At 50.7% G+C, this 60,948-nt stretch overlaps 2 protein-coding genes across 2 annotated transcripts; both read left to right on the forward strand.

Annotated features, from left to right (window-relative positions):
• Positions 1-1,696: 1,696 nt before the first annotated feature.
• Positions 1,697-4,473, forward strand: YRDC (yrdC N6-threonylcarbamoyltransferase domain containing; the record flags this gene model as incomplete). The annotated part of the gene is made up of 5 exons (XM_083879627.1): positions 1,697-2,157; positions 2,902-3,016; positions 3,553-3,672; positions 3,815-3,957; positions 4,282-4,473. The coding sequence occupies 5 exons, from the start codon at positions 1,697-1,699 to the stop codon at positions 4,343-4,345; spliced, it is 903 nt and encodes a 300-aa protein (XP_083735753.1). The 3' UTR covers positions 4,346-4,473.
• A 23,320-nt stretch (positions 4,474-27,793) lies between these two features.
• Positions 27,794-56,325, forward strand: EPHA10 (EPH receptor A10; the record flags this gene model as incomplete). Its single annotated transcript, XM_083879628.1, has 17 exons — positions 27,794-27,914; positions 28,817-28,881; positions 31,026-31,695; positions 38,295-38,450; positions 39,592-39,933; positions 44,615-44,739; positions 47,074-47,236; positions 48,259-48,367; positions 48,465-48,520; positions 49,264-49,389; positions 51,574-51,759; positions 53,205-53,266; positions 53,354-53,557; positions 54,074-54,223; positions 55,243-55,436; positions 55,524-55,688; positions 56,211-56,325. Exons 1-17 carry the CDS (start codon positions 27,806-27,808, stop codon positions 56,323-56,325), a joined length of 2,997 nt encoding a protein of 998 aa, XP_083735754.1. The 5' UTR covers positions 27,794-27,805.
• Between the last annotated feature and the right edge of the window lie 4,623 nt (positions 56,326-60,948).

A 60,948-nucleotide genomic window follows, 5' to 3' on the forward strand; every position in this document is an offset into this window, starting at 1 on the left:
TTAAAAGATTTTTTTCACACGACCTTTTCCAGCAGACTCGAGGGTGTGTTTGCAGTGCTGTAGTTGCAGTTGCTGATGTTCCTGGTTTGTGACTCTTTGTCCTCCCTCTGCTCAGGCTGACCCTGCTCTGTTTTTGCCTCTCCCAGCCCAAACCCCACCCTGGGGCAGCTCCAGCTCTCGGGGCTGGGGGGCTGCACTGCCTGGGGGGGCTTTGGAGACAGCTCAACTAAACCCCAGTTTCTCAAGAATGTGTGTATGGTAATAAAGGAATTTATTTAACTCTGAAAACGTGGGAACAAATGTGCTTACATTGAGCAATGTGAAGATGTTAGTTACAGGTACAGTACTTCCAAAGGAAGAGCATCTCCAAAACCCAAAAGAGTAAAATATGAATTTGTATTTTTTGAAGAATGTGAAATAATGGTGTTTGCTTAATTGCTCATTTTGTATGAAGTTAATATTGTACTTTGAAATATCTGCAAAGAAGTGGAAATTAACCTTTTTGGAATTGAAAAGCAATATTAATACTAATGGAATCCTAATTAAATGCTTATTTAAACATTGTGTTATAATAGTTTTTCCTGAGACTATTCTGTGGGAGAGGAGTTGAGCATCCTCCCCTGTCCCCTAAGAGGAATTCCAACCATGAAAAGCAGAGTTTGCCTTTTCACCCTCCTCCTTTCTCCCAGCTTGGCCGCTCTGGTGATGTGAGGTGTGGGTGGGAGTTAAAACCCAGAATTGAGGATTCTCCCATCACAGACCTGGTTCTGGACTCCTCCAGGGCTGGGCAGGGACTGCTGCGGGGTTTGTGCCTCTGCAGCTCGGAATAACCAACCTCCTCCTCAGAGCACACACGGGGGGTGTGAGATACAGACCAGCCTTTATTTTGGAGAGTAAATTTAATACGATAAAAAGGCACGATAGCGGTGAGAACCCAGCGAGCTCCAAGGCCCGGCGGTGCCCGTGTTCCCCCGGTGTTCCCGGAGCCCCAAAGGCCTCGGGGCCGGTGCCCGGTGCCCCTCAGGGCCCCCCGGCGCCCCCCGGGCCGGGGCTCAGCGCGGCCAGCGCCGCCCTCAGCTCCTCGCAGGCGGCGATTCGGGCCCGCAGCCGCCGCTGCCGGAGCTCCAGCAGCTCCCGCAGCTCCCGCAGCCTCCGCGGCTCGTCCGGAACCTGCGGGGGGACAGCGGGGACAGCGGGGACAGCGGTCAGGCCGTGCCGCGGGTACCCCCGGAGCCCCGATACCGCTCTGCTCTTCCCGTTCCTCTCCTTTCCTCCCGTCCCCTCTCGGGATCCCCCGATCCCCCTCGGCTCTCCCATCCCCTCCGTTCCTGCCCTTTCCTCCCCCGATTCCCCTTCCCCATTCCCTCCGTTCCTCCCCATTTCCACCCACGATCCCCCTTTCCTCTCCCGTTCCTTCTGTTCCTCCCGTTCCTCCCCTTTCGTCCCCTCTCGGGATCCCCCGATCTCCCTCAGTTCTCCCGCTCCCTCCGTTCCTCCCTATCCCCCCTGATCCCCCTCAGCCCTCTCATCCCCTCCATTCCCCCCGTTCCCCGTCCCCGTTCTCCCCTCACCCGCCGCTCTCCCTGCGGCCCCGCCCGCCCCTCACGCGGCTCCTCCGCGCCCTCGGTCTCCATGGGAACGGCGGCCTCGCCTCCCCCGCCCGTTCCGTCACAGCGGCGCGCCGGAAGTGACGCGCATGGCTGGGGCCGCGCGGGTGCTGGCGCTGGCGCGGGCGGCGGAGCGAGTGGCGGGCCCGGTACCGGGCCCGGGGCTGGGCTCGGGCTGTGCCCGCCTGGTGCTGCTGCCGCCCGGCCCCGGGGCCCGGCCCGGCCTGCAGGGTGAGCCGGAGGAATTGGGAGGATGGGCCGGCAGCGAGAGCGCCGCGGCGGAGCCCGGCCGGACCGCGGCGGAGCGCGCAGGCCGCGGGCGGTGGCGGCGGGAGCGGGGCCGCCCCGCTGAGGGCTGGGAGGAGGCGGTGGAGGCCGCGGCCGCTGCTCTGCGGGCGGGCGGGCTGGTGGCCGTGCCCACGGACACTGTGTACGGCGTGGCCTGCCTGGCCCAGGACTCGGCCGCCGTGCGCAGCATCTACAGCCTGAAGGGGCGGAACGGGGCCAAGCCGCTCGCCATCTGCCTCGGGGACGTGGAGCGGCTCTACAGGTGCGATCCCGGCGGGCTGCGCCTCCTCCCCTTGAAGCATTGATTTAGACTTTAGTCAAAATAGATAGTGCTGAGATAACGTAGCTAGGACTTCCCTTTTTGTTAACAGAAGCCAGACTGAAGGAACTGATAAAACATTGAAGTTGTCAAACTAGGCTTTTGCATCCTGAATAATCAGTAGACCCCATGAATACAACACAATCATAAATCAAACAGTCCTGGAAAAAACAGGATTTAGCTGTCACTAACACTAAAGGTTAAAAAGTCAAGGGAGGAAGACCCATCTTACTTCATCATTTTGGGACTCCACCCTATAAAAAAGACCACCGACCCATTTCAAAGAGCAAACTCCCCATGCTTAATGGCTTTTTGGGCTAATTTCCATACGGAGCTGGGAATGGGATGTACCAGAGTTATGAATGTGCATTTGTGTTTTGGGTATTCAATACTCCTGGACATAAAAGCCCCTGTGATCGTCTGTGGATTGAGGTGTGTATTTGGGAGCGATCCCTGGTGTCGTAATAAACATAAATAAGCAGACACTTTCTAACTTTAAACTGTAAGAGAGTCTTTGTCCGTCATAGTTGGATATTGGTATTAATCAATATCCATAGTTTTATAATAAATCACCCTCGCTCCCGGAGCCCCATGGAAGAGCTGGGGGGGCTGTGCTACAACACCCTGTCTCTGCCCGAGGTCTGGTGGCACCGTGTGCCCCCTGACCCGCCTGTCTGTGCCCCTCAGGTATTGCCACGTCAACGTTCCCGACGAGCTGCTGCGGGACCTGCTCCCGGGACCCGTGACCCTGGTCCTGGAGCGTTCAGAGGAGCTGAATAAAGACTTGAATCCCTTCACATCGGTATGTCGTGGCTGCAGGATTGATCCCAGCAGGGAGGGTGTTGCTCTGATATTTTTCAGCCTTCTGGTATTTGTGTTTTTATAGTGGAGTTTTTAATGGACTTTCAGGTATTATTTTTCTTTTGATGGACTTTTAGTTTGGCCAGCGTGGTTGGAGAGGTGGCAACCTTCATCCTCCAATCCCTGGTCACTGTCCAAAATAAACCCAAGTAAAAAATAAACCACTCTCTCTTTTTGCCCTGACTACTGACTGTGTACATGTCTTTCATTTCATGTCCTCTAGTGACAGGAGGGGGCTGATTTTGTGCTGCTGCTGTGACATTTGTTCTTACCTCTCCCTAAAAGTGTTGTCCTTCTCCCTATGACTGACCTGGATGTGACATAAACCAGCCTGACCTAAATCTTGTGTTATTGCTGGTTCAGCAGCTCTAGATCTGTCAGTTCTCTGGAGTTTCAGCTTTAAGCCAAGAGAGCTTTAGGCAAGGCAAAATGAAAACCAGTTTTGTGTGTGTGAAACCCTCCTCTCCTCCCCTGCAGCTGGTTGGTGTTCGCATTCCAGACCATCCCTTCATGAGAGACCTGGCCCGGGCCTGCCCAGGACCCCTGGCTCTGACAAGTGCCAACATCAGCTCCCAGGGCAGCACCCTGACCGTGCAGGTGAGCTTCCTTCACCCCCCAGGGCTGCCCCAGCCTCTCTCAGTTGAGCAATAAACCAATTCTGCTCTGCTGCTGTGTTTTTGTTTTATTTAAATGCTGCTCAGGCAGCTGTCAGGACTGTTAACCCACAGCTCTCTTGCAGGAATTCCAGGATTTGTGGCCTCAGCTGTCCTTGGTGATTGATGGAGGCCCCATAGGAGACATCCAGAGCCCAGAGTGTCGTTTGGGGTCAACTGTGGTTGATTTGTCTGTGTCAGGGAAATTCTCCATCATCAGGCCTGGCTGGTGAGTGGAGCTGTGGCTTCTCCTTTGCTTTAAATAGAACAAAGCTTTGGGATAGGGCTGGGTCATGCATGACTCTGCTTTGTTTTGTTTGCTTTGCTTCTCTTCCCACAGCAGTTCCACCTTCCCATTAATTCCCATTCTCTTCCCACACACAGAAATCCTCAGGGGATCTGAAATTCCCCTTTCTCACAGCTTCTGTGTGAAGCTGTATTTTCAGGATTTCATGCTAAGTGCAATCCTGTGTGTCACTGATTGCTCTTCCCCAGAAAATGCAGTTTTAATGCTCCAGACCCTTTGTTCTGATGACTCTCTTTGTCCCTGCAGTGCTCTAACGTCCACGGTTGAAATCCTGAAGAAGAAGTATGGCTTGGTACCAGAATCTTCCTAACCCTTGGGACTGGGAGCTGTTGGAGCTGGGCACTGTGTGCCTGTGCACTCAGGAGTGGGTGATCATGGCCTTGTTTAATGAGGTCGATGGGTTATGTCAAGGTAAATAAAAAAAAGATTAAAAAACTGGAAAACCCTTTCTGATCTCTTTGTGCTGCTGTGCCATTCCCAAGTGTCTGGTTTGTTATAGATTTTGTTTTGATCAGGCTTTGTGAATACAGTGATTGTGGAAGTTAAATGTTGTCAGGATGTTAAACTGTTGTCAGGAAGGTGTGGGGAAGGTCCTGTGTGCCCCACCCACCCCTGAGTGCTCACCCTGTGCCATCTGCACTGGAAAGCAGACAGGGAGTGAGGGCTTTGGAGCTTTGAGGCTGTTACAGCTGGGCTGCTCTCTGGCTGCTTTTCTCTGTTCTAGATGTGATCAAAACCTACTGAGATGAAACAGCCAGTGCTTCTGGGAATTCCCAATGTTCAGATAATCCAGCCTAGAACTTTCAAAACAACCTGCTTCCTCCTAATGCAGAGAAAGAAATTAGCTCTTGTAGTGATAATCTTCCTTCCTTTAAATGTAGAATTCTGTCTTGATTTTCCTCTGAAATGGTGCTAGCCCAGGCTAAAGCAGCTCAGAACAACCTGCTTCCTCCTAATGCAGAGAAAGAAATTAGCTCTTGGTGTGATGGTCTTCCTTCCTTTAAATGTAGCAGGAAGAAATGTAGAATTCTCTCTTGGTTTTGCTCTGAAATGGTGCTGAGCTGAAGTGAACAGGGAATGGATGAAAGTGTGCACTGGTATTGATCATTGATGGAAAAGTGAAGCAAAGAGGGGCAGTGTAGGAGCCAGGATCCTGTCCCTGGGTGTGGAGCTCCTGCTGGGCTCCCTGGCACTGCCCCTGGGCCACTCCCCTGCCTGCACCAGCCCTTGCACAGCCTGTGCTGGGTTTTTCCCAATGTCTTGAGGGCCATGGAGGAGATTTCTGTTGCTGCTCAGAAGCAGCTCTGTCTCAGGTGCTGCTGATGGATTGCCCTGCACACACATTGCCCAGAGTCACTGCCTGGCTGCAGCTTCTGCTGTAAAATTCCCAAAGCACCAGGCTGGGTGAGTTACTGTCATCTGCACATCTCTGGCTGCTTCCCCTTCTCTGCATCTCTGCTCTTACCCAGTCAAATGTTCTGGGGGATGGAGGGGCTGAGGGAAATCAGGGGGATCACTTTAGCCTGCACAGGACCCCATGTCCTGCCTCCTGTCCCCACAGTGCTGGGCACTGCTCTGAGCAGAGGGTCTGGTGTAGTGGAGGGGGCAGAGTGGGGCCCTGGGGGTCAGAGGGTCTGGGCAGGGGGCTCTGCACATCTCCCAGCCCACACCAGAGCCAGAACTGCTGCCCTGGTGCCCCCACACTGCAGGGGTGTAAGGGCTGTTTGGGTGACTGTTCACTGTAACCTCCCACCTCAGTGAGCAGTTTCCCTGCAGGATTTGCACAGTGAGCAAGCCCTGCCTCTTTCCCCAGCTGTTCATTGATCCTTGCTGGGCTCCTCCAGGGCTCATCCATCACTCACACCCACCATCCACTTCCCAAACATTTCCTATTTTCCCAATAATACATTTCCCTGCTCAGACAGGCTGATCTTGCATCATGGATCACTGGGTGCAGCTGTGCCTCTGCCTGTAGTCTTGGTTTCATGCCTGGGATGTTTTGGTTTTCTGAAATTCTTTTCTTAGGGAATTTTTTGTAAACTGGACCTATGTTTTCATTTTCCTAGGAGGGACTTCTTCTTGATGTCCCTCTGCTCTGACCAATGTGAAGAGTTTTGTCTTTGTTTCACCAATCAAACTGCTCTGTGTAAAATAGTATATAAGCGAGTCACATCCCAAAAATAGAGAAGTAATTTTCAGCCTTCTGAAGTTCAGTCTGTGTTGTTGTGGTGTAAAACAGCATCACCCTCCTGCCCTGTGTGCTGGCACTGCAGCCCTGCCCTGCCCTGCCCCAGGGGAGCAGCTGAGCCATGGTCACTGAGCTGTGCACTGAGGGACCTGCAGGAGCTGCTGCCCTGGCTGTGGGGGCTCTGCTGCACCTCTGCTCCTCCCCTGGGGACTCTGAAACACCCAGGTGGAGCTGGTGCCCTCCCAGCCAGGAGGGGCTCCTCCCCTGTTACAGTTCTGGTTTCTTTATCTCTGCTGAGGTCAGGGTGAAAGACATGGGAAATGTAGATTTGAGTTTGGACTTGGATATTTATTTTTTCTTATTTATTCACAAACTCATGAGCTGTGAGCTTTAACTAGCAAGTTAGAGAAATGAGGTAAAATGGAGAGCCTCTGACTCTTTCCAGGGTTATTTACGTGATAATTACACAATAATGAGATGACACCTATAATATTTATATTTCTGACCCACCCAAGGCCCACAATGTGGACCTTTTTCACCCAATTACAAAAACCACTCACACCCATGAAGAAGAAGGAAGAAGAAGGACTTAGACAATGACCAAAATCCTCCATATTGCCTCACACACATTATTATGTACTAAAATCTCAAATCCAAGTTTTTCACCCTGTGAGAACACACAGCACCCCTCAAACTCCACACCCACAACCCCAGTGCCATCACTGAATTTAAGAGCTTGTTCCATGGCCTCCAGTCAAATGTGGTGCCTGCCCTCAGCTCAGAAAGCCTGAAATTTTCAGTCTCCAGGGTTCCAACAGCTGTGTGGGGAGAGATGCTCCCCTAGGGAAGAGCTTCTTTTTGGCCACAGCCTGGAGTGGTTATTTGTGAACAGCTGAGATGGGCAGAAAACAGGAGAAATGTGTCACCATCCTAAATGGTGCCTCTGCTCATGGCTCGTTCCCTGCTGTTCAGTGTCCCTGCAGGTGACAGCTTTATTTGTACCTGCAGCATCAAGAGGATGAGCTGTGCATCAGGCCTGGGTGAAAGGGCTGGTGCTGTTGTTCCCTGGCAGGAACTGCAGGCACTATAAATTCCCTCTTTCCTCTGGCTCCTGGCTGGCTGTGGGGCTGTGCTGTCAGCACGATGTGCTCGGCTCCAGCTGAGGTGATGAGCCTGTGTTATCAGCACTGGGGCACTGTCAGCACCTCTGGAACTTGCTGGAATGGAGCAAACCCAGGATTTGTTGCTTTTTCAGGTGTCCTTGGTACTTCTCATCCTGTTGCTACACAGAGTGACTGCAGAGCCCTTTGTGCTGTGAGCAGGAGCTGTGCTGGTGGCACCTGAGTGACCAGGACACAGTGAAAATACCCCCCCCCAGCCCAGCCAGGACAGGGGGATCACTCACAGCCTCTCCTGGTACCTCTGGAAATATGGTAGGCAGGACTCTAAACACCTCCATAAACCTGCTCACAGGCCAGGGTGACCCTGGTGTTCGCAGCCCTTGTGGAAATCACATTGGTGTGAGCAGCCAGAGCAGGAGACACACCGTTTGCATTTTAATCAGCAAACAAAAATGCAACTGTAGAACCTCTCTAGCAGAGCCAGCTCAAACTCGTGGAGAAATGGCTCAAAGGAGCAGCACCAGGCCAGGGGAGGTGTTGGAGGTGAGGCTGGTGGGTGTCTGACCCTTTCCAGCCCTGCTGGAGCTGTTGGAAGTGTTTCCATCCAAGAGCCCTAAACAGGGAGAGCTTTTCCTCCATCACCACAACCACAGATCTGTGATGCTGCTGCTGCTGCTGCCCTGATTCTGCCTCCCAATACAAAGAAAACCAGACTCAGGCTAATTAAGCTGGAAACACAAAATTGCAATTTGCAGCTGATTAAGTCTTTCAAACAATATTTATGTTAATCTTCTTCTGATTTGTTTTTTGTAATGCCTTGACTAGGAGATAGTCCACTGCCTGGGGAGATGCTTCCAGATGAAGCCCAGCCTGCCCTGCCAGATGCTGGGAGCTCAGAGGGAGGGTTTTCACAGGATACTGGTTTAAGGAATTAGTTTATAGAAGTGTAGATGATATAGACAGAAGGGACCTTGAGGTCATCTGGAGGGTGTTTCCTCAGACAACATTCCCTCTTCCAGGTCACCCCATGCACATTTGTCAGATTTGCTCTCAGCTCCCTTTTCTGGAGGATGTTCTGCCTGGCTGCTCTTCCTATTTTCCACTTCCTTAAAAAAAAATATATATATATATTTATACTGGATTTTTTCAGGAGCTTAAAGGTAACATGGTCTGTGTTCATCCACCTCTTCTCCATTTTTTTTTTCCCTTTTTCACAATGTCTGTGGTTTACCCAGCCTGGCCCTGACACTTTGGGGATGGGAGTCCTGGGGAGGGAGCTCTGGGCAGAGGAAGTTGAGGTGGAGAAGTGCCAGAGTGCTATGAGATGTCACCACTGCAGGAGCCATGAACAGTCCCTGCATGTCCAGAGGTCAAAGGCTTTTCACTGTGGAATTGTTAAATTAACTATTAATTTAATTTTGATTCAATTAGAACTTTTTTTTTCTCCTTACCAGCAAATGATTCTCTGCATAATTAATGCTGGCTGAGACTGCTGATTCACTTGCTGCTGCTGTGGGACAGAGCACTCTGTGTGCTGGGTTCTAGTCTTGTAGAAAAGCCCTGGGGAGCACTTTGGTCCCCGGGACAGGGAAAGCCCTGGATCATTGCAATGAAATAATTAATTTTTATTGATGAGCCCAATCTCTCTAGGGTGTGGGTGATGCCCCCATTAACTCTGCCCACAGGGGCTGGGAGTGGCCTGGCTGCAGCTCTGTCTGGTGAAAGTTGTCATCAGCCACAGCTTGATTGGATGAGATTTCTGGGGGATGAGGATCTCCAATCATGAAACATCATCTTTTAAAACCTGCAGTGAGCAGGACAGTTGGTTTCATTACTCTGAGCGTGTTTGGCCAAAATTCTCAGCTGGTTACCAGACACGCATTCCCCTCTGCTGTGTGAGGGCAGATATGGGGAGAGGAGGGGAGAGAGGGATGGATGGATGGATGGATGGAGGGATGGATGGATGGATGGATGGATGGATGGATGGTGGGGCAGGGATGGAGGTGGAGCAGGGATGGAGGTGGGACAGGGATTGCTGGCAGGGCAGGAATTGATGGCAGGGATGGAGGTGGGACAGAGATGGATGGTGGCACAGGGATCCATGGTGAGACAGGGATGGATGGTGGGGCAGGAATCACCACACCTGGCTGACGTGGGAGCCCCAGGCTGGCAGAAGGAGCAGCCTGCAGTGCCTGGCTGAGGATGGCTGGGATTGCAGCTAAACTCAGCATCCAGGATGTTCCTGAGGTGCTGCTGGTGTTGGGAACAGGCTGGTCCTGCAGCCAAGGTGAGCATTTGGTGCACAGACCATGTTTGCTCTGCCTGTGCCCTCCGTGGTTAATGCTCTGCAAAGAACTTCCTGGCAATGACTCCAATTAGGCCAGGACATCTCCCTGTAATCTGGATCCCTGTTGTGCTGTCAGACTCAATTCAAATTTAATTTGCTAAAGGTGTATATCAGACAGCTTTTTTTCCTTAAAACAAAACGGAGGGGAAGAAATCGTTGATGGAAAAAATAATACAAGTTCATATTCTCTTTACCTTAAGGAAGGAAAAGAGATGCCAGAAAACAAGGCTAAATTTACATTTTAATGGGAAATGTTCTGACTGCCTGCTCTGAGAAACACAAATTGCTTTCTGGATGGGACCCTCACTTTATACCGAAGTGCAGGGAATTAAATCCAGCAGCCCCTGATGAGATGAAAGGGATCTCTGGGGCCACAATCCCCACTGCCAGCCAGTGGCAAGGACAAGACCAGGTGGCTACTGAGGCTAAGGGACTGTTTGCTGCATGTTTCAGACCCTGGGTGACCATGGCCCTGCCCTGCTGGAGTGCCCCAGCCCATTCTGGGGGTGCTGGCAGAGGGAGGGCTGGCTCAGAGGGGTCTGTCCTCACTCCTGTGTGTGCTGAGGTGGGTCTCAGTAGCAGAACTTCCCTGGCACAAGCTCCACTTCAGCCCTTCCCACTGGCAGCCGCAGTGGGAGCCCCCCAGGAGCCCGAGGCCAAGGCAGCTGTGCCCTCTGGGGTGTCCCTGCCCTGTTTTCTGCTCCTCATCAGAGCAGCTCAAGCTTGCAGGCAGATTCCTGTGGTGTTTCAGACCCTCATGCAGCCAAAAGCCGTACCCAGGAGAAGCTGCTGTTAATTTCTTTGCATCTTAAAGCATCTTTGAAGATGAAAAGCACAACACGGTGCTGCCTGGTCTTATCTCTGGCAGGGCCTGTCACCTGCAGACGTTTCTGGCACATTCACAAACACAGCAGAGACTTGTGTCCCTGCTGGGAGTGAGTTCCTGGAGTGTGTCCCCACCCCATATGGTGCTTTTCCAGTTGTCAGAGCAGTTGTGTGCAGTGGATGGGATGTAAATTCAGTGTCGTGTGGCAAAGGCATCACTCAGACAAGGAGACAAGATGCTTATTGGGGATGCTTCCAATCCAATAAAATAAGCAAAATCCTCCCTGTTAGAGGCTCAATCCGAGCAGATGTGCTGGCACCCACAGGGCTTCTTCCCTGGGGGAAACAGTGTCACTGTCTGGAAACCCAGGCAGTGATAAATCACAGGTGACACTCAGTAATTTGTTACTGCCTCGTGCTGCTCCTCTGGGCCAGTCCTGGGACCACAATGATCCTGATCTTCACCATCACAGTGGGTTTGTCACGGGTTGTGTAATGACAAAAGGCTGTGGGTGCAGGAGAACACAGATGTGCAGCTGCTGGAGGCAGAGCAGAGCGTGGGCCAGTGGCAGGTTTGAGAACCTGGGAAGAGCTGTTGCATCCCACAGGTGCCTGTCCCTGACAGTGACCTGTGCCTCGGGGGCCTGGAGCACACTCTGCTGATAAAAAGCTGATGATAAAGGTGAGGAGATGGGGTCCCATCTGGAAATCTGAGGGCTGTTTATTGTCTGCATGGTGGGTACAGCCTCAGTTGTGTTCTAGAGACCAGAGCCAGAGGGCTCTGAGGGTTATAAACAGGACAACCAGGGCAGGTCTTGAGTTCAGGGTCCAATAAGAACAGGAAAAAGTGGTGCCAGGGAGTAAATATGAACTGAGGGGACTAATGAGGTCCCAGGGGTGGAAAACTGGCAAATTTAACCCAATGGGGTTCAAGGGAAAGAAGAACATTCTGGTGTGGGTGCACACATGGTAACACAGTAACATAAACTTAACAAACCAATAGAACCACGAAACCTAAAAAATATTAACCTGTGGCTGGAAAGCCCCATGGGAGAGAGATTTTCCTCATTTTTTTCCCCCATTTGCCTCGTTCCCTCCAGGGTTGAGGCACAGCTACCTTGGGGATAATCCCCTGGCCCTCCACAAAAAGCTGCTGGGTCTGCAGGGCCCTGGTGGCTCTTGTGCTCTGGAACAGGCAGAGAGGTGGTTTCTGGTGTTTTTAGATTGCAGATTGCAGGCTCAGCCCTGCCTTGGCAGCAGCAGGACTGATGCTGGTGGTGGGAGAAGCACAGAGCACTCACTGTGTGCAGCACAGCAGATGTTCTGGGAAAAAAAAAAAAAAAAAAAAAAAAAAAGAGATGGAGCAGCTCAAGGAGAGTGCTGAGGGTTTGGGTGTCACAGTGATGGGCTGAACTCCTGCTCAAAACTGGAGCCAAGGTGGGTGAGGTGGGAGCTGTGGAGTTTCTTGGTCATTGACAGGAGCTGTTGGGGTGAAGATGTGTATGGGGCTGTGGTGGAAGAGAGGGTGGTGGACCCCTCAAAAACATCAGTGGGCACCTGGCTGGTCCAAATTACAGGTTTCAGAGCACAAGGACTCTGTGGGTTTGGCTGGAGTGAATGTTATTTCCCCCTGTCAACAATCACAGGGAGACAAAACACCTACTAACAACAAAACTTCCCATGGTACTTCGGTTGTGGAGCAAAATTTATGTTTTGATTTTGGAGATCAATGGCAATATTCACAAATTATTCTCCTGTGCTGCCACAGGCCATCCATCAGCGTTGGTCTCTGGCTGACAAGGAGCCATTTGGGGTTTTGTTTGGTTGTTTGTTCGATATTTGTGGTTTGTTCAGCTGCTCTCCAGGTCGGTGTGCTAATGATAAATTACAGCCTCCTGGGCTTTTTTTTTTTTTTTTTTTTTTTTTTTTTTTTTTTTTTTGCCAAACATTTTTAGGAAATGCAGCTGGGTGACATCATCAGGGTGCCACTGAGCACAGAGGAGCATCACTTGTGTTCTGTTGGTGAGGGCTTGTCCCTGTGCAGGTGAGCACCAGGTGAGTCTGGTGTGGGGCAGCAGGGCTGGATGGAGCTCCAGAGATGTGGCTCAGAGATTTTGTGGCTGCCTTTATGTCCCTTCATCATCCCCAGATTGCTTATCCTCATGCCCACTGTCAGTCTGGAGGGAGCAGAACATTTCAGGATCACTGATGTTCTGTCCTGCCCACAGTTTTGGGATCCCCATCCTGTGCTGGGGTCACCTCTGCTGGTGATAAGAATCCAAACCTCAAAACAGCCCTTCATGACACCTTTTTGTGATATATTTGGGGTCCTGGGTGGTGGTGGGATGCACTGAGTGCCCTTGTGGGGCAATTTTGGGGGATGGAGCAGCAGCTCAGAGCCCGTGGGGACACCAAGGGGGTCCCAAGCTGGGGTGGGTGTCCCTCAGAAGGGGCTTTGATGCTGCCACTGGAGCCATCCCATCCCTGCAGCCTTGGGGCTCTTTGCCAGCACCAGGCCTGTGCTATTATGGGCAAATTACCTGCAGAATGCTTTTTTAATCTTGAGAGAAATAACTTGATTAGTAATTATTGGTGCAGAACACTTGGGGAGTCTCTGCAGAGGGTGAGGACAGGCTGTTTCACTGGAGCTGCCTGTCACTTTTGTCACCTAATTATAAGACTGTTCCATGCCAAGACTCTGGACAGACAGAGAGGGAAAAAAAAAAATCCTCAGTGTAATTGTATTGGTCATATTTTATAGCCACTAATTACTTGATTTGCAATTAGCATTTCTCTGGCTGGCTGGGGAGCTGTCACAGCCCTGGCTCAGGACACACAGCTCAGGGCACAGCTCCCAGGGGCTGGCAGGGAAAAGGATCAGCCCTGTGGGGTCAAAAGGATACCAGGGATGTGAAGGTTTCCAAATTTAGGACAAGATGCTGGCTCTGGGCTGGATGGCTCCACCTGAGCTCAGTGTGCTCATGAATCAAAATTCTCCTGTGAACTTTAGCTGCATCCATAAATTCTTCATTTATCATTATTAAAGACACGTCGACATCCAAACTCTGTTTTGTAGATGGAAATTTATTGTCAAATTCTGGTTTGTAGATGGAAATTGTTGTATTATTGTCTCTGATACAGTAAATACCCTTGTCCAAAGCCCATCAGGCAGTTTTCTACTTATTAGGAATTAATGACTCATAAAACAGAGCCAGAGCAGGGATGAATGAAGGGAAGGCTGTGGCTGTTGGAGTTTTCCTCCTGAGGAATTATGAAAGGACCCCAACCAGCAGGTAATTGGGTCAGTCCACCCTCTGAGCTGCCCCTCCAGGGACTCTCCCCTTACATCTCACAATACACATGTTAAGCCTCTGGTTCTCTCTTGCACTGGCAAATCTTCAAAATCCTTCACCTCCAGGAAAGACCATCTGCTGCTGCAGCAGCATGGAAACAGCTTTTGGCAAGCAGAAACTTCAGTTTATCATTTGAATTCAGCCCAGTGCCAGGAGTTCAGTAATTTATTGTGCTTTTTGCAAGGTTCTTCTCTAAGTCTCTGTATGGCTGCTGTTTGTTTGGGAAGTTTTAGGGGTTTTGCATTTGTGCAAAGGTCTCAGAGTTGTCTTGATGTGGTGAGAGAACTTGTCTGGTCTGAAATCACCCTGGGCTGATGCATTTCCATAAATGCATCAAGTCCTAAACTAAAACCATTCTAACAACTAAATTAAATGGAATCAAAGATAAATCAGCAGTTAAATGCATTTGTGGTGCTGCCAGGGGACCGGGGATGATGCAGGAGCTGCAGCCTGGCGTGGTCTCCTGGGGCTCTGAGAGGGGGTTGTACTGAATTCTTTGTCCATTTGTTGCTTCCTTTTGGCTTTGCAGAGGAAGTTTTGCACCCCAGTGCCTGATTTGTAGGAGCTTTGCTCACTCATTGGGACAAATTTGTATTTTGGTTAAAGCATTACAGAGGGACACGGTGTGATAGAACATGCAACGTTATCTTTAAGAAGCAATTGTACTTCATAATATGAATTAATTAACACTTTGCACTTAAACCAAGTAGCTAATTACAGACCTTTTAACTTAACAGAGTGTGGGAAGGGATAATATAAATGGTAATTATTGAGTTAAGCAGAATGTAATGTGCATCCAGGGCTCACCTGGGACATCTCAGTCAATACCCAATTACTTCACTGCTCTCTGAAGGCTCCTGCTTCCCCCAGTGACATCAGCAGTGCTGTGATGTGCCAGGGCCAGGGGGAGCCTGGTGAGTGCTGTGCCAGCTCTGTCCATGCCCAGCCTGGCCCAGCCATGCCCTGTGCTGTGTGCTGGTGGCCTGGCACTGCCCAGCTCCTTCTGTGGCCTCTGCACAGCCCTGGGCTCCAGCCCTGGACCTCACTGCTCCCCAGCCCTGGATCCTGCTGCTCCCCAGCCCTGGATCCTGCTGCTTCGACAGCCCTGGACCCTGCTCTTCCCAGCCATGGACCTCACTGCTCCCCAGCCCTGGATCCTGCTGCTCCCCAGCCCTGGATCCTGCTGCTTCGACAGCCCTGGACCCTGCTCTTCCCAGCCCTGGACCTCATTGCTTCCCAACTCTGGATCCTGCTGCTCTTCCCAGCCCTGGATCCTGCTGCTTCCCATCCATGGACCTCACTGCTCCCCAGCTCTGGATCCTGCTGCTCCCCAGCTCTGGATCCTTCTGCTTCCCAGCCCTGGGTCCTACTGCACTTCCCAGTCCCAGACATCACTGCTCCCCAACCCTGGATCCTGCTGCTCTCCCCAGCTCTAGACCTCACTGCTCCCCAGCCCGGGACCTCACTGCTTCCCAGCTCTGGACCTCACTGCTCCCCAGCTCTGGACATTGCAGCTCCCCAGGCTGTCAGAGCTCCTGGAGGTTCCTGCCAGTGCCCTGTTCTGCAGGAGGCAGGAGTGTTGTGTGTGTGGTGTGTCTGTGCTGCTGGCAGAGCCTCTGGCCCTGTGCAGCCGTGCCCTGCTGAGACCCTGAGCTCCTCAGAGTGACTGAGCATCATTCCTGGCATTGCACAGCCCTTACAGTAACACAGGGGAGAAATCCATTTAGCAAGGCTCGAGGTCAGATGCTGAGAGTTAACAGTTGTGAGGTCAGGAACAGAGAGTTACAGGAGGAAACCAAACACAAACCACAGCCCCAGAGTGAGGGCAGGGCACAGGCTGCTTCCCCAGCTCTGGTCACAGTCCTGCAGGGCTCCATGGCCAGCAAAACCAGAGGCAATGCTCCTGTCAGCTGGGAATGGATGGGAAACCATCCCAGACCAGCTGCCACATTCCCTTCTGGGGATGTCTGGTGAAACAAACCTTTCTGCAGGCTCTGGAGAGCTGTCAGCACTGACCACAGCCATCCTGGCACTGCAGCAATGCCCTGACAGCTGATGTGAGCATAATGACTGCATGTGAATGTCCTGACTGGCAGGCACTGGGACCTGCTGGCTGGGGAACTGGAGCTTGACACAAAGCCAGAGGTGTCTGGCTGGGAAATCCTGGCTTGTTTGGGAAAGGTCACTGTGATGTGTTTCAGCACTGGAGCTGGCTGGATTACAAACAGCTCCAAAAACCCAGCAGCAAATGGAAAATGGGATAAGATGTCCTGTGTGTTCCTCAGCAGGTGCTCCTGCACTGGGAGAGGCAGGGCAGGACCCAAACTGCACCCATTGCAGGCAGGGGTGGCACAAGCTGCTGGCCAGACCACAGTGAGCTGAGGGTGAGGAAGAGCTGAGTGAGGAAGGGCAACTCAAGGGTCTTTGGGCTTGCAGTGGTGAGGGCTCAGTCCTGTCCCTGGCACAGCCATGACTGGGGAGGGATTGGGGCAGGAGAGACCCTCCAGCTGCTGATGTGGTGGGACAAGCTCTGCTGGCTCCTGGCCCTGCTGGCTCCTTGTCCTGTGGCTCCTTGTCCTGTGGCTCCTCGTCCTGTGGCTCCTGGTCCTGTGGCTCCCAGTCCTCAGCAGGAGGTAGCTCTGCCTCCTCCCCTCCAAAGGCAAAATGCTAATTTCTGTCAGAGCAAGAAGAGTTACAAACTGTACATCAGCCCCTTGGTGTGTGTGTGCTCCATGCAGCGCCTCTGCAAAGGGTTTGAACAGGGGTGAAAACTCCCTGTTTAGATGAGAGGCTGGTTAAATACCTGAGTGTGGTGTGGCTGGCAGCTGCTCCAGCCCTGTGGTATCTCAAAGGCAGGGATGCCATCAAGGGTCCCCAGCCATCTGCAAGGGAAAAGCTTCTCTAGAATTACTCACAGTGGCATCCTGTGTCCTCTTTGGTCCAAGCTGATGTTTGCTGAAGGATATTGGGAGAATTAGTAGAGATATTTCTCTTTAATCCTGTCCCAAGTGGCAGCAAAACCAAACTAAAAAGCAGGAGATCATGTACTGTTGTTTTAGGCAAGAGCCCAGGGGTGTTAATGAAGAGTTTTATCATGATGGGGGCTGTTTGATTTAGAGAATAAAACAACCCAAGGTAACAAATCTGGATGAATTAAAAGCTTAACAGCATGAAAAGGTATTCTAGCCCCACAAACTCTCCAGGGAACTTGTCTGGGTTATCCCACTCCCCCCTGAGACCAGTGACACTGGCAGCCAGCACTGTCCTTCCCTCAGGACTTGGTTTTACCCTTTCTAGGAAAGAGCTTTTAGGGGCAGGTGGTGGTTTTGACAGGGCTGCAGCATTGTATGGCTGCTGGGGGGTTCCAAGAGCCAGGACACCATTTCTCACTGTTTGTGGTTTGACTTTTATTTGATGAGTCAAGGGATATAAATAATGGGCTGTGTTTGCAAGGGTGATGCTTCTGCATCTCTGACTGGCATGAACACGGGCTGGGGGGGAACAGTGGGCAGGGATGTTTCTGAGAATCTTCTTCAGCCTTTGCTCTCCTTTCCTGGCAATATCAGCAGCACTCCAGCCCCGCTGCTCTCTAATCTAATCAGAGCCAGGGAAACAGGATTTGCTGCAGTGTCTGACCACTCAGATACCCACCAGCAGAGTAAACACCAGATATGTTTTGTGAGAATGGCCAAAAGCTATCCCAGCCCCTTTCAATGCAGAGACAAGATCTCTGGGGCCTGAACCTCTCCCTGCTTTGGGCTGCTGCTCCAAATTCCACCACTGCTGGCCTTGGTGGGTTCATGGCCACAGAGGAGGATCTGTACATGGGGATCTCAGAGCAGGGGCTGTGCAGCCCCTTCCTTCTCATGAGCATTTATGGGTGTCTTCCAAAGTGTTTTCCTTTATGATTCTTGATTAGCAGATAAAAGGCCATTTCTGCATCTAATGGAGTCTCTGATGTTAATGGTCTCCCTCCAATCAGATTAAGGTGTTTTGGCCTCATTTTACTCTAATGGAGGATGATGAAGAAATATCTGGTTCACAGCTGGCTCCTTGCACTCTCACTGCTCTCTGCTGCTGCCACTGAGATACTGCCAGGAAATAATAATTTTTTAAAAAAGTTGGAGTTCACTCCCTCCTTTCACAGGGGCTTCAGCACTGCCTCCCACCAACCCCTCCTGTGCTGTGGGCACATCCCAAGAAGTGCAGGGGGAAGGCTGTGCTGGGGCTGTGCTGCCCTCCTGCCAAAAAGTACCTGAGTACCTGCCCTGCCTGCCTGGTCCTGCTTACTCCAGCCTGCTCCAGCCTGCTCCTGCCTGCCTGGTCCTTCCTGGTTCTTCCTGGTCCTTCCTGGTCCTGCTTACTCCTGCCTGGTCCTGCCTCCTCCTGCCTGGTCCTGCTCTCTCTCCCTGCCAGCCCCTGCCATGAGCCCTGGACAAGGGCAAAGCGAAGCACTGGAGTGTGCTGGATAATCAGAGCTATTAGATGCACTCGTGTGTGCAGGAGGGTATGAAATGCAGATGGCTGCAGGACCCTGGGGAGCAGCAGAGAACAGGTGGGGACGTGCCCATGTCTGTGCTGAGGCCAGGATGAGGCTGTGGCTGCTGGCCTGGGGCTCCTGGTGTCCCTGAGCCCTGCACAGAGCAACTCCCCAGGCTGTGCTTGGTGCTGTTGTATTAACGAGGCACCACTTCTGCATTTTAAGTGTTTGCTCCTTGATATTGTCCTGCCTCTCTAAATGATCCTGGAAATGCATTGTCTACTTAACTACTTTTTAATTAAAAGTCAGGGATATTAGAAAAGAGGAATCAATTCTTGTCACAATTAAGGCTTGGTTTGAACAATTGCAGCGTGTTTCAGTGAAGGATCCTCTCTGGGCTTATTGATCTGTATTGTCATAATGTCTAGGTTATTGCCATGCCTCAGACAGCCTTAAATGAATATTTCTCCTGAATTATGTATGTTATCTGGCAGGCAGAGGAGGCTGCCTGCTGCCACTCAGAGCCTGCAGGGCTCCCCTGGCCCTCACACTGCTGGCTGAGGGCTGGGCTGGGATGAGCACCTTGTGTCCTGCTCCTCTGTGAGCTTGTCAGGCTGGGCAAGACAGGCAGTCTCGGGTTTGCAGCCCCAGGAAATATCTCAAAGCTTGGAGGCAGCCACAGGGCACCAGCTGAGCAGGAGCTGGTGATGGCAGTGCCCATGGAGGGTCCTGCACCCAGCACAGGGCTACCTCTCCCTGCTAATGGTGCAGGAGAAAAGGTGAGCAAGGGCCTGGAGCCTTCCCACAGGTGGCTGTAGCTCGTCCAGCCATAAAAGTCTCTGTCTTCTTCTCCCTTTCCTTCTCTTTCTCTTCCTCCCTCTCCCCCTGCAGAGAGGGGCTGGTGGGAGGTCTCCAGCACTCTCCACTGTGAAAGTGACAGCAGAGTAGGAGGCTGATTAATCAAAATCTAATATGATGAAGGACCTTTTTAAAGCTAGAAGATGTCCCAGTTATGGTTTGTCTGCCCTTTAAAAGTTCTTGAAAACTAGGGGGTCTTGGAGGAAAGAAAATTGATTTTTCATGGTTCCTCTCGTACCTTGGGGCAGAAAGTAAATTCAAAGGGGCCCTGCCATGAAAGGTCAGAGTCTGCTGCTGTGGCTGATAATGAGATCTCTCAGAGATAAATCAAAACACCTGGACTTCACCACGGAGCAGCTACTGGTTTAACCCAAGACCTGGAATCAGGAAGAAGAGAGGGGACAGGCTAAACCTTGCCTGCTGTGGAAGCAGAGGTGGCAGCAGCAATGCTGTGGCCTCCATTATGTTGGTGCCAGAGCTGTTCCCTCCTGTCTGGTGGTGCCTGGCACAACCAGCACCTCCCCACGGTTTGTGCAGAGCCTCTGGCCCTCACCAATGGACTTTGCACATCATCACTGGTCCCTTATGTGCAGTGGCACTTCAGCAGCAGCCCCTGCAGCTGTGCTCCCTTCTCCCTGTGCTCCCTTCTCCCTGTGCTCCCCCCAGCCCTGTGACTTGGGGCTGGGCAAAGAAAACCCTGATGGCCTTGACACCACTCCTGGTTAACCAATGGCCCATGGCTGCAGCCCACCAGATCCCATTTACTTTGTGACAAGTAGGATTCACATAATAACTTCTGGCTCGTATTAATGCCTTTAATCTGCAGACCTCAGAAAGAGATGAGCCAGAGAAAATCAGGAGAGAGATACACAGAAAAAAAAAAAAAAAAAAAAAAAAAAAAAAAAAAAAAAAAAAAAAAAAAAAAGAAGCAGAGAAAAGTGAGTAGGATGAACTTTTTACCTCTCTATCCCATTAGCATGTTCGCCATGGATTGCAAAATCCTGTTAGGCACAGACAGGCTGCAGGTCTGGAGGCAGCACAGAGCTTGTGGTGTTAGTGGTGGCTTTGGCTCTGCAGCAGTGCCAGGGCTCTCCCCGAATGCTGGCTGCCCTCAGGATGTTGGGGAGGGCTCCAGCACATCCTTCCCCTGGCCCCAAGTGCCTCCTCCTTACTGGGACCCCCCCAGCTCTGATATTTGTTGCCCTTTGTTTTGGGTTCAGTGACCCTCAGGCTCTGCGTTCATGCCTTTGCTGTGTGACTAATTGGAGAAGTGTCTAATCCTCTTCTCCACCGATGTCACTGTTATGCAGCCTGTGATTAAACACGCTGTCAGCTGCTGCTGTTTACAGATAACAATGCTGCTTTCTCTGGTTCCTACACTATCAGGCTCATTAGGAAGGTTTATGGATGAATTAGTCAGTCTGAGGTTGAATGATGTCTGAAATGCATAAAGGGGGAGCTGCACCTTCCTGCTCTGGGTAGTGACAGTGACAGTGACCTGGATCACTGCACGGGGCAGAGGCCCAGCCCCACAGCAGGGTGACCCCCAGATCTGGAGCCCAATTCCTGTCCCCATGTGGGGCTCTCTTCCAGGGGTGAGTGCCCCACTCCTTGTACCAGGCTGGAGACAGCAGTAAGTGTCTGGTTGACAAAAAATCCTCTCTGATGCTTCATTACAGCAGATTCTGCAATGCACAGAAAATAAAAAGAGGCTTTTCCCCACTTTTATTGCAAGGAACAGTCATACATTTCCAGGGGAGGCTCCTGGTAGGCTTGGTGCCTGGCTGTTCAATACAGCGGGAACAAACTGCAGCTGCAGATGGGAACAGGTTGTTTCTGCCATTTGTTATTTTTTTCCCCTAATTATGATGCAGATTGGATGCTCTCTCCAGCATTCCCTCCCTTTCTGTTTATTCAAGCAGGATTTTTTTGTGACCCTATACACCAATTTCTTTCTGGGCCCGGAGTTCCCCATTAGAATGGAGCAGAATTTATTGTTTCCCTGATCTGCAGTGCCCTTCCAGCACTGAGCTGGGATGGGAACAGAGCTGGGATGTGAGGATTCCTCTGTATCCATCCTCAGGACAGGGCTGGGATGTGAGGATTCCCCTCTCTCCATCCTCGGGACAGGGCTGGGATGTGAGGATCCCCCTCTGTCCATCCTCGGGACAGGGCTGGGATGTGAGGATCCCCCTCTGTCCATCCTCAGGACAGGGCTGGGATGTGAGGATTCCCCTCTGTCCATCCTCAGGACAGGGCTGGGATGTGAGGATCCCTCTGTCCATCCTCAGGACAGGGCTGGGATGTGAGGATTCCCCTCTGTCCATCCTCAGGACAGGGCTGGGATGTGAGGATCCCTCTCTCCATCCTCAGGACAGGCTGGCAGGACCCCCATGGCAGAAATCCTGGCGATGGTGTGGCTGGAGCAGCCTCTCTCTGTCTCTCTCTCTCTCCAGGGCTGCATCTCACCCTGGCAGGGTGGCAGGAGGAGCAGAGGCACCTGCAGGCATGGAAAGCTGGTTTCATGCCTGAGATGTTTTGGTTTTCTGAAATTCTTTTCCCAGGGAGTTTTCTGTAAACAAGTGTTTTTGTAAACTGTAACTTTGTTTTCATTCCTTTTGCTTTTTGATGTCCCTCTGCTCTGACCAATGTGAGTGAAGAGGTTTGTCCTTTTGTCACCAAACAAATTGGTCTGTATAAAATAGTATATAAGGGAGACACATCCCAAAAATAAAGGAGTAATTTTCAGCCTTCTGAAGTCAGAGTCTGTGTCATTGTGGGTGTAAAAACAGCATCAGCTGTCCTGCTCTCTGCTGAGCAATCTGCAATTACTGTAGAGCTTTCAGGGAGCTGGACACACCACACTGGTGCCTTATTTAGAGTCTGCCCAAGTGCCGAGTCCTGGAGTGCAAAATGCATCTACGAATTAGGCACAGCTGGATTAAATTGCTAATTATAATTTGCAAAGTGTATTCCCCTTCTTCTGTCATGGACAAATGAAAGACTCACTCTGCACGACCTCCCTGTCACCCTCACCCTGTGACGGGGGGATAATTGGTGAATGCCTTGTGGTGATTGAGTTACCAAGTGAGCCCTGAAGTGTTTTCCTCATCAGTGTGTGACACAAGTTGCATTTCTGATTTGCCTGATGAGTAAGAGCCAGAGCAGCATCACTGCATGGAAATCCACAGCAGTTCAGTGCCCTCGTTGTTGTTCAGGGGCATTTACTGCCACGTTGTTGAGGAGCCAGGAAAGTTAGAAATCTTGGTAATGCATTTTAACCAGCACAAAGATATAAGCATGAAAAAGCTCTTAATAAATAGAGGATGCACCATGAAACTGGGGAATCCAAGCCCAAGGTGCACTGGCACTTTGGGATTCCCCTTTAGGGTGCATAGGGATGGTCTCCTCAGGGAGAACCAGACTGGCACACACTTAGTCTGCAGATTAACCAAGGTTTGGGCTGCAGATTCAGGGCAGTGCAGCTCAGGGCTGCTGAGGGAGGTCTGGGAAGCCCTGAAGCTGTGCAGGGAGCCTGGCCAGGGCAGGCACTGGCCCTTGCTGTGGCCCTTCCCTGGCTCTCAGCACTGGACACTCACCTCAGAAACCACACAACCAGCAGGACCAGCCTGTGTAAAACACCTCTGACAATGAGTGATGGCCACAGGCTCCAGATCCCTTTGTGGAATATAATCAGCCTGCTGTAAGACCATCTCTGATGTGGCTGAAAACGAAAATCCTTACGACAGCACTTCAAACAGAACTGCTGCAAATCTCTGTAAGTGGTTTTAATGAAACCAGCCGGGAAGAGGAGGAGAGCAAATCAAAGGTAGGACAACTCCTTTGTTCAAATTACTGTGATTGGTATCAAAATTATGGTAGTGGTTGTTTGTACCATTATGCTTGAGGTACATCCTCATTTCTCCCTCAGTTCTCAGAGGTTCACCCACCTGGGCTCTCACTCTGCACCTCTGCCTTTCAAGCAGAGCAAGTGAAGCCACAGCAGAGGGGCAGGCTGAGGGGGGAGAAGCCTGTGGGGTGCTGGAATCCTGCCCTGTGCTCAGCACCACCAGCAAAGCATCTCTGAGGGGCAGGATCTGCCTCCTCCACGAGTATTCCCAGGGGGAGCAGATCCCACACACAACCCCTGAGCTCTGTGTGCCCTTCAGGTTCTGGAATTGATGCCCTGGGAAGGCTGAGATGGAACTGAGACTGGACAGAGCTGGAGAATAAAGTAGATATTTATTAAAAGGCCTTTAGGATACACCTTGGGCAGGATAAGAGCCTGACCAGGGCTGCACCCAAGGTGGACCCAAAATGGTCAGAAAATGGACAAATGGTTACGAGGACTCGCACTTTTCTAAGTTTTGGTCCATTTGTATATTGGGGTTTAATTGTCCAATTACAGCTTCAGGTTATGAAGTCCCATCCTTCTTGTTTTCTCTCTTCAGCCCAACATTGTTTGTGCTTTTGGGCCTGAAAGTTGTAACTATTGTCTTTGGTCTCCATCTGTTTTGTCTCCCTGCTCTGTGAAGAGCTGACTAACACTTAATATGAAGCTCAGAACTGCACACCCAGGCAGCACAGAATGTGAAAACCATGAAAGCTCAAACTTAAGGCACCATTCTCCCCCCATGACACCTGGATCCCTCCTGTCTGGCTCTAATTAATAGCGTGTGGTAATTTGTCTCTGGTTGAATTGGAACTTCACACCAAGTGGCTCCGTGCCCCAGCCAAAGGCAGGGTTCACATTGATGATGACAGAATGGGGTATGACTTACATAAGTGTAATGAAATTATGCTGCCTGGAGCCCTGGATTTTTTCAGTATATGATGAATGTGAGGCATTAAAAAAAATTAGACACTTAGTCTATTTTACATTATTTTCCAGAACGTGGATATCTGTGGGCTGTCTGGAAATCCATTAGCAAGAAATGTAAAGATGCTTAAAGGCATTTACCCAGATTAGCTGTGTTTATGCAGTCAAGGGTCTTTTATGTGATTACCTTAAAAGGCTGAAGAACTGCTGCAAAAACATTTATAGTGCAGACTATCATGAAGCAAAGAGCGCAGATCTGACAGAAAGACAGGGCTGTTAAAAAAAAAAGTGCACAGCTCTGTTTGCTTTATATTTGCAGACAAACAACCCAGAAGGTAGAAGGATTTTCCCTTTGCAGCCCAGAGCTGGGCAGCTTCGAGCATGAGATTTACGGGGAAGCTTCACATTAACTTTGATTTTCATTGTGATTTCTGGCAGGTAGCAGGAGGGGATGAGCAGGGATGGGGCAGCACAGGGTTGTGACCCTGGGAAGCAGTGTCTGAGCCCTGGGATCAGTTGGGGGTGGCAGAATAGTGAGGTCAGGATTGTCTGAACCACTTTCTTCTCTGGGATGTTCCCTAAAGCCAGGCACACTTGTGCTCTATTGCTGCTGCTTCCTCTGCTCTGTCTCTGCCCATCTCACAGCAAAAGTCCTGGAACATGTTTGTGTGACATGCCAAAAACAGTACAAAATTGCAGAAATTCTTAGATTTTCATTGTACAAAAATACTTACAAGTGTGGAAGAGAAAGGAGAGGTGCCAAAGCTTCTGCCTGCTCTGTCTTTTGTCAAGGATTGCTCTTTCAGCTGTACATCGAAGCCTGCATCCTCATGGCTCCTTTGTCCTTTAACATAAAAAGTAATTTGTCAGCAAAAGAAGTAAAGTTTTGTTTTTCAGTACAGATCTGGCTGTCCTCCCACTGAGACTTTCAACTCTTTATCTCAGGAATTGATGGTCTCGGTTTCTGATTCTCTTTCCTTGGTGTTTGTATTGATTTTTTTTTTTTTCTCCAGGAGGGTTATTTTCACTGTGGTGTCAAAACTATCTTTCTGTCTCCACTTACAGCAGGTAATAGCTCAGCTTGGCCAATTACACGTTTTCTGGGCTAGCCCTGCTCTTTGCACAAGTTCCCCTGACAATCTGGAGCCTGGCTGACCCTGTGTCTTTGCTTTCTCTTTGCTCTTGTCTCTGCAGGCTCCAGTCTGGAGAGGGGAAGGGCAGCAGCCTCAGAGCTGGATGTGAGCAGCAGAGGTGACCAGACAACCCGGGTATTCCTTCTCCTGCAGACACCAGCCCCTTGTTGTGCCACTCAAGGAGCTGGTGGGCTGTGCCATCCTGGGGACAGCATCCCTGGTGTGGCTTTGGGCTCATGGAGAAATCCAAGTGTCCATTAAAGGCTGCTCTGTTTCTCTGTTTCTCTGTTTCTCTGTTTCTCTGTTTTCTCCACACCAGCAATGGCTTTGTCATCTGCTGCTGCCGAAACAAAATTCATGAGATCATTTTCCCCAAAGCACGATACTTAAAATCCTAATTAAAATACCCCTGGCTGTTCTAACACCAAGATTTTACAAGAATAATATTTCAGATAAATGGGAAAAAGCTGTGTGCTTTTAACATGACAGACCCTTCTTCTAGTAAAACATATCCAACATCAAACCCTCCACATACTTCCAAAATCCTCTTGCCTGCTTGGCTCTTCAGTGACAGCAAAGTGGAGCTTGGTGGTGAATGGAGCTGTCCCAGGGGTCTGGATTGATTTGTTTCATGACATTGATACCTCCCCACTGTCCCAGCAGAGAGACCCAGTGTGTGAATATTAAAAGGAAGCTGCTGTGCCTGGAGGCAGCAGGAGAGATCCCCTGTATTACACTGTGAGAGTTGTGTGTCATATTAGAGCTATCTGCCTCTAAAGGGCATCTTTCAAGAACAAACTAGCTTTTTCCCCACACTTGACTGATCACACAAATAACTGTGATTAAAGGTCAAGTGCCTGGGTTTTTCTATTTTACTCCTTAAAAATTTATATGCGAAAGAAAACCTGGAAGTTAACATAGCATGAAATTGTTATGCGGTTCTGAGCCTTTAACGACAACTAAATATCACTTTTCTTCCTGGGTGGCTTGAGAAATCTCCAGCAATAACAGGTCACTTCTTTTGGTTTCCACTCGAGGAAGATTATAAATAAACCCTGTCTTTTGCTTCCCTGCTCTGTAACATGATGGAGGGAGGGGTTTGGTTGTATGAACTCGTGTTCCCAGCCCAGGGTGGCTGTTCCTGGTTTCTCCAGGAGCTCCTGGGCTGCAGGTGCAGGGCAGGAGAAGCTCCAGTGCTGCTACACAAAGATCCACGCTGAGATTTCCTAGATGGGAGGAACATTGATAAACGGATGGGAACTTCCTCACCAGTAAAGCTAACACAGAGAGGAAAGGTAATGACGATGTTTGCAAACATTGAGAAATAGAGAGCCGGGAACATCCTCTGGCTCCAAGCATCCAGCTGGGCTTGGCCTGAGGTCTGAGCACCAATTCCTGTGAGCAGGGGCTTGGTATGGGTTACCACAGCCTGGCTGGGCTGTGCTAGATGGAGGCTCAATGCTTTTACTTCAGACCTGAAATATTTTACATTAGACACACAACATCCCACAGGAACAAATGTTTGCTTTGGTATCACGGTATCCACCACTGGGGGGAAAACCAGCAGGTATTCAGCCCGACTAAACTTTACAGGAACCTGCAACACCTACAGTTTGTAATAATAAAAGCTCATTGAGTTCCTCCCTCGATGCAGGAGGCTGTGGGCTTGGTGGCAAACACCTTTGGTGAGCCAAGGATTGAAGAGTTGCCTCCCTGCAGGCACAGCCCTGTCCTGGGTGTGGGTCTGGCAGGGCTCACCCTACCTGGGGCTGCCTTTTCCTGGGGTTTCTGTCTGGGCATTTCTGCTTTCACACCCGCTGCTGGGCTTGGAGAGCCTCATGAAGCTGGGAATAAAATTTCAAATCAGAAAGGCAGGATAGAGGGCTCGAGAACACCGACATTCCTGGGCATCGCTTTGAGAGAAGGGAAGGGAAGGGAAGGGAAGGGAAGGGAAGGGAAGGGAAGGGAAGGGAAGGGAAGGGAAGGGAAGGGAAGGGAAGGGAAGGGAAGGGAAGGGAAGGGAAGGGAAGGGAAGGGAAGGGAAGGGAAGGGAAGGGAAGGGAAGGGAAGGGAAGGGAAGGGAAGGGAAGGGAAGGGAAGGGAAGGGAAGGCAGGGCTGGGCAGGCACAGACCGGCCCCGCTGCTCTCCTGGGCCCTGTGCTGAGGAGGGGGCTCTGTCTGACCCGACACTGCTCACCGCCAGCAGCAAAATCATCTGGCAAAGCACCGCTGATTGCGGCCGCGGCACAGGCGAGGGCCGCCCGTGCCCTGGGGAGCGGCTCCGGCCGCCTAAAACGGGTTCCCTCAGGAGCCAGCCTGGTGTTCCAACCCAGTAACCGATCCCAGTGACCTAGCCCGGTGACCCAGCCCGGTGACCGATCCCAGTGCCCTGCCCGGTGTTCCAGCCCGGTGATCGATCCCAGTGACCACTCCCGGTGACAGATCCCGGTTACCGATCCCGGGCCCTCACGGGGCCGCCCTCCCTCAGCCTGCCCCACACTGACCGCCCACAGCTCTGACCACGCCCCTTTTCACCACTCCCCCATCTCCCATTGGCTGCGCGGGCCGAGGCCCCGCCCCGGCGGCGGCGGTGGGCGGGGCGCGGCGCGGGCGCGCGGCGGGCGCGGGGCGCGGGGCGGCGGCGCCATGGAGACGGCGCTGCCGGTGCCGCTGCTGCCGCCGCTGCTGCTGCTGCTGCTGCCGCTGCCGCCCCTGCCACCGCTGTCACTGCTGCCCCGTGCTGCCGCCGAGCAGGGTGAGCCGGTGCGCGGGGCGGTGGTGCCTCCCGGTGCTCCGGTGCCTCCCGGTGCTCCGTGTCCCCCGTGCGCTCGGTGTCGCCGCATCTGCCCCGGTTCTGATTGCCCGGGCTGCGCGTTGCGGTACCGGGAGCGGCCGGCTCGGACGCGGCGTGGGGAGGATGTGCCGCCGCTCTCCGGGGCGCGGAGACCTGCGGGAGGAGCGGGAGAGGACGGACGGGTCCTCTGGAGCCACCGGGGGTGTCCTCCAGCCCGGGGTGTCCCGGTCCCCGCCATCACCGCTGCCAGGACCGTGACAGGGAGGCGGTTCCAACCCTGGGTCCGTGTTGGCGGAGGTTGCGCTGATCCCGGCGGCGGGGAGGGTGTCCCGGAGCATCCCGGAGCGATCGGTGCTCAGGGATGCGCCCGCCGGGGATGCGCCGCCGCTCCCTCCCCCCGTTCCCGTTATCGTTATCGTTACCGTTACCGGTACCGGCCGCTGAGCCCGAGGCTCGACCTGCCCGCCGGGGGCTGTGGCTGCTGCCTGTGGAAGGATGCTGTGAGCTGGGGGAAATAGCTCTTCCTGTCAAAGACAGAATTGGATTTTTGGTGGGAAAAGGCTGCTGTTTGACGGGGAAATCCCTCTTTCCAACAGCTGCTGGTCCCTTTCAGTTCCAGCATCGGCACGGTACAGCAGCAGGGCTGTCTGTGGTGTTCCAGGAATGGTCCCTGGGGTGGCAGAGTCCTCAGGGCTCTGATCACAGCTTGTTTTGGGTGTGCAGCCAGAGCTTTGTGCTGTTTGGGGCTCACACGGTGATGCCATGGACCTGGCACAGCTCTGAGCCTCCCAATGGATGGACTGGGGGGTTTTACCAGCTTTTCCTCTCTCAGGGCTTTTCCTAACATGCTGTCTTCCCTGCAGTCGTCCTGCTGGACTCAAAGGAATCTCAGGCAGAGCTGGGCTGGACCTCACACCCATCGAATGGGGTAAGTTTGGGGTGGGATTGTGTCTGTTCACCACCAGGGAGGGTGGAAGGCTCTGTCGGGCTCTTGGTGCTCAGCAGCCTTTGGAGCCCTGCAGTGTGAGCTTTGCTCATCACAAAGCTGGGCTGGGGGCTGCCAAGCCATGGAACCTCCTCATTCAAGGTTGGTGGGGAGTTTTTGATCAGTGCTGGGAGCTCCTGGGAGGAGAGAGGAGGCTTTGGTGTCGCCCCTGAATTTCTTGCTTTTGAGTGTTTGAGTCTTTGCAGCAGCTTTCTCACGCTGCTTCACATAAACAATATTGTGTTCTTAGGATTTATCTGTATGTTTTGCATAGTTGTTCTCTGAGAGAGAATTTGACTGATGGTCATAGTGACCAATGAAGTCAGGAGGTTGTGACCTCCTTGGGCCAATCTCGGCCCTCTGTACAAAATGTATATAAGTAGAATTGGAGTCAGATAATAAAGAGCTTTCCATGTTTGACCCTGCTGCTGCCTGCTGTCCTCTGTGAGGGTCCACATCACCTCTAAGGGCAGGGGTAACAGGGTCCCTCCTCAAGATGGATTTTACACTACTAAAACAAGCCAATGAACACTGACTAGTTAAGATTTTACACTACTAAAACAAGCCAGTGAAAACTGGCTAGTTAAGGCTTTGTGCTGTGGTTTGTGTGAGCACCAAGGGTCAGCCAAGCCCCTGGAATCCTGTGCCTGGGGAACTCATTGGGAACTGTGTCATGTAACATCTGTTTCATCAGCCCCTGGCTTTGGTGTCAGTCTAAAGCCACTTTCAGTAAGTTTGGAGTTGTGCTCCTTGCAGCTTTTGGATTCATTTTCTCGAATGGGAACAAAGTGTTGAGAGGGAAGAGCGAGAGGTCCTGGAGTCAGCTGTTTGTTTGTAAAAGAAACTCTGTTCTGGGTATGTTTTGACTGTTTTGCATGAATTTATCCCCAGAAAGAATTGCTTTGGGGAATTGCCAGGTCGTCATCCAGGCTGTGAGGGTTGAATCATCATTTCACTGATCAGAATCTCTGCTGAGAGCTTTGGGGGAACACTGTTTCACTTGCAGTTGGAAGATTTCTCCTGTTGCAGCTAAAACTTCTCCTGGCAGAGAAACTGCTGCTGTTCATGAAGGTGTTTGATGTCCTTGTGTGATGATGTGACTGTGAAGGTGTGAAGCTGTGAAGGTGTCACAGCTCCTTAGACATCTTGGATTTCTCTGGGTGACCCAACCCCATCCAGAGAATCACTGAGTGGTAACACTGTGTGGATGCACCTTCCCAGGGACAGAAAATCTGAGGAGTGTGTGGGAGATGGAGGCTCTGGCTCCTCATCAGGTGATGTGTCCAGAATCAAGCTTTGTTTTCCAAGATCTGCTGCCAGTGCTGCTTTTCTGGTTGCATCTTCACATTTGCACCTCTGCAGAGAGCTCAGGTGTTGGGGTGGTGCAGGAGCAGGGTGGGTTTGGTGGGCTGAGGACTTTGAGTGCCTACAAGGTAAGGCTGGTGAGGGGCTTGGAAAACAAACCATATGAAGAATGACTGAGGGAGCTGGGGTTGTTTAGCCTGGAGAAAAGGAGACTCAGAGGTGACCTTATCACTCTCTACAACTTCCTGAAGGATAGTTGTAGACAGCTGGGGGTTGGTCTCTTTCTCCAGGCAGCACTGACAGAACCAGAGGACACAGTCTTAAGCTGCATCAAGGGATATATAGGTTGGATATTAGGAAGAAGTTTTTCACTGAAAGAGTGATTAAATACTGGAATAGTCTGCCTGGAGTTAACTGGGATGAACTGGGATAAACTGTGAGGGACCAAGAGTCAACTGGAATTAACTGGGAAGGAACTGGAACCCAACTGGGATGGACTGGGAGTCAACTGGGATTAATTGGGAGGGAACTGGGAGGGACTGGGAGGGACTGGGATGGATTGAAAGTCAACTGGAATTAACTGGGATGGACTGGAATGGAGGAGGTGGATGGACTGCCTGGGGAGGTGGTGGAGTCACCATCTCTGGATGTGTTTAAAAGGAAAGTGTATGTGGCACTTGATAACCTTAACCTAGTGAGGTGTTGGGGCTGGGTTGGACTCGATGATCTCAAAGGTCTCTTCCAACCTACACAATTCTGTGATTCTGTGATTCTGTCCCCAGTGGGAAGAGATCAGTGGTGTGGATGAGACCCTCAAGCCCATACGCACCTACCAGGTGTGCAACGTCATGGAGCCCAACCAGAACAACTGGCTGCAGACGGGCTGGATCGCCAGGCGCGACGGCCAGAGGATCTTCATCGAGCTCAAGTTCACCCTGAGGGACTGCAACAGCATCCCTGGGGTGACCAGCACCTGCAAGGAGACTTTCAACTTGTACTACGTCGAGTCTGACTCTGACCTGGGGCGCAGCGTCCGTGAGAGCAAACACACCAAGATTGACACCATTGCTGCTGACGAGAGCTTCACTCAGGGCGACCTGGGCGAGCGCAAGATGAAGCTGAACACTGAGCTGAGGGAGATTGGGCACCTGAGCAAGAGAGGTTTCCACCTGGGCTTCCAGGACGTGGGTGCCTGCGTGGCACTGGTCTCCGTGAGGGTCTATTACAAGAAGTGTCTGAGCACTGTGCAGAACTTGGCTGTGTTCCCTGACACCGTGGCAGAGACAGCTTTTGTGACACTGGTGGAAGTTAAAGGCACTTGTGTTGCCCACGCTGAAGTGGATGAGGATAACCCCCCTCGGATGCACTGCAGTGCAGAGGGCGAGTGGCTGGTCCCCGTGGGGAAATGCATGTGCAGCCCTGGCTTTGAGGAGAAGGACGGGGGATGCAGAGGTAAAAGTGTGCTGGCAGTTTTTTATCTGTGTCAGTCCATGCTGCTGCCAGACTTCTCTGGTGCCTGAGCGCGGTTTGGAATTGTCTTTTGTCAGCAGTGTATTTCTTTGGGTGATGGCAGCTCCCCAGAACCACCAGGTGTTTGTTTGGAGGGTGTAGGGGCTGCTCTGCAGATGTGTCAGAGCTCTGGATGCTGTCAGGCATTTCCCACAGCTTTATCTGTGATGTTAAAATTACTCTAGAACATTAATAACCCTATTGATACGCTTTGGACACGGTTTAATAATTTGGCGACTTTACAGCTCACAAGGTTATGTTTAAGGACAGCTGCAAAAATGGTCGTGCCCTCTGCCTTAACAAGGCATCCCACTGATGAACCTGGGGCTGTGACCACTTCCAAAGGCAGGTGAGAGCCAGTGTGGGGTGCTGGCTGTCATTGCTCTTCCTCAGAGTGTGTGAGGCTCTGAATGGAGAGAGTTGCTGGGCTGATGCCACCCCCAGGCACATTATTGCCAGCTGGGACCTGGGAAAGGAGATGTGTTCCCACCACCTCACCTGCCACAGCTCCTCAGACAGGAGCAGGTGTCTCTGTTGAGAGAGAGCAATGTCCTCTTTCATTCCCAGCCCATTTCCCTATTTTCCATAGGGAAAGCACGGGCAATTGAGGATGCAGACCTAGAAAATGCGTGGTTTCCTACTCCAGTGGCTTCAGTAAAACACAGCTGAGAAAACCCTTTGCTACCCATGCCTGGTGTCCAGATGACACCTTGGATGTCTCCCTTTTCACCTCAAAAACAGATTGAGAGGAAAGCAGCTAAAGAAATCCCAGGCAGGCAGAGTTCCCCCTCACTGGAGGCAGGGGGTGCAGTAGGAGAGTGAGTTTTTCCTGCCCTTCAGGAGCACCTCCAGGCTTTTCACCGTGCTGATGGTGCTGCCTTCCTCCAGGTGGTGGGATGCCCTTCCCAGTGCTCTGGGCAGTGGCTTCTCCTTAAGAAGACCTTATTAAAGCTATCAAATTGAAATCTCAGTGCTGTTGATTGCTTCAGTAGCTGCATGGCAGCTTGCCACGCTTTCCACATCTGTTTGGAGTGGGGATTTACATAGTGAGTCCCAGAAGGCTTTTGCTAATGTTTCAGGTTTCTCTGTGTTTAGTTTAAATAATTCATATTCTCTGAGGAAAAATATTTGAAGTAATTTAATGGACATAATTAAGTTTCTCTCCCCTCTCAGAGAAAGGAGGTCATTAGTCATTCTCTGTGGAGCAGTGTCTGATGTCTGGTCAAATATCAGAAAATAGTTTTTAAGGGTTGAAAGTTTTGGGTTTGTCTGCAGCCCTGCATTAGCATAGTGCTAAGTGAATAACTTTAAAAGATTTCTGATGAAAGCAGCCAGGGCTGTGGAAGTTCTTCAGTGAGGACAAAAACCCTTGAGCTGGAGGCAGGTGGATGCTTTGGGAGTTTGGGGGGGTGTTAAACCAGCCAGGTGATGGCACAACACACCTGGCTCCACCTCTGTGATCCTGTGGTGGTGGCTTTGGGGGGCTCAGAGTGTGTTAATCCTGCTGGCCCACTAAACTTCTTGGCCACAGCCTCTATTGCAGCTCCTGTGGACCTGAGAGGACTGGGGGTGGTGGGGACTTTGCTGCTGCTGGTGCCTGTGGGGTGACATGAGGACCAGGGTGGCACCTGAGAGTGCTGGTGACAGTGGAGGATGAACTGGTGAAGATGTTTAAACTTGGTGGCAGAGCTGGTGTCCCTGTAACCCTGATTTAACCACTGAAAACATCCTGCACAGAGAGAACGTTTGTGTCCTCACTCTGAAATTAAAAGAGATGAAAAAAAGGCCAGTGGGATCTATGACTCTGCTAATTCTGGCTGCAGGAAAGCTGAGTCTTTCCATGTCCATCCCCCTGTCCTGCAGCACTGCTCCAGAGGCACCCCAGCACTCCTGACAGGTTTGCAGGTTTCTGATGAATTGTTCTGGCATTCAGTGGAGTGCAGCCGTCTCTGGGGTGGGACTGCACAACTTTAGTGTCTGTTTAACATCCACTCACAGAGAAGAGGAGAGTTTGTCACTGAAAATGTGCTCGGACTGCCTGTCTTGTCTGATGTATCTCTGTAGCCAGATGCTGCTCTGTGCTTGCTCTGCCCATAAAACCCATTCCCAGAAGATGCAGGGCAGGCAAATGGGCAGCCCTGTGCTCTGTGGATGATCCCTTGCCCATCCCTGTTTTGTTTTCACTTGGTTTCTCAGCTTTGATGTCTTTTTTGCCATTAGTTTTGTCAGGAATGAGCTGTAGCCCCTCTGTGCTGTTTGTTTTGTGGGGTGTAGCAATAGCTTTTGTGTAAATGAAGCCATGATGTGGGGGATCCAATTGACATTTTCATTCAAAGTTGTCTCCTTCTGCTTCATCTTTTCCGTCCAATCCCATGTAATATCTGCAAGGAGAATTTCAACAAAGCCCAAGGTTAATATTTACCAGCCAGATTTGCTGCAAATGAGACAACTTAAAACCAGACATTGAATTAATATGATGGAGACCAGTGACCAAAAATAGCTGCCTTCTTTGACAGAAAACGTAAATTTGTGCTCTGGCGAAGTTTCCGCCTCAAAATTCATTTTTCCTCCACTTCTGACAGCACTGTTCCCCCTCCTTGGGAGGCTGGATCCATCACTGGCTGGGTTTTTGGGCAGCATGTTGAATTCAACCTGCTATGGATGAGACACAAGGAAGATTTATTGTATCTCTCTTAGGAAGAAGGCAAAGGTTTAGAGTGGGAGTGGGATGTGGGGTGAGTAAGATGCTCCTCTGTCCATTGGATATGTCCCACCACAGCATTGTGTCACTGCAGTGTCCTTAGGTGGAAAAGAAATAGTTCAATTGAAAGTTAGAGAAATTTAAAACAATAAATTACAATATTTTGTCATTTACTGCAAAGATGCCTCCTGAAGCCCGAGGTCCTGCTTTTCTGTTTAAATACAAAAAAAGATGGATCCAAACGTACAGCACTTGGAGCTTTTGATTTGTTTCATCTTTTATACATTACCTTACAAACCTGTAAGTGCTCCTGGAGTGTATTTTATCTGCTGACTGATGCTGGAGCATTATGCATACGTTTATTTTTTCCTCCTGGGGCCCTGTAAGTTGCACAAAGCACCAGGTTTTGCTTTCCTCACGGAGGCATCCCACAGTCAGACCCTGTGCTTGCAGTGAGGGAATTGGAGGAAATCCCACAGGAATTCCTCATAGGAATTGTGGAGCTGGGCACATTTCAGGGGTTGTGGGGTGGGTGGTGGATGCTGCTGCCCATCACATTTTACATGGAACACCCCAGTAAAACCATCTCTCCTTCCATTCTCTCTGGGGTAATGACCACAGCTTTGCAGGTATCCATCATTTGGGATTTCTCTGCTGGTTCACAGTGTGTCTGAAATAATTACGGGATGGAAATGGTGACAGATTCAGACACAAATCGCTCCGTGACATTTAATTTCAGAGCAAACCACTCTGACAATTACCAGCATCACACGTTGTTTGCAGGATTCCTGTGAGGTTAAGGTCATGGATATCTGGCTGCTGGATGAAGGGGTTGGATGGGATGCTGAAATACAGATGGGGATGTGTCTTGCCCACAGCTGAGGGAGGTTTGTGTGGGCTGAAGGGCTCAGCAGAGGCTGGTCAGCCAGTCCTTCACTGGGAAATTTTGGGTGGATCCATTAGGGAGCTGAGAGAGAAAACAGTGGGCTGCACTTGGCTCAGAGGATGTGCCTGCTTCAGTGTGTCCTTGAGGAACATTCTGGCAGAAATAGCAATGAGGTTCTGTCAGTCCTGGCTGGATTCATCAAATGCACTCTGTTAGATATTTCAAGACTGTCCTTCTTCTGGACTAAATCACTAAATTTAATTTCAGCTGTTAAGGGCTCGTTGTTGGGGATGCGCAAAGATCTTGCCCTTGGACACAGGTTTTCGTTTTAGCACTCCACAAATTATTTAACAAGGACAAAAATTACAGAGTAGCATTGTCTAGAGGTGTCAGAATTGTGCAAGGTGTTGGACCATGGGCTGTTTGTTGAAAACCAGTGATTAAAAACCTCTAAACTGTGTGGAAGGCAAGGTGCTTTCGGATTCTCTGGGGTGGTGCAGCCCAAAGTTCCCATCCTGGCAGACATGGAACTGAGGTGAGAGGAGCTGGAGCCTGACTCAGGGCTTGCATTGATCTCTCCTTGTGCTGACTTTGTCCCTCTCACAGAGATTGGACACGACTGCTGTCCCTTCTCTCTGCCTGCAGTATTGATCACAGCTGGTGGGGTAAGACAGGCTAAGATCTCAAACTCAGCTTGGAGGGAGCAGGAGCCTCTCTGCTACCTTTGGCCACCTCAATACACCACTGAAACTCTGTTCTGTCAGTGATTTACACAAGGTGTCCTGTGGGGTTTGGGCAGCGTGTCCTTGTCCCTGGCACTGACTGGCAGGGTTTGTCCCTCTTTAGGGCTGTTGCCCCCTCCTTCCTCCTGCCCTGGCCTCGGGCACTTTGTCTCTGCAGCACTGATGAAATGTTTGGAACACAATAAACAGTGACTTGCTCTGCTCGATAATGGGATTAAGATAGATGGAGTATGGCTGTGCCAGCCTGGTCCTGTGAGGGGTCAGCAGGAGCAGGAACTCCTGCGAAAGATGCAGTGGTGAGATTGCAGGTTGGAGTGTTGCTCAGGGAGGGCTGGGTGAAAATCTAAGAGCTGGAGGTGTGCCCAGTGCTCCCAGTCTGCCCTTTGCTGGGAGGGATTGTCAGGTTCCTGTGCTGCTGTCCTGGTTCTTTGCTGTGGTAACCCCAGTGCTGCTGCCTGTTTCCCCAGCTGTGGCTTTCCTAAAGAGCATTTTTATGAATGCCTGCTTCAACAGAGAAAAATTAACACACATTAAAGCAGATGAACTTTGTCAAATACAATTCCATGACCAAAACTGGAAAGGAATTGATTTTTGGAAGACAACCGAGTTGTAGTGTTAATTATAAATGCCTGTATAGGCATTTGGAATGAGGCTGCAGCTGTTATTAATTCATGCTGGCACACAGGGCACTGCTGCTGGTAGGACTTCACTGGGAAGGGAAATTGAAAGCTGTCCTGTGCCACTGGAGGAAGAAACCATCCATTTTCTAGGTCTGCATCCTCAATTTTCCCTGCTTTCCCTATGGCACAGGCTGGGAATGAGGGAGGACATTGTTCTCTCCCAGCAGAGACACCTGGCCCTGTCTGAGGAGCTGTGGCAGATGAGCTGGTGAGAGAAACTTTTCCCTGTGGTTACTCCATGCTGGGTAATCAGCCATCCTGCAGCACAGAGGAGTGTAGCTGGTTCTGCTGCTGGTCTGGCAGTGTGCAGAGAGTGTTACAGTGAGGGGAGAATGTGCTCTCTCTGTCAGTGACTTGGATCAAGCCCACTTGAGGAGCTCCTGTGGTCAGCAGTGGTGAAGCTGGAGAGAGTCAATTGATCTGTCTGACCCATCTCTGGCTCTGGGACAATGAATTATTGAATTTTATTGTTTAATAATTGAGTTGTGGTAGCACCAGAGGACCGGGAACAGGATAGAAAGCAGAGTACAAAAAAAAGAGAATTTCGTTCTATAAATTGATGACCTGATCTCCCGAGAGCTGTCACATACCCAGTGCAGAAATAAGCACTGTGAAATGACAGGGACACCTAAACCAGCTGGAGACCAAGAAAAACACACGTAGGATGAGGTGGAAGAGGGTGGGAGTTTGTCTGAAAAAAGAAACAGAGACACACATATGATGCATCACATGTGCTGGGCTCTTTTGTTCTTCCCAAGGGCAAGTTTTGGGCAACCAAAGGAAAAATAAAATAGCAAGTAAAGCCCATGGTTCCTCATGGGACACACTCACATGGGGCCTGCTCCTGTGACATGCAAATTGGGGCATTTTGTGCCATTATTAATGACAGGCACGTCTGTAAACTTACTTCTGGCTGTTAGAAAACAGGGTGGACTGGTCTGAAAGACACTTCTAATTGGAAATGTTGAGTTCCCTACGACGAGCTGTCAGATTGGTGTGACAGGCACATCTGAGGGATGGGGGCTCTGGGTTTAGTGCTTGGATCCCATCATGTTTGTAAACAGGATTGATTTTCCTGTCCTGCCTGATGCGGTGATATTTCTGCCCTGTGTGGTGGTCAGTGCTGCCTAACTAAAGGAAAAAATGCAAACTCTGTCTCCTTTCTATGAATGCACTACTAGTTTTGATTTGGTTTCTCAAACCTAAAGAGGGAACTGGAAGTTTTGGGAGTAATTTTAACATTTGCTATTTTTTCCTGGTTTATCTAGCACCCTAGATAGGGAATGACATTTTCTATTAAAGTCAGTGCAAAGCTACAGCACCCAAATATCACTTCTGGGTAAAACCAAGGGACATCTCTCTTGGTGCCAGGATCATGCAGGTGCTCAGGGAAAGCAGCTCAGAGAGTGGTGTGTGCTGGCCAGTGGCAGCAAAGGAGGTCTCAGGAAACAGGGAACTGCTGTCATCAGGTGTGTCCCCATTCCTCCTGTGCCTCTGTCCCTTAACACCCTCTCTCTCTCTCTCTCTTTCAGCTTGCCTCCCGGGCTTTTACAAGCTCTCCCTCCGTCTCCCTGTGTGTTCCCCATGCCCTGAGCACAGCTTCACACTGGAGGAAGCCTCCACGTTCTGTCTGTGCCAGACAAATTACTCCAGGTCTCCTTCAGACCCTCCATCTGCCTCCTGCACACGTAAGTCCTGCTGGAAGGGCTGCTCCCTGTCCTCAGCAATGTCCCTCTGTCTGTCCTGCAGCACAGGGCCAGGCAGTGCCCAGGGCTGTCCCAGGCTCCCCCTGTGCTGCTCTGTGTGCTCATCTTGGGGTGATGCTGCAGTGGGAGGGGATGGAGGGGCTGTCCCTACAACCCAGAGCCCGCAGGCTGATGAGACAGATGTGCAGTCAGGCTCGCAGACTCCCTGGTAAAACTGGGGCACAGTCATTTAGTCACTGTAGTTCACAGGTTTTAATTAAATGGCCTCTAGTTAATTGGGCTGGACTCCAGCTGCTCTGGTGATGGATGCTGTCCAGCTGCCAGCACAGTGATGAGGAACTCCACCGAGCAGGGCCAGGCAGTGCCTGACCAGAAATGGGCTCCTGGACCCCTGGTGTGCTCAGGGAAGTGCTGGGTCCAGCCAGGTGCTTCTCCTGCACACTGTGAGCTGTGGTTTGTGGTGCACACACATCCCTCCAGCTGGGATCCCCTGTCCCATGTCCCACCATGTTGTAGGCACCAATATCTGGGTGTGTCCCCTTGCATCTTTCACAGTTTTATTCTTCCAGAGTATCCAGTCTTATTTGCAAGCCCATCCTTTGAACCTTCCTTCTAGTTCAATTTCTCTCTTAACGACATTTGTCTTATTCCGTGGCATTTCTAAGTCAGCATTTCTTACCTCAAAGTTTGCATGCAGGTGCATACAGATGTGAGCCTTCTGTCAGAATCAGAATCAGAATCAGAATCAGAATCAGAATCAGAATCAGAATCATAATCATTAGGTTGGAAGAGACTTCCATAATCATCAAGTCCAACCCAACCATAACCTCAACTAAACCATGGCACCAAGTGCCACATCCAGTCTTTTCTTAGACACATCCAAGGATGGTGAATCCACCACCTCCCTGGGCAGACCATTGCAATACTTTATCACCCTTTCTGTAAAAAACTTTTCCCTGATATCCAGCCCTGTATTTCCCTTGGCAGAGCTCGCGACCATGTCCTCTCGTTCTGTCAGTTGCTGCCTGAAGAAAGAGGCCAGGCTGCTCTCTGTCCTGTCAAGCTTTGAGAATCCTCCACAAATCCATCTCCCACAGTTTCAGAGATGCTTTTTTCTTTCCAGGCCCCCCCTCTGCCCCCAGGAACCTGGTGTACAGCCTGCGGCAGTCATCCCTGGTGCTGGAGTGGAGCGCCCCGGCTGACGCGGGCGGCCGCAGTGACCTGACCTACAGCCTGTGGTGTGGCCGGTGCCCGGCGGTGCCGCGGGGCCGCTGCGAGCAGTGCGGCAGTGGGGTGGGCTTCGTGCCCCAGCAAACGGGGCTGGTGGGCCGCACGGTCACCCTGGTCAACCTGCTGCCCCACGCCAACTACACCATCAGGGTGGCTGCCCTTAATGGAGTGTCAGCAGTCAGCCCGCTGGCCAGACAGGAGTACGCCGAGGTCAACGTGTCCACTGGCCATGCAGGTAAAATAGCAGACTGTGGTAGTGAGTAAAAATTGACTTAGTACTTAGTTCATGGTTCAGTGGTGTTGTTTTTCCCTGTCTTGGTTTGGAAAGCCGAAGCTTCTCTTGAAATGGAGAATGTAAATCCCCTCCCTCTGAATTATTATAGTTTTGCAATTAGGGGGCTTTTGGGCAAAGATATGGGAATGGGAATAACAGCAGATGGGGCTGGTGAACCTGCTGCCCCATGCCAGCTACACCATCAGGGTGGCTGCACTCAACGGAGTGACGGCGATCAGCCCGTTGGCCGAGGTCAACGTGTCCACTGGCCATGCAGGTACAGCTGCACCTCTTAAAAATAACAGCTTTGCAAACCTGTGGGTTGACAGCTCCTGTAGAAACAGGGGGGTTGCACAAGCTGACAATTAGGGCAAGTACTAATGATAGCTTTGGCTTGACTTTTGGAAATGTGAAACGTCTGCACAAGTGCTTGTGTGTTTTGGTGAAAAAAGGCATGACTCAGTTTTGCTTGTTCAAAAATGTTTGGTAAAGTGTTGGAAACAGCTATTGTCAGTTTATCTGCTCTTGCAATTCTTTCTGTTGGAAATCCTGGAAGTGGGGAATGAGCCCTAATGTGAGAAACAAAATGTTGGTTTGTCCTGGTGGCACAGACTTGGTGCTGAGGTGTGGCAGATGAGGACTGGTCCATGGTGCTCTCAGAGGTTCCATTGATGCCACTGGGAGGCAAGGAGTGAGTGTGGTGACAGCCTGGGCTGTGAAGGGACAAGTGTGCTCTGTGGTCTGGCTGCAGTTTGTGATCAGGCTGCAGTTTGAATTTACAAATCATTAAAAAAAACAAACCCCTTTGATGAAGCTACATTTTCAACCCATTCATCAAAAAAACCCTCCTTAAAACAGTTAATTCAAATGCTGGCTACCCTTCAGAAACAAATTGATTTCCTCTCTCTATCCTGGGCTGGTCTGTGACACAATTCTTACTGTAACTGTCCCCTTCCATTTTCAGTTTGGCATTTCTGCTCCCTGAGCTGAGGAGAAGTGAGTGCCCACGCCTTGTGGACAGGTCCCTGACCAGGGGGGTTGTCTGAGGAGTCCCCCCTCAAGCTGTTGTCTGTGCCAGAGGACAGTCAGGTCCCTCCTCTGCTGTTGGCTGTGCCAAAGGACAATCAGGTCCCTCCTCTGCTGTTGGCTGTGCTGAAGGACAGTCAGCTCTGCCTTGTTGTGTCCTTGTCTGTTCCTCTGCGGTCACATTATTAATTTGCATGAAAACCCTTTCCCAAGCCACAAGTTAATGGAGACGGATGATCCTCAGGTGCCTCTTGGCAGGAATTGGCCAACAATTTCATCTGAGGAGATTAAACTTTGATCTTGTTATAAATAATTTTCCCACCGCTTGATCAAATGTTTTTTTTTTTTTTTTTTTTTTGTGCACGTTTGTTGCTTTCTCTTCCCTCATGCCATAATCCCCGTGGCTCCTTTGGGGGATGCTGGGCTGCAGACTGCTCCTCAGCAGAGGTGTCACTCCTCATTAGGATCTTTGCTGTTCAAGGATGGATTTAGCTCTGGGAAGATCTTCTGTGTCCTGAGTTCAGGCCAGGGGGACAGAGAACAGGTTGAGGTGTGGTGAGCTAAGAGAGGTCTGATAACAAGCCATTCCTCCAGTCTGGTGCAGGCAGAGGGACCTTGCCTGGGCCCCCAGGTCTGAGCTGGGCAGGAGAGGCCAGGTGTGGCCAGGTGTGGCCAGGTGTGGCCAGGTGTGGCCAGGTGAGTGCCCCATTCCCTTAGGGAGCAAAGCAGCAGGTCAGTGATGCCAGCCCAGGCTGCTAAGAACAGCTTTTCCCCTGGGGAAGGGAGAAATCTCATCCCCTTACTCAATACCATGTACTCCTGAGGGAACTGAAATGCACATAAAGAATGTGGATAATTAATCCTGTAATCTTTTCAAAATCAATGCCTCTTGTTGAGCTGTCAAGTCTCCAGGTGCAGATGGTGGCTGGGAATTACCCAAACAGCTGAGGCTCAGAAGTTTCCTGGAGCACTGACAGCACTTTTATTGCTGAAGGTGTCCCCCCCTGGGCAGTGCCAGGCACCAGTGCCCTGGTTCCTCTTGCCTTTGCACTGTCAGCAAGGGGTGACAGTGCTGATTAACCCTATCAGCAAAATGGGGAGAAAATGATGTCCTGGGGGAGTGGCTGCACAGCTGAGTTGTCTGTAAGACCCCACTGCGAGGAGGGGACCCTGGACAGGCAGGACACAGAGCCACAGCTGGCAGGGACAGCGTGGGGAGCTGCTCCTCACAGCACATCATTTCTTGGAGCCCTGACTCTGCTGTCCCTTGTCACTAGAGCCCAGCACAGCAGTGCTGTTTGGGGCCAGAGGGCAGGGGGAAGGAGGCTCCAGGGATGCCTGGGCAGTGGTGACTGCCCTGGTGGCTGTCATGCTGCAGTCTGGGAAGGCGTTTGCAGCAGCAGGGGAGTTCTATCTGCTGATAAGCAGGTTGAGAGGAGAAATTAAACAAGAAACAAGACCCTATTTAGCTGTCAGATCCTGCTCCTCTAATCCAGCTCTGTGCTGTCCTTCCCCTCCAGAGGGAATTGTCCATCGTTCCTCGGAATTGCAGCCAAAAGAAGAGATGCAATTTAGTCTGCAGGTGGCAAAATTAATACTGTGTTTTTTTAATCTGTCCCCAGCATGGGACTAAATAAAAGTGTTTGAGGAGTGAGAGGAGCTGTTCACCTGCAGGAGTGGAGCTGCATTAGCCATGTAAATGTGCACTCCAGGCCCGTGTCATTTGTATTCCCAGCAGGAATACAAGGCTCCTGCCTTAAAGAGCTTTTAAATCTGCTGCTGATTAATAATGCAACCAGTGCCAGAATGCATCCTCCTTCCTGAGGCTGGAGAAGGGCTTTGAGCTGGATTTGGTCCTCCAAAGTAGATTTGCCTGTGCATGTCCAGAGCTGATCCAGTCACCATGGGGCAGTGGGGCTGCAGGATGAGGCAGCTCTGGGGGAAATGTCTGAGCTCCTGGGGTCTTTGGCTTCCTGCTGGCTGAGGAGGCAGCTTCTCTGCTTTGGAATGGAGATCTTTGAGGCAGGAGCTGCCTGGGATGGTGTGTAAAGTGGTGAGGGAGGGCAGAGCTGGCTGTGTCTGGCACAAGCAGGGCAGGGGTGTTTGGTGTCCCTCACCCAGTGCAGCTGGTGGATGCTCAGAGAGTTGTTCTGGGCAGGGACACGGTGCCACTTGTAGTTTTATGCCTGTTTTGCTGCTACACTGGTTAATCAAGAGGAGAAAGCCCACGTACAAGGGAATGGAGTTTATAAAATCAGGCAGAGTGGTGAATAATTTAATGTTTGCTTTTTGGAATAGAGGCAATGATAGGAGAGCTTAAAATATTGATGGGAAACACATTTTTTTTTTCACAGTGTGAAATGCTTTATAGCCTGTGTGATTTTCTTTAATGTTTTTTAACCATGTTTGAGGCTGGCACTTGCTTTTCTGTCATGTACCAAGGGCTCTGCTCTAAAGCACATCTGTGAGTGAGGAGGATTTTTCCTGATGACTTTGTTAACAGTCAGGACCACACATTCAGGTCTCTCCAATCCATTTCCTGGATTCAGAGACGCAGGAGGGCAGCTGTGTGATCTTTTATTGATGGGGATCACACAACACAGTAAGGAGCACTTAGCTTATCTCACAGGAGCAGGACCCAAGGCAAGTGTTGGGGGATAATGTTTGACTCTGTCTCACACCATGGGGTGGGTCACAGCAGGGGGAGAAGTGAGTGGGCAGTGGGAGCAGCACAGGAGCCCCTCTGACTCCTCTCACACTCCCATAGGAAGCCAAAGGGACTTTGGAGCAAATCACCATGAATAAAACATCATGAGGGCTTTTTATTTCAGCAAAGATTAATGAGCTAAGTAATAAATACAAAATTTCACAGATACTTAAGTTTACTTTCCAGGGACTTGTTCCTCTCCACAGGAGGCTTGGTGGGACAGAGGTGGGTCCAGTGAATGTCCTGATTTGATGGGAAGTAGGAAAAGCTGGAAACAATCAACATCCCCATGCAGCTTTTGCAGTGCCTGAGGGCTGTGAGCTGCTGCCTGAATAGGCTGGAGACCTGTTTGGAGCCAAACCTGGTTAAAATGGGAGTATTGGCAGGTGCGTCTTGCAGTGGATGAACTAAATGGCTGCAAGCATGGCAGGGAGGGAGTTTGTGCTGACCAGAAATACACAGCCAGCTCCTGAGGCACAGCCTGCCCTCAGAGTGGGGCCCACACTCCCAGCAGTCCAGCTCCATGGGGGAGATCTGGTGTGAGGAGGCCTTGGTATGTCCCACCAGCCCTCCTGAATCCAACACTGTGTTTTGCCTTTCCCAGACATCCCCAGCGGGGGTTCAGAGCCCAGGACTGAGCCCATCCTCAGACTCCTCAGCAGCACTAAGGGTGGAGGGTGCCCTTAGGATTTTTTGCCAGTTTTCCATTGGAGTGTTCCAGGCTGCCCATGGATCACAGAGCTGCTGTTTCACCACTGGATGGTCACCAGCTGGGAGCAATCCCAGCCCTGATTCAGGGAGAGGGGACTGCTGTCTGCAGAAGCCACACACTCTGCAGCTGTTTGAGTGGAAGGTTTTGCTGAAGCCGCTCCTCAGTCAGGGCTCATTTCCTCCTCTCTGCATTTCCAGTGCCAGCTCCCGTCACCGACATCCGCACAGACCGAGTGGAGCAGAAGAGTGTCTCCCTGTCCTGGCAGGAGCCAGGGCTCCTCTCTGCCAATGGCACCGAGTATGAGGTCAAGTACTTTGAGAAGGTAAGCTCTGGGCACTGCCATGGGCTCTGCTTGACTCTGTGTCCTTCCCTTTCTCCCCTCAGCAGCACAGTGCTGTGTGACCCCAGTCACTGTGCTGTGGGGCTGAAAGATTTCAGCCTGCTGGCAGCTGCTAACTTTTTCCCCAAGGAAAAATTTCTCAAGAAAGCTTCTTCTCAAAACAATCTTGGCAAACAACTCTCTCAAAACAAATCTTTCTCCAGGTGGTGTTTTGCTCTTTCTCTGGTTTAACCCATGGGATCAGAGAGGTGTCGTTCCTATTCACCCCAATCATGTTAAATCTGTATGGGAACACCTTATAAAAGTAGTAAGAATTTAGACAATAAAGCCTTTTTTCTATGCTCTTTGCCTGCTGAAATATTTGGAGTCTTTCATGTCCTACAGTGACATGTGGAGTCCCTGGAACCCCTCGGGACAATTCCCAGGGTCCTGCATTGGAAGGACAGACCATAGACTATTCCCTAGGCTGAAAGAGAGGACCTTCCCCACAGAGCTTTGCACACTCTGATCCACCCAGTTTGCTTTCCCACATGTTCCTAATTGTAGTGGTTTCTCCTTTCCCTGTTTCCCTATTGCTGGTGGCACTCCAGGTGCCCAGCCCCATTTTCCCCACAGGTCACTGACCTTTTCCCTGCCCCTTGTATCACCCCTGTGCCCTCAAACCATTGGTCCCTTAACCCAAACGTAATCCTGTCCACAGGCCATGGCCAGGTCTCTGTTCCTGATTTCCCTTTGGCACCTGGAATAAACCTCATTAGAACTGTTTTCGTTAAAAAGCCCCTTTTTATCTCTCTTTGCTGAGCTGTCCATGGTGTGTATGATGTGTGGACCTGACTGCTTTGCCTGAATCCTCCCCAAGAGGCTTTTCCACAGCAAATTGGGAACTAGGCAGCAGCTCCAGCACCTTGAATCACCCATCCACCTTGTGACTCCAGCTGGGCAGGGACTGAGGCACCACAGTGGGTTCCTAGAGCCTGGAGGAGATGCTCTCTGTATTCCCAGTCCAGGGGAGGGTTGAACCTCATGGTCTGCCCTGCTTTAGGACTGAGAGCCACAATCCTGTGACTGTGGTGAGCTGTGAGTGGCCCTTCTACACGGGAGGAGACCCAGAAAAATATTTTTATGGCAGTTTCTTGCTTTTAAAAATTGCTGCTGTTTGACAGGTGCACCAAGGTGGGAATTTTAGGAGAAATACCAGTGGGCAGAGCAGGGGGAAGGCTCTAAATCAAAATGAATGCAGTTTATGACACAGTTCTGCAAATTACCTTATCTGCGTGTGCTCAGGCTCGTTGTGGAGCTGCTGCATGTCAGGCACACTGTGCAGGTGACATGTCAGAGTTCTGTATTTAGAAACAAACCACCGTGGAGCTGATTCATATTAATGTGATTTTCCAGCATCTGATAGATTTGAGAGGAGGGATCTGTGGGGGAGGGCAAATGCTGGAGCCCAAGACGTTAATTCCTGTGCAAAATGGGCTGCAGCAACATGACACTTGGGCTATGAAATGAGGAACCTTCCTCCTTGGGCAGAGCATTTCAATTCAGTTTATCAGTAATTCACTGAAACGAGGCTCTTGATGCTGACATGAATAGTGACTTAGTTCCTAATCTTTGCTTTTAAAGCTTTTGTTTTTACTGGGAAGATTCAAAGGGGAAAACGCATTGAATGGGAACACATTTGGTAGTGATGTGAGCAGTGCAGGGAGTGGCTGCTGCTCATGCCTGAGCTGAACTGTGGGGCTGGGACACTGCCCATGGCACATTTTGGGGCTGGGACACTGCCTGTGTCACATTTTGGGGCTGGGACACTTTCTATGTCACACTATGGGGTTGGGACACTGCCTGTGTCACATTTTGGGGCTGGGACACTTTCTATGTCACACTATGGGGTTGGGACACTGCCTGTGTCACATTTTGGGGCTGGGACACTGCTTGTTCATATAACAGACAGCTTGTGCTGTTCTGTGGGGCTAGGATGGCCCTCGGGGCTCCAGTTTTTCCAAATCCACACAGATTTGCCCCAGTGGCTGCAGCAGGGGAGCAGGAAGGGCTGGCACAGGGGAGAGTTGCTGCTCTCCACCACCCCATCTTCTTCCTTCACATCTTCGTAGCCTCATCCAGCTCCATCTGCCATTCCCTGTGACCTCCCCATATGATTTCTGTCCATGAGACATCCAGTGCATGTCTTTCACATTCACTGTGAGTGTGTTTCTTTTGGAGGCTGGCTCTTTGGACAGTCTCTCCTGCCTGTGCCACGCCGGCTCTGTGGCTCAGCTGTCAGTCCAGCTCCATCTCAGCTTTCTCATTATTTCACAGGATCAGAGAGATCAGAGTTACTCAACTGTGAAAACCACATCAACGGCCGTGACGGTCAATAACCTGAAGCCTGGTACCCTCTACATCTTCCAAATCAGAACATCTTCCTCTCCAGACTACGGGAACTACAACCCTGGCATTGAAGTGGAGACACTGGCAGAGTGTAAGTGCAGCAGGGGATGTCCCTGGGGATGCTGTGCTCACAGCTCGTGCCCCAGCTGCTCCTGGTGTCCTGGAGCAGCACCTGCTCCTCTGGTTCTGCTTCTCCAGGTCTAAGGGACAGACCCACTCTGTCCCACTGCTGTCCAGGATTTTGCCTCTCCTTGCATTTTCCCATTAGGATTTGATGAGGTTGGTCTTGCTGCCCTGTCCTGTCTCATCTCAGTGAAGGGTCAATGAGGGCAGTTGCTCTCTGGCTCCTTTCTCATGAGCAGGCTGGGGCAGCCTCTGCTCTTTGGCTGGGATTGCCCAAAAACCTGCTGAGCTCATGGCTGCTCCCTGCCTGACGCTGCTGTCCTGGCTCAGGAGCCACTTGGCTTGTCTGCTCCTTGGCTGGCTCAGGGCAGCCAGCATCAGTGTTATCTGCTGAGCCTTCTCCTTTTAAATTCCCATTCATAACTCTGGTCCAAATTCATCTGATTTCACTGAAAGAGGGCTGGAGGGACGTTGGGCTTGGGCACAATCCCCCAGGCTGGCTGGAAGTGCAAGGCTGAACTGGCTGGCTCAGAACAGCTCCCACAGATTGTGTTTAACAGGGCTTTAAATTGCCTTCATTTGCCACACAGAAGACATTTCAGAATTAATTGAAGCCAATAAAATTTTTATAGAGAATGTAGCTATCTAATACCCCTGTTTGCAAAAGCAGGAGGAAAAGGGATTAATGCGACGAAAGAAAACCATTTGTAAGGCCATAAATTTTGATGCGTTCCTCTGATAAACAGGATTCTTCTTCAGCTCTGATTAAGAAAACCAGGGCTGGGTTGTTCTGTCTGTGCTGCCAGCACGTTGGACTGATCCCACCAGCTTGGGCTCTTCCAGCTGAACCAGAATTGTTGTGAGGATGGTGAAAAGCAGCCGGGTGGCCTCTCCCACAGCTCTCCTGGAGGACACAGGCTGGCCGTGGGAGCTCCTCTCCTCAAAGCTGTCCCAGAACATGCTGATGACCAGCTCTGTTCCCTCCTGCAGTGACAGTGGCCTCCAGTGAGCAGAGCCCCGTTGTCCTCATCGCCGTGGTGGCCATCGTGGGGCTGACCGCGCTGGTGTCCGTGGTGGTCGGAGTGATGCTCTGGAGGAGGTCAGCAGGGCCAGGGGGGTCCAGGGGAGTCTGACCTGGGCTAAGGGGATGCTGACCCTTCATTTTCTTATGTGCATCTTCCCTCTCTTTGCTGCAGGCAGTGTGGGTACAGCAAAGCCAGCCAGGACGGGGATGAGGAGCTGTATTTCCACTGTAAGTCACAGCCAGCATGGCTGTGGGATCCCTGTGTTTGTCACAGTAAATAACCCACCAAAGCAGCCCTGAGCCCTCACTGTTGAAGTGTTGTCAATCCTGTGTTGTCCCAGAGCAGGGGATGGCACAGCAATGCTCTCTGAGGACCGTGGGCTTGACAGCTTCATGTACCAATGTCTGTCCTTGCTGTGTGTGGGTCACTGTGTGCCAGAGGAGATGGGGATTCTTGCAGCTTGCAGGGGGTGTATGAATTATTCTGTCAGCTTCTCATGGACATGAGCAAACAGCCTCGTTTTCTGGGGCTACTCTGGATTATTGAGCAGCAATAATTTTACAGACGTGTTGTCAGAGGGAATTCAGTTGTCGGGGCTGATGAGTTTATTTGATTCCTGGCACATGCCCATGGAGTGCACGCATGTTTTTCTGTTCCCCAAAGCACCTCAGAAGTAGAAGAGCCTGCCTTGACCATTGCACTTGGCTTTGGAGGGTGGGAGCTTCACTGGAGCAAAGGGGCTGCTCTCCTTTACCCTGTGGCAGTGGAGCAGAGCAGTTGGATTCATCTAATCTTAAAAAAAACTTCTTAAAAACCTTTGAACTGAGTCTTTTGATTTGCTTATAGAAAGATATTACATTGATTCTGCCCACAAACCAGGAGATGGATAAGCTGGGATAGTGTTTCCCAGGATGGGTGGGTGGAATTTCTGCCAAGCCCCTCTCACCTGCCCTTTTTGCCTTTCCTGCAGTCAAAATACCCACCAGGAGGACATACATTGACCCCAACACCTGTGAAGACCCAATGCAGGCTGTGCACCTCTTTGCCAAGGAACTGGATAATGCCAGCATCAAAATTGAGAGGATTATCAGGACAGGCAAGTTCCACGGGGTGGTGGCCTTACATCAACTACTGTAAGGTGTATGTACAGTGTTTATTGATTGCCTTAAGTAGACATTTGTAAGGTTTTAGCATCAGCCTGTTGGCTAAAAAACTTTTAAAAGCCTCATAACAAAGACAACTTTATCTTCTGTTGTTGTGGTGTTAAGTTTTACCATCTTTTATGTCTCTGCCTTCACTGAGGCTGATAATGAAATAAAAAACTTGTGGAAAGCCTCAGTCACCCATTATTAGTGATTAGATCCAACAGTGGCTGTGATTTAGATCCAACACTGGGCCATGGCATTGCTCCAGTCCTGGGGGCACCTGCCTGCAGCAGAGGATGGGAGCAGGGCTGGTGAGGATTTTATCCAGGAGCTTTGTTCCACATTCCTGCTGTTTTCCTGAGGCACTGAGCACGGCCAAGTGAACACCACGAGGACCAGAAAGCATCAGCAATTATCTGCATCTGGGCACTTTGACAGCAGCATGAAAACTATTTATAAATAAGTGAACCTAATGATTTATCGATTTTCATCAACTTCACTGCCTAAAACTTAAAAGCAAATTAAAATCCCCTGGCTGGACCCTAGAGCCTTAATGGCTACTGTGTGCCAGAACGTGGGGAACGTGATCATTCTTTGTCATTTCTTTCCCTAAAGATAAATTCAGCTGTAGCAGCAGCAGAGGTGGAGGAAGGGAGGAGGGAAGGGCTTTGCCTGCAGCTGAAGGACAGTGTTGGAGGGGAGAGGACACTGAGGAGGGGATGAGGTTGCCTCTGAACTGCAGCGTGGAGCAGCTCAGAGGAGCCCCATGTACCTTTCCTGAGCAATCTGGTGTTGGAAAAATCAAGAAAGGAATTAGCAAGGAAGGCATTTAAATCTAAGGAATTTGGGAGTGTGTTTGTCTCACTGCTGACCTGACAAAAAAACTGATTTTCAAATCAATAAAGCTGTTCATAGCTACAAGCTTTTTGCTGTAAAGCCAATATTGGTTTTTTTTATGTTGGGAATTCCGTAGCTCCTGTCATGGAGCAGTGAGATGTTCCTCCTCAAGGATTGCAGGAACCCTCCAGCCCTGCTGTGTCCAGCTCTGTGGGGAGCAGACCAAGAGGCAGAGCAATCCAGGGCTGGAGCATGATCTCAGTGACAGGGGGTTAATTATTGTGAGATAAAACACAATATGGACTGAAGCAGAGTGTGGAGAGAACAGCTGGGAGGCTCTGGGGGTGGCTGGGGGTCAGCAGAGGAGTGGCAATGATGCTCAGGATGGCCTGGTGGGAGTGGCAGCAGTCCTGCCATGGATCTGTTTAACTCATTTCTCTGTAGGAATAAGGTAAAGAATTAGCCTGTTATTTCTTCTAAGTGCAGCTAATAAGCAATTTGCAAATTCCCATATGAAGCCGTTTTGAGAATGAGAATTTCCTTTAACACAACAATATATTCTGAGGGTGAAAATTAAGTGCACCTGTAATAACAAGGGATTTGTCCCATGAGAATCAGTAAAGAAAACATGTAAACAATCTGAGAATAGATAGATTTGATGGACAAGTAAAACACCTTTTACTAGAGAGAACAATTAACAAGAAAGCCATTAACCAATTAGAAGTTGATGCCTTGGAAGGCTGACTTGAAACAGAGACTGGACAGAGTTAGAGAATAAAATAATTATTTATTGAAAGGCCTCCAGGATCTGCCCTGGGCAAGACAGGAGCCCGATCAAGGCTGCACCCAGGGTGGACCAAAAATAGTCACAAAAAAATGTCTGGCCAGTCATGAGACCTTACATTTTTATAAGTTTTGGTCCATTTGCATATTGGGGTTTAATTGTCCAATTACAGCTTCAGGTTGCGAGGTCTCATTTTTTTTGTTCCTCTCTTCAGTCCGCTATTGTTTATGCTTTTGGGCCTGAAAGTTGTCTTTGGTTCTCAGCATAAAAAGGATTTGTTTTGTCTTCCTACTCTGTGAAGAGAGCTGAGTGGCACTTAATATGAGGCTCAGAACTACATCTCTAGGCACAGAATCTGCAAATATGAAAACTAAAGCTTAAGGCATCAAAATTTTACAAACCTCGAGGTCTGTAAAAACTACAAAAGACGCTGTGCAGCCATAATAAACAGAATATCACCTTTCTTTGTATGTTTTGACCATCCCAACAACACCAACATTTCTCTGCTGTGCAGGAGAGTTTGGGGAGATGTGCCGGGGCTGCCTGAAGCTGCCCAGCAAGCGGGAGCTGCCCGTGGCCATCCAGACCCTCCGGGCCGGCTGCTCCGAGAAGCAGCAGCGCTCCTTCCTGGCCGAAGCCTGCACCATGGGCCAGTTTGACCACTCCAATGTCATCCGCCTCGAGGGGGTCATCACCAGAGGTATGTTGTGTAATTGCCCCCCTCCCATCTCTGGGGGCTTTAGCTGGCTCAGTTATTAGGAAGGAATTATACCAGGAACAAGATAAAAGGTATCAGAAGAGGCTTTTTCCCTGGACCTTTGTCCCAGGCGTTTATTCTTACAGACTCCAGGGAGGAAAGAGAGAAAGAACAAGGAGAAGTGAGGCATTATAGAGCCCCCTGCTCAGGGAAAAGAGAGCTGGACCACAGCCAGTGAGGTCAGGGAAGGAAGGAAGGGTCAATCTATATGGTAAAGGACTCCAGGGGGTCAGGAGGGAAAAACAATTCCCTCAGAGAATCACAACAGTATGTGGGTTCCCAGGAGGTTCCTGTGCAGGAATGGGCTTAAACTGCTGTGTTGGAGAGGTAAATTTGTGCTACAGGTTACAGTGGCTTCTGAGCTGCTTTCCTGGCTAGTTTGCTCCCTGACCACCATGTAATGATGATTTGGTAGGTCTGAACCCCAGGCTGGAGCAGATAGGTTTACTCAGCCCCAAAGCCCACATGCAGAGTGAGCTCTGGGCTTCTCCTTTCCCCTTAAAAACCCAGGGGGTGTCCCTGAGAAGGGGAGAACCCAAAACCAGTAGAAGGACAGAGGGTGTGACCCAGAACAGGGAGACTTAACACAACAAAGAAGAAAAGTGTTGCCCCAGTACCTTGTTGAATCAAAGGGCACCTTCACCCGAATTTTCCAGATCTTACAAGGTGATTGACAATGTCCATCATCAGGGAGAGACTACGAGGGAGTTTGGGGATGGGGCTGTTGGGATAAACCATTATAAACATAACAAAAACATACAGAACTTTAGAAAACCCAAAAATGCACACTGCAACATCTCCCTCTTTTCTTTTCCAAAGAAAAGTTGGCTGCCTGGAGAGCAGCTGTGCCCACCTGCCTCAGCTGGGTTTGCATTCTGCTGGTTAATAAAAGGCTTCCAGCTGGATTAATAACTGCAGGTAGTGGGGACTGGCTTAGCAGCCAAGTACTTGTGCTGTTAATAAAAGTAAATTGAAGTGAGATTCTGTCAGTGAAACAGATGAGGCTGAGTGCCCCAGCTCTCTCCCATGAGCACCTGTGCAGCTATGGATGCAATAGTTAAATGGATATTCGTGTAAATCCAAAGAAACCAGAGCATGTGAGCTGATTCTAGCTAGGCTTTTTATTAGGAAAGGAAATATTCTGGTTGCTTTTGCTTTCACTGGGCTGTGCTGTTCCTTTGTGATGTGCTTCAGAGTCCTGATGAAAGGAACTTCTGATACTGGAATCCATTCTACTTGGACCTAGTGCTCATTACAACCTGGCTGAGATAACATCCTTATCTCCCCCAAAAGCCGGGCAGGGCAGGGCTTGGCACCTGGATTTTTAACCCCTGCAGGGTCTGAAGTGCTGGTGGCACTCACACCGTGCTGCTTGTCTGTCTGTGCAGGGAGCACCATGATGATAGTGATGGAGTACATGGGGAACGGCCTGCTGGACTCCTTTCTCAGGGTGAGTACAGGGCTGCCTGCCCAGCTGGGGCTCTCCTGGCCACGTTCCCATGGCTGACCTTTGGCTTTCCCTGCTCTGCTTTCACAGAAACACGAGGGGCAGTTCACAGGCACCCAGCTCATCTGCATGCTGCAGGGCATTGCCTCTGGCATGGTTTACTTGGCAGAGATGGGCTACGTGCACAAAAGCCTGGCTGCCCACAAGGTGCTGGTGAGCAGCAGCCTGGCCTGCAAGATCACAGGCTTCAGGAGGCCACAGGAGGACAAGATGGAAACCATCTTCTCCACCATGGTGAGCTGCCTTTCCACATTCTGTTGTCAACACTTTTCTTAGGCTCCCATTTCTTTCTTCAGGTATGAACAGGGACTCTGCACCTGATCTTCTTTCTCAGGTAGAAATCCAATGTGTTTGGTCAGGGAAATCTAACCAAACCTGGCACCTTGCCTGCTCTGGCCACAACCCCACTGCACAAATCAGGGCAGAGGGACTTGTGTTTGTACAGCTGAGAAGTGGTTTTGGTTAAATATTAATGTACAAAATGCCATCAGCTCTTCCTGGGGACATTCTCCTCTCCCATTAATATTTCAGGACTCACACTCCCGTGCAGCACACAGCTGCAGTGACATTTTAAACAAACTGGGGAAACAGTTTCCTCTTAATTCTAAATGTGCTCGTGGCACATGGGTTTGCTTGGTGTCCACCCTGTGATGCCAGGCAGGGCATGATGAGTCTGTCTGGGAATTGCCAGCACTGCCCACCCACATCCTGCTGGGCAGGTAAATCACTCCTGCCCTTGTGCCTGTGCAGCGTGGGAAGAGCCTGGTGCTGTGGTCAGCCCCCGAGGCCGTGCAGTATCATCACTTCAGCCCCGCCAGCGACGTGTGGAGCTTCGGGATCGTCATGTGGGAAGTCATGTCCTACGGAGAGAGACCCTACTGGGACATGTCCCACCAGGACGTGAGTGCCCTGCAGCTTCACTGTACATGATGATGGTGCAGCCGTTGCTGATGGAGCTGCTGCTGCTGCTCCCGGGCTGGCTGTGAGGAGGGAGGCTTGCCCCAGAGTCGTAGTGTTGTGGTTTAAAAGCAAAACCAGTGAGAGTCTCCAAGTCAGAAATACAATTTAATAAGAAAAAAGGAAAAAAAAAGGAAAATAAAATAAATGCAATAATACAAAAAACCACTGACAGAGTCAGAACACACCCTGAGCAGGGTGGTGGGAGCAGTTGGGAGCAGTCCAGGTGAGGGGCTCTTCCTGAAGCAGTGATCCCACAGAAAGGTCTGGGAGCTCTGCTCCTCTGGGAATCCAGTGGCTCAGGGCTGCTTGTCCTGTCCCAAATCCCAGATTCTCTCCAGGTGGGAATGCTTGGCTCCTCCCCCTGGGCATTGGGAGCATCTCCCAATGGGATGAGGAGTCGTGCAGTGGCTCCTTGATGGCGCATTAAACAGAGAGAGCTCCTGGAGGGAGTTCCCTGTGAGTCCTGGGCAAGGCATTGATGGGCCATGAGCAGAAGAGCCCAAAGGAGGGGCCTGGGAAAACACTGCCCCACCTGGTTCCAACAGCTCATGGGGATGGGGATGGGATAAATACTTTGTGTACATCCTACACTACAACCCAGGACACATAGTTTATGAAAGAACGAGACGCACCCATCAGGTTGAAGGGAGGAAAAGAAGGACAGTTTATTATGATTTGGGGTTTAAATAGGATTTGGAATTTGATTAAAGACTGGGAGATGTGAGGAACACCCCCTCTGACCCCAGTGGTCAAACTAGCAGTGCATCACAGAGAGATGAGAAAACAATCTACTTGTTTATGTTATATGGGTTAAGAATTTCTAATAAAAATATGTAAACAATATCAGAAAGCTGAAGAATCAGGGTGACAGCTCAGGGGTTTGCCCCAGGGATTTGCCCCAGGGGTTTGCCTCAGGGGTTTGTGGTGCAGCCCCTGAGCCCAGCCCCTGTGTGCTGCAGGTGCTGAAGGCTGTGGAGGACGGGTTCCGCCTGCCCGCCCCGGCCAACTGCCAGCCCCCCCTGCACCAGCTGATGCTCAACTGCTGGCAGAAGGACCGCAGCCAGAGGCCCAAGTTCTCACAGATCCACAGCGCCCTGAGCAAGCTGCTGCAGAGCCTGGAGCCCCCAAAGTGCCCCAGCTCCACGTGCCCCAGGTGATCACTGTCTTGCCACACCTGCCTGTCCCCCCTCTGCTGTGCTGTGCCCCACTCCCTGTTCTTCACCACCCTCTGTGTTGGCAGGTCCCACAGCACGTCCATCCCCCTCTCCAAGAGAACCTTCTCAGCCTTCCCATCCTTCAGCTCGGTGGGTGAGTGGCTGGAGGCCATAGAAATGGGCAGGTACAAGGACAACTTCACTGCTGCGGGCTACTGCTGCCTGGAGTCGGTGGCCAGGATGACAGCCCAGTAAGTGTCCCCTTCTCCCAGCTGGAACCTTGTGGGGTGGGTGCAGTGAGAGCAACGTTTCCTGCCCCTGCCAGGGAGCAGAGCCAAATCCAATGTGGTTTACTGATAATCAGTAATGATAATTTGTGATTTCTGTCACTTGATAATCAGTGATTTACTGATAATGTACTGTGCTGCAGCACAGGGTGGTGGGGTCAGAGGTGTCCCATGCCTGGGCGTGGTGCAGGCTCCTGTTAGCCCACAATGCCTGGTCAGGGTCAGCATTGCTTTGGCTGGGACAAAAGGTTGGGAGTTTTCTTACTTGTGCTGATAATTTGTACTTTCTGTCATTTGATAATCAGTGATTTACTGATAATCTGCTGTGCAGGGTGGTGGGGTCAGAGCTGTCCCATGCCTGGGCGTGGTGCAGGCTCCTGTTAGCCCAGAATTCCTGGTCATTCAGGCAACGGATGACCTCAGCATTGCTTTGGCTGGGACGAAAGTTTGGGGGTTTCTGACTTGTTGTCCTGGCTCCTTTTGCAGAGACATCCTGAGCCTGGGCATCACTGTGGCAGAGCACCAGCAGACCCTCCTGGGCGGGATCCAGGCGCTGCGGGCCCAGGTGATCCGGATGCACGGCCGGGGTGTGCAGGTGTGAGCTGATGTCCTGCAGAGGTGCAGAGCCCCCGGGGAGGAATGGCCTCTGCTGGCCCCGACCTGACCCACCCGGAGGTCTCAGGTGGGCTGTGGAAATCGCTGGGTGCTGCCAAACAAGTGGCAAGAGAGAGCAGGGCTCCTGTCCCCTGTGCTGGGGCAGCCCAGGGCTGATAACCAGTGATGCTGGGGCAGCCCAGGGCTGATAACCAGTGATGCTGGGGCAGCCCAGGGCTGATAATCAATCACCTCCCAGGGTGGTGCAGCGTGCCCGGGTGGATGTGGCTCTCCCCAGCGCTGTTTTGTAAGATGAGTCAAAGTGTATTGATGCCATTTCATGTGGTAGTTTGAGTTCACAGGGTGGGATGGACCTTTTTTTGCACTGTCTTAATCCAGAGCCAACACGTCTGTATCCTGCTGGTGAATCCATGGGTGCTTTTATACAACCTGACAGATCACAGCAACCCCCACGAGGCGTTTTTATTGCTTTTATATTTAGAGAGCAGCTCTCACCCAATGCCCAAATTCCTGGAAGGTGACTTTCCCCATCTGTGCTGAAGGAAACTCTTTCCCAGTCGCATCCCTTCTGCTCCATGAGCTACTTCTCTGAGTTCTGACACCTCAATTGATGAACAAAACTAAATATTCTCCAGTAAAGCACAGAGGAAATGGTGCTGGCTGCATCCATACAATGCAGGGCACAGCCACACTTTGTTTTGTGGGCACCAACAAAACCTGCCTGGCATGCTGGCAGCTCCCATAGCTGCAGCCTGATCCCTGAGAAGACACAAACAGCATCTTAATAACCCAACTTGCCTTGAAGTTAGTTAATTAATTGGGTATTTGCAGCTCTGTACGGAGTTTTGTAAGGCTTTATTATGATCTGTAAGTATCACAAGTGAATTATTAATGCTGAAAGGCAAAGATTTACAGAGGGGATGGAGGCTGTGGGAGATGCTCAGAGTCTGCTTGGGAATCTGCTCCAGTCAGACCCTCCTGTTAGGCTGCTGTGAGAGGATGAGGAGCTGGGTGAGGATTGAGTGAAGGGTCTCTTGGGGCTGGCATGGTGATCACTCTGCCCAGGCAGTGCTGAATATGCTCTGGGGAGTTTGTTGCTCTCTGGGGAAAACAAGATCTCTCCTTCCTGCCCCCCCTCCCCAATGCCTCTTGGTTAGTGTTTTTAACACAAATAATTTCTCTAAGTTTGGCCCACGTCCAGCTGGGTTGGTCACTTCCCATCCTGCTGTTTCCCACCCTGAGGAGGAGCAGCAGTGAACCAAGCCCTGCATTCAGTGAAATGCCTGATCCCAAGGATCAAGTGCAATTTGTGTGCTCTCTGTGTTTACATTTTATCTCTAGAGAAAGTCCCTTGCAGGTCTCTAGGCAGGGGTTGAACTGGCTTGATTCTGGATCTTCTCTCCCCTCTCCCTGCTCCTGTTTGTTGGGATGGAGGAGCCCTGCTGGGGAGTTACTGGGGGGAAAGGGGGAAAGGGGGAAAGGGGGAAAGGGGGAAAGGGGGAAAGGGGGAAGGGAAGGGAAGGGAAGGGAAGGGAAGGGAAGGGAAGGGAAGGGAAGGGAAGGGAAGGGAAGGGAAGGGAAGGGAAGGGAAGGGAAGGGAAGGAAAGGAAAGGAAAGGAAAGGAAAGGAAAGGAAAGGAAAGGAAAGGAAAGGAAAGGAAAGGAAAGGAAAGGAAAGGAAAGGAAAGGAAAGGAAAGGAAAGGAAAGGAAAGGAAAGGAAAGGAAAGGAAAGGAAAGGAAAGGAAAGGAAAGGAAAGGAAAGGAAAGGAAAGGAAAGGAAAGGAAAGCCCCCCCCATGGAAACTGCCTTCTAGCCCAGCTTTTTGCAAGAATAAACACTTTTAATTGAGCTCCTCACCAACACGAGATAACAAAATTCATAGATTAAGCTATAGATTGTTGTTAGGGTATTAAAATGAACTCACATCCTCTCAGCTTCTCTCCTCGGGGAAGGAGTACAATTAAATTAATCAGCAATGCTGTTTTGGAGCTGCAAGGGAAATGCCTCAGAACGACCCTGGTCTGTTCCCATCCAGCCTCTGGCATTTCAGGAGGTTTTTATCTCCTCCACAGGCTGGGAGAGCCCCAGTCCTGCTGGAGCAGCATCTGCAACACTCCCCTCACAAGAAACCAAATGGGAATCGAGTTGGTTCATCTCCAGATGCTTTTATATTCATTAGCCACATGTTAAGTACTGTAAATACACACTTGAGAAGTCAATATATATTTTTATAAGCTTGAGACAAATGTAATATAATATTATAAGGGACTCTGTGTGCATCTCATGTTTGAATTATAGTCAGACATCTCCAGGGAATCTCAGTTGGTTTGGAATATTTAATAATGATGATGATGATAATAATAGTTATTATAAATGCTAATAAAAATCTATTGACTTTTTTTTTAATTTTTGTATTTATTAAACCACGGTTGAAGTTGGCAATAAATAAATAAATCCCTGATTAAAACCAACTGGTAATCCTGGCCTGGTTTGTCTGTGTGGGTCATTCCAATGTTCTGGGGGAAAATACCACTTTATCAAGGGTGGCATGTGGAGAGTAAGGGACAGTTTTAGCAGCATCAAGGTGTGAAGTGATGCCTTGATTTGTTAAATAACTCTATGCTGCAGGGGGTGGTTTCTTCTTAATGACACTTTGTAGGGAGGACAAAAGCACCTGCTTTGCTTTGCCTGGTTTTCTTAAAAAGCACCTGCTTTTCTTAAAACAATTTTGGTAAATAACTATTTTTTTTCTTGAAACAGTCTTTGTCTAGTTGGTGTTTTTTGTTTTTGTAGTTTAACCAATGGCATTAAAGAGGTATATTTTTATTTATTAATTATGTTAAGTTTGTATCAGAACACCTTATAAAAGGTAGTAAGAATTAGACAATAAAGAGCCTCCTTTTTCTATGCCTTTTTCTTTCTAAATTATTTTTGGAGTCTTTGGTGTCCAACAGCAACAGGAAAATCCCTCCCACCACCCCCAGAGCAGACCTTGGACATTCTCAGTGTGAATTCATCATTCATCAGTGCTCAGTCTGACACAGATGCTGCTGTGTGACTCTGGGGATGTTGCTGAGCAGAAGGAAAAAGCTGCAGAGTTCCTGCACTCAAGGCATGTAATTAATTGTCTTATTGAATCAATGAAAGCCCTGTCCGGCCAGCGCATTAAATGCAAACTCAGCACAAACAGTGATATTTAAAAATGATTTGATGTGACTCTTACCCATTCACATCTCTTTTTTCCTGGGTTGTCCAATGCTCAGGAAAAGGCACAGGAGTGGTGACAGCAGTGACAGCTGCTGGGGAAGGTCTGAATGGCTGCTTAGAATGAGTGAAGCCTATTTGCCTTCTGTTGATCAATTAATTCAGGCAGCCTTTGTTCAGAGCCTGCCCAGGGCTGTACTGGCACTATGAAGAAATAATCAGAGCTCTGGAGCAAGGTGATGATTCCCAGTCACAGCTCACCAGAGGCAGATTGTGCCCAGTTATTGGCAGTTGTGAGGTGTGGAGAGGGGTTTGTGTCTCTCCTGTGACCTTCCTGGCACTGTCTGTGCTGGGAGCTGTGGGACCTCTCCTGCCCTGGATTTTGGGGGGGGCTTCACCCCCCTGTGCCCCCCTGCCCAGCCCTGTGCCCTGCTCAGCCCCAGGGGAAGTGACTCTGGAGAAAGGGGGGGACAGAGAACCCCAAAGTGCAGCAGTGCTGTCAAGGATGGGCTCAGCACTCAGCAGGTGCTGGTGATACAGGGGATTTTTAAAATAAAACCTTCATTGCACGGTGCTGGTGAAAGCAGCTGGCACCACCAGTGTGTCCCAGGGGAGAGCAGGGGAGAGGCCAGGGCTCCTCCTCTCGCCCCTCACTCCCTCACAGCAGCTTCAGACATGAAATCCATCACTTTCCCCCTGTTTTCTGGACTTTCACTGCGGGGAGGCTGCACAGAGTGTCTGAGAGCAGAGTGAGGGGTCAGAGCAGAGTGAGGGGTCAGAGCAGCCTGGCCCTGCTGCCCCTGTCCCCACCCCACCAGCACAGGAAGGATATGGGAGAGAGGAGAGCAGTGCCCTGGGAATGTTAAAAAGAACCCGGGTCTGGAGGAAGAGCAAGGTTTGAATAAGAATAATTGCTAATTATCAGGAAGAGCAAGTGCCATTTGTCACGGTAATCAGCGATCTGTCAGGTGGAGTGATGCTTCTTTCCTCCTTCCATCCTTCTCGCAGGGTCCCGGTGTGGCTGAGGAGCCCTGCAGGGGTTGGGATGTGGCCAGACCCCCCCAGCTCCTCCTGCCACACCTTGGATGGGCTCCCAGAGCCACACTGGGCTGTCCCCAGAGCCACACTGGGCTGTCCCCAGAGCCGTGCACCACCCACCTCTGCCGGGACCTGCAGGGTGCAGCTGTACTGGCTGGCCAGGGGGTGCCCATGGGGAGACAGAGGCTGGGGTTTGTCACCCAGCTGAGGCTCAGAGCTGGATGACCTTGGTGCAATGCTGGGTGACATTGGCATAGAGCTGATGACCCTGGCATAGGGTTGGATGACCTTGGCACATGGTTGGGTGACACTGGCACAGAGCTGGGTGACTCTGGCACAGGGTTGAGTGACACTGGCACAGGGTTAT

Source organism: Zosterops lateralis, assembly GCF_965231275.1.
Source record: "Zosterops lateralis genome assembly, chromosome: 28".
NCBI classification, from domain to species: domain Eukaryota; kingdom Metazoa; phylum Chordata; class Aves; order Passeriformes; family Zosteropidae; genus Zosterops; species Zosterops lateralis.